The sequence below is a fragment of the Mytilus edulis genome, chromosome 12, assembly GCF_963676685.1.
Source record: "Mytilus edulis chromosome 12, xbMytEdul2.2, whole genome shotgun sequence".
Taxonomy (NCBI): Eukaryota; Metazoa; Mollusca; class Bivalvia; order Mytilida; family Mytilidae; genus Mytilus; species Mytilus edulis.
Genome location: NC_092355.1, coordinates 37844511 through 37916599, shown reverse-complemented (window position 1 = coordinate 37916599; position 72089 = coordinate 37844511).

Genomic DNA, 72089 nt, shown 5'->3' with positions numbered 1-72089 from the left:
ATGACCTATGGGCTAACGTTCGGACGGACGGGTCAAAACATTACACCCTCCGCAACTTATCATCTACAAGGTTTCATGAAATTCTGTGGTGTGGTTTCAAAGGAGTTGCGACGATAACCTGTTGCAGAGGTAGGAAGATCGTCTGGTTCTATAGCACTGCGACCACTTCGTACAGAAATATTAGCTTAAGCGTCTTGTCTGAATGTCTTGTAGTTTAAGTTTTGTGAGCGTTTTTGAGACGCAACCAACTTTTCTGGATTTGTACTCTCCTGTTATAAATCTCGAAGGTTGTCGCTGTATTCTTTCAAGCTTATTGATGTTTGTAGATGTGTTCTGGTCCCTTACTATTGACCATATAATATCCCATTATTGACCTGACCATGAAAATATATGCGGTTTCTCGCATTCCGGTTGACAATATCTTAAATTTTAGGTCAACGATTAGTTTTCTTGTTCTTTTAGATTGTATTACAAAATAGTGCATATTCAACACAGTTTTGATATATAGTATACATCAACTAAGTGACTCATTTAAAATATTTTTTCATTCAGTTTGTTTTGCAAAGTACTTATATGATATCATTATTTTTTTTTTTATAGATATAGGAAGATGAGGTATGTGCGCCAATGAGACAACTCTCCATCCAAATAACAATTTATAAAAGTAACCCATTATAGGTCAAGATACGGCCTTTAACACGGAGCCTTGGCTCACACCGAGCAACAAGCTATAAAACCAACCAAACGGTAAAACCAACAGTGTAATCTATATGAAAAAAAAAAAACAAAGAAACGAGAAACACGTATAAATTACATAAAACAAACGACAACTACTGTATACGTACATCAGATTCCTGCCCGATGATTTATTTTCATTACTCAGGAGCCAAATAAATAAAGACTGTTCGTCCATTTGTTTCTTGTATTAAAACATATTATTAGATAATTACATTCTTTTCTGAAATTTTAATATTGAGATTATAATCATTATAATGATAATGAATGATGGTTGTCAAAAAAATTGCGGGCCCAGGACAATATTAGTATTTTTCCAGCACCGTCTTCTATTTCATGTTTTTAGTCTCGTTTTGACCCAGTTAAATATTAAGTAGAAATTTCTTGCAAAGTGACAGTAATATATTTGCGAAGTTGATAAGGAAGTCCGTTCCAGCGACATATCTGTATACCTTAATAAGGAAGTGACACACCTCATTGCAGGTTTGGTGACCAGTACAGTTAACTAACATGCGTATACGAGGTTACCTTAATATAAAACCGAGTCCCTTTTATACAGGCCATATAGAACAAACAAAATGAATGTATTTATCTATTTGTTGGCTTTTATATGTATGCGCTGTACATAATTGATTCATTCTCCTTTGGTATCTATATTCCATATGGCGGTGCTCCTACTTACATGAGGCTTATACAACGAAGAAGAACCCGAGCGCCATCTGTCGTCATAATTATCGTTAGCATAATACAACGATGACATTTAACACTTCGACATTTCATACATCGACAATTCACGAATCGACAAGTCACATGTTACAAGTTAAAAATCATCAATATACAAAATGGCAATTTACCAATAAAGAATTTTGAAATCTACAAGTTACAAATTGACAATTAACAAATGAAGAATGTTGAGTTTTTATACAAATATACAATTTACAAATGAAGCATTGTGAAATTGCACACGGTCACAAGTAACAAACTGACAATTTACCGATTAAGAATGTTGAAACTACAAAGGTGCAAGTAACAAATTGACAATTTACGAATTAAGCATTATGAATTTACAAATTAACAATTTAGAAATTACACAGTTACAAGTAAGGAATTGACAAGTTACGAATTAAGAATTTTGACCTCGTTGGCTTTCCATAAATTGTCAGCGCTCATGTCAAAGGTACACCAATCAGTTCATTTCGAAAACACAAAATATATAAAGTGACGACTAAGTTTATAAATTGATAAATTTAGACATGATTAAATAACTAACATTCCTACTCACTCAGGCAAAATATTTTACACGAATTTGTATTTTCTTTTGTTGTTTCTTCACTTCATAGTATATGCAATAATGATAATAATAAATGATGTTACCTCTACTCGAAAAAGTGAAATTTTAAAATTCAACTGGCATTTCGATTCTTTTTTTAATAAATCACATATAACAGGTTTTACAAAGGCATTTTGAATACAGTGGCCGCAATATACTGTAAATAAAAAAAAATATAAAAGACAAAGCTAGGTATACAATGTATCAATACATATATTAAAATTCATGCCAGCGTCACGCATTAGCGTATAGACCGGCGTACACCAAATCTACAAAGCAAATTGACCAACACCATAGGAACGCTAAGCAATCGTTAAACGCGCGTTTCATAAGTTTGAAGTATGTCTTAGTACAAAGGAATACGCTTGGTGAACGCTGCAAATCGAGGAAAGGTTTATGCAGCACACACATTTTCATCCAGCTTAAGCGTGTGTCTAACGTATACCTGTACGCTACACGCACGTTACATGTATCTATACGATACATGAGCGTTGAACGCGCTACATGTTGTTTGAGACACGTTTAGGGCACGTCGTATACACTTCGAGATCGTTCGACTTTAACTAAAACGTATGCGAGTGTGTTTGTGACAAACATCCTATAATAGAAGAAGAAGAAAAAGAATTGTTTATTATAGTGCAACCTGATTATAAGTATGTCAATACATCAAATACATATTATCAATATAAAACTTTATCCAGCCAAATAGGCGTATGAAATGTATGATCCCCTGTTTGAATCGTTATTTAACATACACGTAATTACGAGACTTTATCATGGTTTATACAATTTAGTGTCATGTTATTTATACAAGCGAATTGCAAAAAAGATAAAATAAATAATGTCAAATCAAATGTTCATTGTGTAATGGTTCTTATATGATAACAGTCTGCTATAAAATTTGCCATAATAGAACGTCTAAGATACGACCGGTACGCGTCTCAAATACGTTTAAGATACTTTTTCTCTTCGTAGCGTGCATTCCATCTACGTTAGACAAACGAAACCATACGTTTCTTAAACTACCGATAAACGCTTATGTATGCTTCTGGTACGCCCAATACGCGATTAAAGCTCATTGTGCACACATAACAGATAGGATTAACAGGTTGAATGCATCCAAAATTTCTAGCGTATTGGCAGCGTTCATGATTTTTAAACACGACTGGCGTACCTCGGAGCTATACGCTGATGTGTGACGCCGACATAGAACTAAAAAAGAGACCTATAATTGTTAATTTCCGTGTCGTTTTGTGAAGAGTTGTCTCATTGGCAATCATATCACATCTTCTTTTTAGCATATCTGGTCCGAAGGGCCAAGTGAGCTTTTCTCATCACTTGGTGTCCGTCGTCTGTCGTCGTCCGTCGTCGTTAACTTTTACAAAAATCGTCTCCTCTGAAACTACTCAGCCAAATTAAACCAAACTTGATCACAATCATCATTGGGGTATCAAGTTTAAAAAATATGTCCGGTGACCCGGCCTAACAAATAAGATGAATGCCATTGTTAAACATAGAACAAAGGGGTAAAATGCAGTTTTTGAATTATAACTCAAAAACCAAAGCATTTAGAGCAAATCTGACATGGGGGTTAACTTGTTTGTCAGGTCAAGATCTATCTGCCCTGAAACTTTCAGATGAATCGGACAATCCATTGTTGGGTTGCAACCCTAAATTAGTAATTTCAAGGAAATTTTGCCGTTTTTGGTTATTATCTTGAATTTGATTATAGAAAGAGATAAACTGTAAGCAGCAGTAATGTTCAGAAAAGTGGGATTCACGAATACATTGTCAGTCAACATGACCCCTTTAGGAGTTATTATCGTGCTTGTTCATACTGCTCAAACAAAGTTTTGAGGAGAGATTAAAATTGACACTCCGTATATTTGATGGACACCATCAAGAATTAGCGGATCCATACGATATATTTGACCAAACTAGACACATATGAAAAAGTTTAGACATCAACGCCAAGTGATTTCATATTTTAAATTGTAAAAAAAGACAACAAAATGACGTCATTTAATTTGTAAAACATTTTTACCACATGGTAGATTGTGGTTTGTCATTATGTCGTCTAATCTTTTGATTACCATGCGTGACTTATTCCCGATTGTGACTGTTTTGCTGAGTGTGAATTCACATAACTATAAGACGTGTTACGGTACTTGTCAATCCCAAATTCATGTATTTAGTTTAAATGTTTAATTTTTTATTTGTAATCCTCATCGGATCTTGTCAAATGTGTTGACGTCTTTCCTATTATATTTATTTGTTATGGTAAAGAAAATTAGTCATCGCCTTCATTTATTAGATTTGATTTTCTTCAAAGTAATCAGTACGAAATTTTACGTTTGAAGTTAGATTCAAAACAAACCGGACATATTGTTATACTATAGTTAATTGCTAACTTAGTTTGCTATTAATAAGTATTGAAATGTGCATTGTTATTAAACGCAATATCAGTATTTAGTTCAAAAATAATCTTATATCAATCCTAATTCTATCTAATTCATTCAAATGTGACGTCATTTTTCATTTTTTGATAATCTGATTTACAAATTCAAATGACGTCATTTTTTTGTCATTTTGTACAATTTCAAATATGACGTAACTTGGCGTTGAGGTATAAACTTATATGGATGTGTGTTGCAAATGTCTGGTTATGAAATGTATTTCAGTTGTTTCCTGTAATTACAATTGGGAATGGAAATGGGGAATGTGTCAAAGAGACAACAACCCATCCATAGAAAAAAAAACAGTATAAGGTCACCAACAGGTCTTCAATGTAGCGAGAAATTCCCGCACTCGGAGGCGTCCTTCAGCTGGCCACTAAACAAATATATACCAGTTCAGTGATAATGAACGCCTTACTAATTTCAAAATTGTACATAAGAAACAAAAAAATATAAATAATACAAGGCCAGAGGCTCCTGACTTGGGACAGGTGCAACAATTTGGCTGGGTTAAACATTTTTGTGATATTTCAACCCTCCCCCTATACCTCTAGCCAATGCAGAAAAGTAAAATCACAAAAATACTGAACTTAGAGGAAAATCAATTCGGATAGTCCATAATCACATGGTAAAATCAATAAACCATACGCATAAAAAACGACTGAACAAGAACTGTCATATTCCTGACTTGGTTCAGGCATTTTCAAATGTAGAAAATGACGGATCAAACCTGGTTCTATAGCGCTAACCCTCTCACTTAAATGACAGTCTTATCAAATTCCGTTATATTTACATTGATGCGTTTAATAAACCATATAATAGTCAAAATATGGGTACATCAGTCATCACGTATAACAATTTTAACAGGAACAATTTAACAGAACACAAAAACATCTACTATCTACGAATACATGATTGATTTGAGTTTCTGACGTCAGAAATGTTTTATACGTCATATAAATGTGTCGTTCAATATGCCTACAATCAATTTTAAAATTCATATAGGCAATGTTAGAATACAGTACGCACATTAAAATTCAGCTTAAGAGAAAACAGACTACTAGCAGTTTAAAACTGACATGCCAGATCCAGACTTCAATTAAACTGACTGAAAGATTATGATTTAATCATATGAACATCAGGCATAATCCTTCCCGTTAGGGATTTTGTAGCATACCATCATAACATATATAAAAAGAACATAACCCGTGTCATGCCAACAATTGGTTTTTGAAAAAATGTGTTTATTTCCGATGCAAAGATCCTAAAAGTGAATCAATAGTAACGCAAAATTTGCAATCTTTCATGACCTGACAACAGTATCGTAACTATATCCCTTCTTTATTAGTCTGTTCAAAGGTTTTGTTAGTTTCTGAGGTGAATACTGACCCCTTTGTGCTTTATAAAGAATATTTCCATAAAAAATTGGATGTGAAATATCTGAACGTATAACGTGTAAGAAGTCTGCATGTTAAGCTATATTTACGAATGATGTATTTATATCGATGATAAAATTTAGTAAATGTTTTAAATAGTTTGTGATATCGAAAACCCTGGTGTAATTTTCAGTAATACAAAAATTTCTCTCGTTAAAATCAAAAACATTGTTACATACACGAGCGAATCGTACGAGTTGGGATACATAAACATCGTAAGATGGTGATAAGGGAACGTCACCATCTAAAATGAATAATTAACGATAGGAAATGAAAAAGTATTTTCTCTTTTATAATAAATTTTAGTATTCACCTTTCGTTAGTGATATAGATATCAAGATCGAGTTAAGGGCAGTGGTCATTGTTAGTATTAGCCTAATTTAAAGTGAGTTCAACAGGATAAAGTTCTTTAGTATACATACTGAAGTCGTCATTTTTTAGAACCAAAATATCATCCAAATATCTAAAAGTATCATTAAATTTGTTTATCAGATGTTATTTCGATGGGTCTTTGCTTATTTTTGTCATAAATTGTAACTCATAGCAGTAAAAAAACAGGTCCGCAATAAGTGGCGAACAGTTTGTTCCCTTTCGAATTCCGATAACTTGGCGATATACGGAATCCCTAAAGCGAACAAAAGTGTTATCTAGTAAAAATTCAAGGGCATATATAGTATCAAAGCATGTCCATTTGACATCGTTTTTTTGTTTATTGCTACTAAAAAATGACCTTAAAGAGATTAAACATATATATTCACATTCTGACTTTTTAAATGCTCATTTAATTAGGTGTGTGAATTTGTTCTTAATGAGAATGTGAGGCAATGTGGTATACAGGGTAGAAAAATCAAAACTCTTAACAGATTTAAAATCACCAATATAAGCATACAATTTATCAAGTACTTCCAGCGAGTTCTTGACACTCCAAAAGTAATTAATTCCACTATTTTCAAAGGCGTTATTTGAACAATTTATTATCAGAGTTTTGATTGTACCAAGTGTGCTGGTAAGAAGAAAAGACAATTTAGTAGTGAAAACATGGATTCAAGACGAAATAAATATATATTTGTAAGGTGTTTTGTGTAGCTTCGGAAGCCAATACATAGTTGGGACTTTCATTGTATTTGGTTCTGTCTGTAAAGCGGTAGCTAAAAGTTTATGTTTGTTTCAGATGTCGTTTTCGGAAAATGGAGTCAGTTGGAATGTTGGTGAATTGGTGATCTCTTTTTTCTGAATCTCAATGTAAAATTTACGTCAAACAAACAGCTTAATCGGTAGGGACAACTTGGCTAGTCTTAGTCCTTAGTATTTTGAATAGTAATTTTATAAAATTCACAGTTTGCGAAAGTATAAATTATTCTAAATGATAGTGTTGTTCTGGTAACTAACAGAAAACCTGGCCGTTTTGGGAACAAGTGGTTTGATCTTTTGGTCCTTGATTTTGTTCAACTTTGTACTTGTTTTGGCAATTTTGTATCTGGGCGTTACTAATAGGTCTTTTGTAGACAAAATGCACTTCTGACGTATTAAAATTCTGAACTTGTTGCCTTTTGTTGGCTGTTGTTCGTGTGTTTCCTTGTCAAGTGTGTCCTCCAATTCGTTTATATTATAGTCCTGTGGTGCTGCGTTGTCATTTTGATGTTATATTTCACGTGGCCATAAAAGTGTGAGGTTTGGCATGCCACAATATCAGGTTCAACCCACCATTTTTTTCCTTTTGTGCGTGTTACATTTTAACGTTGTGTCGTTTGTTTTCTCTTATTTTTGAGTGTAAATTCACATTACGATAAGACGTGTCACGATACTTGTCTATCACAAATTCATGTATTTGGTTTTGATGTTATATTTGTTATTCTCGTGGGATTTTGTCTTATGCTTGGTACGTTTCTGTGTGTGTTTAATTGTTAGGTTACTGCCCCTGAATTGGTAGTTTTAAGGAAATTTTGCCGTTTTTTGTTATTTACTTGAATATTTTTTATAGATAGAGATAAATTGTAAACAGCAATATAAGACCTAAAAAAAAGTCAATATTGTTGAAATGGTCAATTGACACCCTAAGGAGTTATTGTCCTTTATAGTCCTATTTTAAAAAAAAATCAAAAATTCATATTATTAAAATAGCTACCTTCGGGATCGTTAAGCGAGTTAAATGGTGCGAGACTGCTTAAACATTTCTACATGCTAAACTATTGAAAAATATGATCATGCGACTTATTAAAATGACTAGTCAATTAAGTGATCATGCTAAAAAACAACTATTCATCAACATCAAATTAGTCATGCATGTAGTAATCAATAACGACAATAGTAATATACCGCTGTCCAAAAGTCATACATGGTGACGCGAAAACAAATATATGTTACAAACCAAACTGAGGGAAACTCATAAACAATAAAGGAAAAAGAACGGAACAACAGAGACACTGAAGAGCAATAAAACCAAACACTAACATATAAACTATAAAGACTATTTAATAACAACTGCAATATTTCTGACTTGAAATTAAAATGTTCGTAGTAAGCGGCGAGAAATAAGATCCTTTGCACTTTTCCATCCCAAAACCTTGATGAAAAATTAATATGTTCTTGATTTTATCATTTCCGTTTAAAATATTGAATATAAGTTGCGAACAGAATTCGTTTTGCCTACATAAATCATTTAATTTTGGTGGTCTACTAATGAACTATTGCTCTTTAACTTTCAACGCCACGTCGTCTCGATATTTTATAGAAAAAAATATATGATAGAATTTCCAATGAGACAACTATTCACAAGAGACCAAATGACACTTACAATTTTTCACATTTGAGAGAAGTTTTTGAGTGGTTTTTAATGTCATCTTTGTGTTTTATATTTTCAAATGGGTTGCTATCATTGTTACTCTCTAGAGAAATTACAACATTTCAGATTAACCAGAGTTAATCATCAACAAGTCCGCCTAACCAATTAATAAATGTATATGAATAAATTGAATATACCAACAACAATTGCCATAGTTCGACAAACGTATTTCAAATCTCACATTCAAACTATGATTTATCTTGTGTTTTTGGGATATCTATGTTTTACAGAGTATACATATTCTTTTGTTGTGCCACCAGCTTACGAACCAGGTATTGTTTTAATGATAATTTCTGTGTTGCCTTTAATGTTCGTATTAGACATAACAAAACGCTCATGTGGACAGTTGTAGCATTGACAATTATACCACATCTTCTTTCTTATAATAACTGTGAGATTTTGAAAATTTATTTTAAATTGAAATATCATCATGCATGTTCATGAGCTTATTTAAAAAAATATGAAACAAATATCGAACTCTAGAACAAATTCATAATGGGGAAAACCATGAAAACTGTCAATTTCCAATTCGAAAATTGGTCAGCAACCCCACCAGACATTATAAGTTAATTCAAAATTAACTGACATCCAGTTGCCAGAGCTGTGTATACAGAAATCACAGATATACAACAAAACTTATTTAAACCTTTAAAAGAAAACATATACATTAATCAATCAAAGACGGCAATACAAAAGGTGTTCTCGACACATTCTGTTTTTTGTCGTTAATGGTATATTTGCTCAATAAGATAGAAATTATGAATGTTAAAGTACACAAAATAGAAACAACACTGTAAAAAACGCATTGTGTGTAAAACACCCCCCTCCCTGCACCAATAATGTCGTGGTTTAAATTTAAATGTATAACAAAACATAACAGAACGAAAAAATTAAAAGGAAAAAATAAACAACTTGATCCCCTATTATCTATAAACTTAGACAATCTTGTAGTTATCGTTTATATTTTACTGTCAACGTCTTATTTTAGATAAGCAATTTTTTTGAATTCAAGCAAACAAACAACAGTTTACAAAACAAAGCATCACAACCGTACGAATAAACAACACAAACCAACCAAAAATATGGGTTAATGTCAGGTGCTCCGTGATCAGGTAGTACTGCACATGGGACAACCACTAAAATGAGCGTGCGTTATACCTTCATTCTGAATGAAATATCAAAAATAATCATGTGTTGTTATTTTTTTACTTTCTTGGCACATATTACTTTTAAGAAATGTTAAGATGTAATTGAATCCAACAATTATTTAGTCGTTACGTCTAATTAGATATTACACACGATTTTTCAAACTATATTCATTAGCTAATTAACAACATAGTCTTGAAATACGTGTGATGAAGCTATAGTAGTTAAACGATCATCAAATCTCAAATATTCTAGTATTCATATATATCCATGGTTCATAAATCCTGAGAGTTTCTGATGGTATAAATCAACAACAGTCTATGGAAGCACATAATCTATTTAATGTCATTATCATTTTTCTATCACTGGGTTAATTGTTCTACTATTGTACAGATAATTTTCAGCGCTCATGTCGAAGGTACACCAAGAAGAGCAAGAAGAGCATTTCGAAAACACAAAATATATAAAGTGACGACAAAGTTTCTTAGTTGATAAATTAAGACATGATGAAATGACTAAGATTTCTACTCACTCAGGCAAAATATCTTACACGAATTTGTATTTTCTGTAGTTGTTCCTTCAATTCACATTATATGTAATAATAATAATAATAAATGATGTTAACTATACTCGAAAAAAATGAAATTTTAAAATTCAACTGGAATGTCGATTCTTTTTTTAATAAGTCACATATACTAGAATTTACAGTGGCCGCAATATACAGATAGTTTGAGACACGTTTAGGGCACGTTGTATACGCTTCGAGATCGATCGATCATTCAAACGTATGCGGGTGTGTTTGTACCATTTGTATACAAATATAACCAAGCTTCTTTTCATTTTGCAGTATGTCCAGGTATAGAATGCTTGCCTACCCAAGAGATCAATATTTCCACGTGTAGATGTATCTGTAAGGAGAATTCTAAACCTTGTGCTAATGGTACGTGTTTAGTTATTATAAAATCAAAGTACTGAAAAACTAAACATCAGAGGACCTCAAGTTATGTTGAATTATTGATAAATGACAGGTGTTCATGTAATACCGGCCAGACAGATATGGTCACCTTACAGGAGAGTACACATAATAGAATATGCTATCATATCTGAGATACTCACTTGAACTAGGAAACTTAACTCTGTGAATTATCAACGACCACATTGTCAAATAAGAACTGTTATATTGGCATAATGACCATATAGATAAACACATAAACAAATCTTTATCGATAACTTATAATAGAGAATTAACATAGCAAACAATTGTTCGAGTAGCTATATAGTCACTCACTGAACTATGAAAAAGAGGTTCGAGACAATCATATTAAAACAAACAAATTGTAATATTGGGGTGAAAGATACCAGATGAACAGCAAACTCATCGAAAATAAACAATGCCATGACTAAAACTAAAAAAGACATACAGACAAATAATAGTACACTAGAAACAACATAGAAAACCAAAGGCTGAACAACACGAACCCCACCAAAACTTGGGGATGATTGCAGGTGCTCCAGATGGGTAAGCAGATCCTGATCTACAAAGGGCATTGTAGTATGCAGGTCTTCTACTTTTTTAATCATTTAGCTTTTGGATCAATTTATAATGTTAGCACAACAAGATAACTGTCCCTTATTCTAGATGTGTGTTGCAGTCCACACCAACTTTTCAATTATTCATAAATAGCTTCACTGAGTAATCTTTGTTTTATTGTAACACTTTAAATCATTTATCCATTATATTTAAAAAAGAAATAGAGCCTAACGGTTCTGTTTTCAAATTATTTAATGTTTCATTGTAAATATTACATTGTATTATATTTAAATAGCCTTACGCTAATGATGTATTTGTTTTTTTCATTTTTTATGGTATTTTTGTTAATTGAATTTCACAACATCAGGATAGTGTTTCAACTGTTAGGTTCTTTTTTTAAATACTTTGGATACCACTGGTTTAAGCAATGATAACATTTTGCACCATACATATAGAACATATCTACCATATGAATGTGTCAGTCATTCGTATGCAGCCTGTAAAACAGGGCTTGTAATTTTTTGGCGTAAATCTTGATTTTCTGTTCGTACATTGATTTGGCCATCAGTTTTCTTGTTTATATTGTTTAACATTTCTAGCTATTTCTAACTGATTTATGTATAGTTTTTTTTCTGATTGTTCAAATGTTGTTTGGTAATCTTTATGTCTTTTCAACATTTTTTCTAGAGCTGGTGTCTGATTACCAATCATACCTCCCTTTTCGTTTTTTTTTTATCAATAATGACAACAGTATGGTTTTAATTTTGATTTATGTATGTAAATGTGACAATATGAAACAGTATATATACAATTTCATTCCATCATTAATATTGGTTATTGCTAGTATATATTTATCTTTAAGTTTAACAATGTACTGTGAAAGTGCTATCTTCTAACATATACTTCGTATCATGTTTATGTTGAAACCACTGATTCAAAGGACAAGGTTCACGTATTGCCCAAAATGGCCTAAAATATTCTATATACTATAAAACTCCAAAAAGTTCACAATTTGGTTCGTTAATGGGCCTATTTCAAATGTCTTAATGCACAATAAATCAGTACTTTTTATGTTCCACATTAGGCCCATTTTGACAAAATGCGTGTGATTTTGGGCAATTCTTAGACCTGGAAGCTTTAGGAATAAGGATTTGACCGCCACCTACGATCCAAAATGTTTTGTAACTAAAAGAATCCAAATCTGATATATACATATGATATAGTTCATTAATATAAAAACTTTTGGATCGTGGATGCATCCTAGGTTATTTATGTTTTGGACAAAATTTACCTAAAATACAAATAATGTATATTAATCAACCTATAGCTGTAGAATGTTACCTCTGACAATGAAAAAAAGTATAAATCTCAATAACTGAAAATTATTCCGTAGTCATCTTTGATATAATTTTCACAGTTATACATGGTTTTGTTGTGCATGATTTTCGGAAAGAAAAATAAAGATGGCAAGACCTGAACGAGGCTGCCTGATTTTTTAAAGTGACATATGAACAACACAGTCAGTGTGGGGCAACTGAGCAAAATTGCCCGCTTTGCACCAGCAAATATCAATGAATGCCTAGGCTGGGAATCGAACCCCCATACACCAACTCCGTTGATCCTATATGTTTAAATGAATAAAAAAAATGTCAGAACAAATTTTAAACTTGATGTGTCAAAGCGACACGAATGGGCCCGTCCTAAAAAGTTGAAAAAACTACAATTTCAATATAAACACATGTGGACACAACATGATGATAGTCTAACATATCAAAAATCAGTATAGAATATAGATTTAGATTTAGAGTATAGAAAAAATATCCATATAACTGTGATTTTCAATAATTTATCAAAGTCCAAAGCCCGTAATTTCGTCAAAAATTAGTGGAGCAGAACGAACCTTAAAATTGACCTATAAATCATCTTGATTGACTCAGATACCAAAGAATCAGCTCAATATCTGAACGTGATTAGAAAACAACTCAATATAATGGTTTTATACGGAATGACGGAATGACGGAATTTCGGAATGACAGATTTTAGGACAAGGCTTAAACTATATGGCACCGTCAACTTCGTTGATGGGGCCATTAAATGTATATATATATAAATTAATGAAAATGCAAGTTGATTTATGGTGATGAAGATGTGTACTTAGATTGTAGTCATATAGGCTCCACTGTACAGCTACAAGGGTTTGATATTGCCGAGTCAGATTTTTTATATATAGTTTTACCCTAAATGTTGACTTGCTAGACCCCTCCCTTTTAAAATCATGGATTTAACAAGGTTGCCTAATTACATTTTTGTAATAACAATTATGTTTAAGAATTAGAAATAGATAGGTTCCTTTAAATGTAGCTGATTCAAGTAAAATGTCCACATCGGTTTCAGATTCAACATTTAAACCCAAATTGATAGAAACAAGTTCCTGTGTACCGACTACGCCACTATCATGCATTTTCATGCCTTCATGGTAATTTATAGGCCAAATAATTATGACGTCTGGTAAGGCTATTTTATTTTTATTCTGGGACGCCTTCCTACGTTCCAGAAAAATAATAAAATAGCCTTGCCAGACGTCATAATTATTTGAACTAGGTAATTCAGTATTATAAAATGTGATTAACCCAGCCTCTGACATTTCAGAATTCAGTGTAAAGTAAGACGAATATTCGCTGAATATGACATAGTATAAACAATAAAATCAACCAATAATTACTTCTAACTTACATATTCAAGTTTATTACAAAATTCGCGTTTTCATCATTCAAAATTTTACAAGGGACATAATTAGTTCAAAGAAGGGGCGAAAATCCGAAACAATATCATAAAAAAATAGAAAATAGTTCAACGTGTGTGTCTCAGTGATCTACTTCTTATATAATTGTCGAAAAAATGGAAGAAGGACGGAGTCTATCAAGATTTCGCATATCTGTTCACCATTTACTTATCGCATTATAGAGAGAGGTAGATATAGTAAAACTTCCCGACACAATAGAAGATGTAAGAAATGTTGTAGTAATGAGGTCAAAGATTAAACACATTTACTAGTGTTAAACCATTCAAACGGGAAACCCAACGGTTTAAGCTATATAAAAAAAACGATAAACGAAAAACGCGTATAAATTACAAAAACAAACGACAACTGCTGCACATCAGATTTCTGACTTCGGACAGGTGCAAACATTTGCAGCGGGATTAAACGTTTTAATGGTACCAAACCTTCTCCTTTTTTTCTAAAACAAAAGCATAACATCACAACATAGAAAACACACGAAACAATATCAATTGGCAGGCTTAACTCATTTAAAAAACGTAAATTAACACACTATGAACGAATAGATTTAATCTGCGATATATGAATGATAATACACAGTTTATAAAATATTAAGGACACACATTAAAGACAAAAAATCAAACAAACAAGTCCAACCAAAGCCGTAGTAAGATACAACTACGAAATTTTAAACCCTTCGAAAAAAATCACTTTTGAAAAAACGGTTTTAAAAATATACACAGGTAAATAAAAAATAACTGTCGCTTTAGGTATACTACTTATGTTTATTTTCTCTAACTGCTCAACTATGCTTCTCGTTTTTATGTAGATAAGACCGTTGGTTTTCCCGTTTCATATCTTACACTTGTAATTTTTGGGGCCCTTTATAGCTTGATGTTTGTTGTGAGCCAAGGCTTCGTGTTGAAGGCTACCGTTCGCTTAAATATCGTCATTTGAGCTTTCAGAAACTAGCAATTGGTTGTAATTTAAGTTGGTTTGGTCGGTCCGACATCTTTGCTTAATCAAGATCGTGGTATGAACGTATTATAATCGTGGTACGAACGTGCTATAATCGCAAGTCGATCGTGGTAAGATCGTGCTGCAATCGGATAACTCGTGATATGGTCGTAGTGAGACCGTGATGAGCGAAGGAAGATCTTGACAAGCGTAGTGAGGTCACAGAATAAGCGCTGTGAGAACGTGTTATAATCATGATAAGATCGCACTAGAAGTGTAATGACGACGCAGTAGCATCGTGAAAGTAACGAAAATTGACATTTTCATGACGCTCATAATGCTACCTCACCACGATCTGAATTTAATTGAGATCGCGGTGACGTTGATGCGATCAAGGTCTAGTGGGACTTGGGCTTAACGTAGTATTGTGTATTTAACTATAATGTTTGATCTAATCATTGTATTATGATGTTTTTGTTTCTTGCCCGACAAGGTCCTATGATTGGTTTAATAAAATAATGTTTAATGTCTATACGAAGAGAAGATTGACGAGATATAATAAAAAAATAAATTGCTGTAATAAAGAATACACAAAAAGTAAACTCATTTTTAAAGGCCTTGCATGTTCTCGTTTCTTCAACTCAAATAGCTGGTATTTTCAAAATGGCGGCAGGGGACGCTTACAGAGAAATTATTAACATATTGTGCAAGATTAAATATTCCTGGTTTTGCTACGGTACCATGAAAGACAAATATGCTACAAACGGCTTTAAACAAGTAATTTAAAATCAAATATTTGAAATATAGTTACCTTTCCGTGCATAAATTCCTGTATTGATCGCCTCTTGTGTTACATCAAGCTCGCTCTTGATGAATGCGCATTCGTGGTATTCATCCGCAACATCAATTTTTCGGTACGTCATTGATATTAAAGATGGTATAGTCTGACTAATATAAGAATAAGAATAAGAATATTTCAATATTATTAAATTGTATTTAATACAAATACATTTTCTGAGTATCCATCATTGTCCATTGAAAACATGAATTTAAAACATGTAGATTTCAAATCAAAATTACAGAAAGCAGGCCCTCAGGTTTTTGGCCCTCGGGAAGCTATGCACTACCAGCCAGCATGTATGGGTGTCCAGAAGATAACTGGGAGATGTGGTATATCAACTTGACACTACCATCTTCTTCAAATGATATGTACTGGAAGAAAAGTGGACCAGCTTTTTGGTACCCAAGCACATTTCAAATTCCCCATTCGGACGTTTTGCACATTTTGGGACCCTATTCCAAGAGAGGTGTTCAGCTAAATTTTTGTGTTCACGATAGAAATGATACTGCTAAACTTCAACCAGCACATGGAAATTACTGTGTATATGATATCGGAAAAGGATGCGCAAATGGTAAGATTTGCATGTTTGATATTAGAAAAAGGTGTAGCAACTAAAGATAAGTTGTAAAACAATATGGTAAAGGATATACAAATGACAAGTTCAGTATAATACGATATAGTAAAAAGGTGAAGCGATGATTATTTCTGTATATAAAATATCGAAAAAAATAGCAAAAGCTTTGTATGTACTATAACGGTCTGTATGTCAGATATAAGAAAATGAACAATATCGGAAAAAGATAAGTTTCTTGAATTGTAATTCATTAAAAAAGCTTACGTTTTCGCTGTTTTTATTGTTCAATATTTTTGGTTAGCCACCTTTCTTAGTAGGTGTACCTTTCAAGAGTTTTAGTCTAGTTTATTTGAATATTACTCTGGTTTCAGTTAAAATGTTTCAAGATATACAAATATTTTTTAACTGACTTTGTTTTCTCATTCTCGGTGTATGTGTGTTGAAAAAGTAAAATCACAAAAATACAGAACTTCGAGGAAAATTAAAACGGGACGTCTCGTATCAAATGGCAAAAGCTCAAATACATCAAACGAATGGTTAATAACTGTCATTTTCGAGAATGCATATTTCGTTTGTCCTGACAATTACAATAACAAATCATACATACGATTTTATATCAATATTAGGATATATATATCTTTCATCATATATGAGTATTTCAATCTCCCAATTGTACATTGTGTAATTTTTTGTGAAAAAATCATTCTCTCCAAAAAAAAGATGTAACAATGGTAAGTTCTGTTCTTCCGATATAAAAAAAAAATGTAATTTCCGTATCTTCGATATCACAAAGGGTAGAAAAATAATTTTCTGTTTGTTCGATATAGAAAAAGTATTAAAACGGTAAGTTTTATTTAACGATATCGAAAAAGTGTATAGCAATAATATGTTCTATAGCTCATTTCTTTTATTCTGATTCATTTAGTAAGCTTACGTTTTTCGATAGCTATATTGTTAATTAAATGTATTCTGCATGCCTCTTTTCCCTTTTGGTCCAACATTTTTGTCTATACTTAATGACATAAAATTTTCCTTATATACACAATCATTATTTGAGCATTACATTATTATTTTTACATGAGTGCATGCATCAGGAAATGTAATGTTCATCCAATTGGTAGGGTTTAAAGGAGGCACTATGACTATAGAAGGCTTTCACATTGACATGGTTGGATTTGGTATTCACCCAGAGAGGTCAACTACTGTGTCATTTTGCTGCAAAGATGACAGTAACAGCACTTTGTCTGAAGTATTTCCACACACGTACCCATTCGTATTACTGAAGGTAGGAATTTGTTTTGATTTAAACACATTTCTTCGATCAGCAAAATATGAGGCAATGTTGATATGCGACTTTAAAAAGAAGAAAACTGTGGTATAATTGCCAATGCGACAAATGACCGCACAAATTCACTAGCAGTGAATGCAGGTCACTATACGGCTTTCAACAGTGAGAAAGAACCATACCATATAGTCGACTATAAAAGTCCAAGATCAGAAAATATGAGACAATGTAATTGTGAAAACTAAAGGCCTTCTTATAACAAAACAATTTAAAAAAAAACTTGATGGACACGAACCAATTACAAAACCACCGAACTACGGGGTCCTGTCTTAAGAGACAGGCACATACAGAAACTGGAGCGACACATATGTTTGTGAATGCTCAATCGTCACCTTACCGGGACACAAAGCAGAAAAAAGCTTATACCAATAATAAAGACTAGACATTCCAGAGTATGTATACATCCCCCCCCCAAAAAAAAGACACAAAGTTCAAATCTGAGAGTACTCACAGCAATTGACAGCTACTTTAAACCCAATAGCAATTAATAAAAGTAATCATAATAATGTAATAACATAATGTATCAGTCAGTACTCATCCAAAATTCAATGTTATTACTTAAAAAAAAACGTTATAAGCAGTAAGCAGTAAGCATATGACGTTACGCACGGAAATGCCTTTGAAATAAAATTACGAATACAATATAATATGATTTTATAACAGCAACCATTTGCCTATACAAAATAAATCCACCAACATGTATGTATCTTGACATGTTTTTCTTATTTTAAGTTAATCCTTTTTGCACCATACATTTATTTTATTGATCACACAAATCATACATTTACGTTAGTAATTGCATGTCCAACGGTGCTTGTCCTGCAAAAATGACATTAATTTGACAAACACAAATATAAATGACAGTTTATTTCATTTTGATGCTTTCGTTTACATAAGTTAAACAGTAACAAAGGAATAGTCTTTATTCTGATTTGGATAACGGCTTTGGTAATCTCAATGATTTTCTTTATGCCCGCGTCACACTGTCCCGATTTTTACGCCGATGAAAACACGATTATGGAAATTTTCAAAATCGGGACTGATCGTATCCAAATCGGGCTATTCTTAGTGCCATCTTTAACCATCGTAGAACCATCGGCCACTTTTTCTAGCCTTCGGGGACAACTTCAGAAAGGGTTCCAAATTTTTTAACATGTTAAAAAATCCCCGAAGGTGCGTCCGATGTTGAGGGTTCGTATTGAGTTCGTATCACCATCCTCACCATCGTAATGTCACCGGCAATGAACATCGTATTGCATTCGTGTTTCCATCGTTTCCATCTGATAGTTTTCGTGAAGAACTCGTAATCCCGTCGTGTTGCCATCGAATAAAAGTACGAAGGCGACAAGATGGAACTACGACCGTCACGGCAACACAGCTAAATGTAAGTTAATTTTTGCGCTAAAATACATTTAAAGTGCCATGCGCCATACGCATTGGTCAGTCTAATACGACAGTTGAGAAAGACGTTCACAAAACATGAATCTCATATCATGTGATTCTATGAGAAAAGAAAGGCGACAGCGTTGATTCTATTAATTCAAATGGAACAAATATTATACGCTCAGGATTTACTTTTACAAGTTAAATATATTTTTTTGAAAATTTTTCATATCAAGTAACATAATGAAAATCATAAACGCGCCTCCTACACCAACACTGCAGGTACACGTCTACAGGGAAACCAACTTTTCTTCATTATTCTGTTTTTTTTATGTATCGTCTGAGTTGTTGTCACACGAATGTTTATTCCATAACCATTTTGTTTTCTATGTCATATTTTGCCGCATTTGTTGCTTTCCCCACATCCTTCCTTTTGTCTATATTATTATGATATTCTCCTGGAAAGAGCTCTTTTTGAATAAAGGGATCAATGAACCCATTACCTTACCTTTAATATAGATCAGTAAGCATGGGCATAATTATGGGTGATTATTGAGACTAGTGCACATCTTTTACAGTTCAAACAAGGTAATGCCGAGCGTGGCATCCACTCGTATGTAACATATTGGGGACAAATATGGACACTATATTTGTATATGACACATGCAGATGGTAAATTGTATATGCACATTTGGTACATAAACTATTTTTTTAGAAATCAACTAAAACATTCAGTAACTGGAAATACCTTTAATATTGTCTTTCGAACTAGCAGGTAAAACAATGAGCAACCAATGTCCTGTGTATTATGCTATTTCAAGGAGAAAAATCGAGTCCATCTGCATGACCTTGACCATTAGCCTTGAACGTAAAAAATGTCAGATCATTACAAGGAAAAACAATATACCAAATGTGGTTATAATCTTTTGAAGCATATTCATTTTCGAGTGTCCACAAGGGTGATATTGCCTTGTATAACAACTGCCACTGGGACCTTGACTTTTGAGCTTTAAAATCAATAGTGCTTAAGATATTCTTAACAAGAAACACCGTACAAAGTTTTGAGCATTTTGGTTCTAGTGTGTCCATAATTTTATCTACACGTAACTTACATGTAGTAGTCGATAAGATAATTAAGAAATATTTTTAGACATCGTATGGCCATCACGCCATCATCGGTATCCATTATGTAGCCTTCGTAATCCATCGTGTAGGCTTCGGCTGAGATATGAAGCTGAACTACTCGTCTTCGCTTAAATTTCGTATGTCCAGCTTTTGCTATCGTATATAATTTCGGCATCATCGTATAGACTTCGTTATTCATCGTACTTGCTTCCGTCGCTTTTTGGTATTCTAACGAGATCCGGACCAACTTCGTACGAACTTAAAATTTTCGCATTCAGGTGTCCATCGTATAAATCGGGACAGTGTGACCCGGACAATCAAAATCAGGATCAAAGACAGAAAAAAATATCAACATTGTCTTCCACGTCATCGCAATCCTCACGACGACCATAGTGTGTCTGACTAGGTCATCTGGAGCGCTGTCCAGAAATATCCCACGATCTAGTTACGAAAATACATTTCCTAGCTATGTCTGTCACCACACACACATAAGGAACTGACCCTTTATAGACACAGGAAAAAAGAGAAATGGGCGAGGAATCGTTTCTTATGGACAAATTTTTTTATTATAGATTAGTATCCGAGGAACAATGATATTATTAATAAATATACACATACTTATTTATTAAAAAAAAAGGATTTCAAACAGCCTAAAAAGCTCGCACAGACACATACAGATATTAAAAAAAGTGAGTTCAATCTCAAAAAAGCCTTCCTACTAAAATCAGTATATAAAGAAATATGCCAAAATAATTCAGTCTTTTCACTTTTCTTTGGAAAGACTTATTGTTTTACTTCTAATTATTAGGACTTTCCACTTTTCCGTGAAAAGACCTTATGGTTTTTTTTCTGAGATTTGTTTTTAACTTCCGCCACATTTTGTTCTTTCGTAAAATTGTGGTTTCGCAACATGTCGCTTTTTATTTTCGCGTATGATATCGAACAGTTATGGCTTTTGAAACTGACCCTGTCAAACTGTACAGTTACCGAACACTGTTTTTCTCGTGTCCACTACTCCTTCTGTAAAAGATTACGACAAATGTATTTTACCAAAGTGCTTGATATATCTTCAAGATGCTGAGTCGGTTTGCACTAATAGTGGGAGATATTATGGACATAATTGTGCAACTTGTGATACAAGCATGAAATTTGGTATAAAGGTTGCCTAAATGATATTTAAAAGAAATCAGGTGCTGGCCATCAAACATTTTATTTTTTAAAGATGGCCACCGATCATTTTGCAAATGGCGTCATATCCAGTTAGTGTAAAAGTCTAATTTTCTGCTTCATCAAATATAACTAAGTCATCTGAGTCATAGGGTTTTTTATTCATCAATTGTACATCACATGCATTCATCTTACAATTACATACACTAACCCTAGAATAACAAATAAACAATGGTAAAGTTATTAAAATAAACGATACAATTCAATAGCTTAAAGTACTAGTCTATTACACTTCTATTATCATTTCAGTTCACATGTTATAATGTTAAAACCTTTGAACTCATAACCGTTTCTCTCAATCGATCTGACTGAATACAAACATCATAAATTCTATACAAACGGTATACGATTTGAAAATATCAAAATGTAAAATTTACAAACAATAAACAATAACTTCATGCAAATTATCGTTACAGATAATTTGAGCTTCGTATATTATGTCCTTATAATATGATATAAATGAATAATCATTGACTGAATATCATCAATACAAATATGCATATTTAACTTCATGTGAATCTAGCTTGAATCTTCATAATCAGGGAAGATAATCCCAGTGTAATATTTCCAAAGTGACAATGAAATATCTGTCATAGTCAGGTTATACAGGTAAACATAGATAAAATACTTATACAATCGATTTACACAGTTAAGTAAACTCACCAATTTGTGGAACTGAGTTTGTACAATATATAACATCAACAGCTACACTATTTAACTTCTATTCTAGTGTCCTTATACAGATCAATATATCATGGATCTATGGTCAATATATAATATCATTATATGAAATCAATAATACAATTATAAGTACAAGATTCTATTAAACAAATAAATCTTTACAAAAAGGTACTTTCAATTATAAACAAACATAATATCATCTGACTTGTTTACATTTGAATGTCTACGTCATTATTGACAATACCATACCATAACATAGGTCAAGGTCAAGGTCACTGTTAAAATAAATCAAACTCACCCGTACAGCAAATACACAAAAGCTCTCAAAACAATCCATTCATATAATCATCTCTTAAACTAAAATTCACACTCACTTGGACATTGGGGAAACTTACTTTTACCTTGCATGTTAATGAAATATCATAATCAGGGTTCATACTTCATCCATCTGTCAGAACAAAGGCTCTCAATGTAAATAAATGTAACTTACCAAAATATGCTATATTTGTGGTTCCTGACTGAATATAAATTTATCTGTTTCGGACCATATGAGTATTCGGACCATACGCGTATGGTCATGACCATATGCGTATACTCATATGGTCCGACTGTATATGTCCGACCATATGAGTATAATACTCGTTTGGTTATAAACGGGCCGAACCATATGAGTATTTGGACCATATAGGTATATATATTTTTTCAAATTACATTATAAACGTTTCAATAATACAAAAACTTTATCTAAAAAACAGTGATGGTTTAAAACATGACAATTTTTTAAATTTTATAATCCAAAAAACTACGTAAAAATGTAATATTGATGCCATAGTTAGTTTCATCGCTAGTTACATTCGTGCATATAGGTTTGGATGACACTCACTTCCACACGGTATCATAGCTTTTTTGCACGATCTTTTTCATTTACACATGTTTGCGAGTGAAAAATAAGCCTTTTTTTGCAGCTGCGTACATTGATACCGAGGTCTTTGGCAATTCTGATGTCTACGGTGTTTTTAAGAAGCTCTAGATCTCAAATATCGTAAAATGACTGCAATACACCATCTTCAAAACACAACTTAAATAAACTAATAGAAATACTTTCCAGTGACTTCTTATGTAACAGTTCATTAAGAAATTTTTGGAATTTAATTTTTTAGTCGACATATTGCCATTTACTTGAAATAACAAATCGGTAATGACCATCGGTATAAAATGTGTTTACTTTAAACTGGACAATTAAGTAAAATTAACTATGTTAAACTTCTTATTTTTATTTAGCTTATCTTTTTATTATAATAAAATGATAAAATTACCGATATGATAGCGTATTTTGAATGAACGGTCAAACCATATGAAGAGTTTAGAAGTATTAAAAGTTAACTATAACAGAGTGATAATTACCCCGACCATACGCGTATGGTCGGACCATATGATTATTTACCCATATGGTCATGACCATACACGTATGGTCCAAATACTCATATGGTCCGGAACATATCCAATATCACTGAATGATTCAATCTATTTATGCAAAGTAACTACTAAGACTGGATACTAAATAATTAAATAATTTAAACTTTTTTCTAAACAAAGACCAAAATTGACCGGCCATTTAATTTGAATTCCCTTTATAATATATAACAAGACCACCAATGACCAATAAAATAAGACCTAATCACAAGTAGATTGCAAATAAATCACCTACTTCAATAAATCATTTGCAAGAAATATTTAGAATTAGTACATATAATATAATTAATGCATCCAGGGTAAATGGCAGAAAATCCACTCTACCACATTAGCTACATTTCTTAAATCTTTAAAAGCTGCGTTAATGGTATAATTCAATGTAAGTTCTTATTAAACTTAAATAACAGTTCCTAAAGTACGAAAAAACAACACACAAATGACAAAAATGGCAGCAAAATTTTTGAAAATATATTTATTTTATAATTTTCATCCATTTAACGAGTAATATCACATTCTTTGTAAAGATTAAATGCCTAGTTTTGTTACAAAGACAGGTTGGTTATCTTATCATTATCTGACAGTAGCCAATAAAAAAAAACGTACAAGGAAGAACAGAATTGTAGCATTTACAGTCACTAACACAGCTGGGTTTTTCGCCTCCTCATTTTAAAATGTTCCGACAGGAGGATGCAACATTAACGGCAACCGAAGAAGTCCTTATTGGTTTCCAACTGTCGTCGATTTTTTTTCTTTCATCCAACCCCATTGTTCATGAATTGGTACAGAAATCAGGCTGAGCCCAAACTTGTCCTTCGTAATACGCTGCTCTTTGGATGTGCTCCGTAAAAAAAAACTCTTGTAGGCGGAACTACACCACAATGCCACTGCTTCCTGGTTAAAATCTTCATCGTTGCTCGTTAACAGCAAATGGTGATGTTGTTCTGTCATACATGATGCACACAAATGCTTCTATTATGTCCATGTATGTGTCTTTATACTTCAGAAAAGAAAAAAATACGTCCATTACATGTTGAAATACTTCCCATGTCATACAAACTGACCTATTCCTTTCCCCACGATAATCCGACAAAGTGTCATTTCCACTGAATGTATGAATGAAAGGAAGAGTAGCTACACGAGGACCAAACACATTTGATATATCACGTTAAGGAAGCCATCAAAAGTCTTCATTCCTGCCAAAACATGTTCGCAGTTTGTTCCACCATATTTTTTGGAGTGCTGCAATTCTTCATACTACTACATCTGTGTCGGTGCTACCTAAAATCACCGTCTTACAACATTTTTTATAATAATGCCGAACATTTGTATATCAGCTTCTGCATGCTTACAAGGGGTAGCTGGAAAGTATCCTTATTAGTCTCTAATGAAGCATTTCTGTCGGCAAGAAACTTGAACAATTTCTTTTCGTTGTCATCTTCATACAAAAAACTACTCCAGAACCAACTTTTGTATTGTCACTTATAGCCTTTAAATTATTCATTTAGTAAACATCTAACACAATGTTATCTCTTTAGTACTTATCGATGCAAGATTTTATTTAAGGCAGTGTGACACATTTGTAAAATCATCCAAAATTGTTGCCCAACAAGGTGGCCTGGAATTAACCATTGCTGCACCTTTAACGATAAATGCGTCAGAATTTGGATCTGCAAATTGCAAAATGTTTCAAGTTTATCCACTTGCACCGATTTAATACCACTGTTTAATATTTGTTTGACATCCTAAGACAAAAAAAGACTAGCAATTTATCTTTATGGATTAAGAAATATTCCAAATCAATTTGTCCATTGCGACAAAAAATAAAAGTCTAGAAAATATATCGCAATCACTTGTAAGGTTCTCTAGCTTTGTTTTTTTTTTTAACAAAAACGTTTACAGTATATTTTACCGACATAATATGAAGTTGTTCTTTTTGATCTGGTTATAAGAAACAGGTTCTATTCGTTTTGCATTTGCTTCAAACAATCTTTGTATTATTTGCTTTTGATCTTTTTTAAGAAAACCTTTTGTGTTCATTAAGTCGTTCATCAGTGATAGAATGCCTCAAACCACTAGATCTTACAAATCCATCTTATAGTTTACTGACTTATGGTCCAGCTACCATCAAAACGTCTAAATTCGGTCTTCGGTTAAACCTATAACAACACATCGCCCTTTACAATTGCATTATTTCGTTTGTTTGCCTGATCAATTGTGCTTGGGAAAATATTTTTTGGTCTTACATACAGTTAAATTATCATTTTCAAAAAACAATTGCCACTTGTGGGTAATGTAAGAGAAGGGAAGCCATATCTCGGAGAAGGTCGCTAACGATCGAGAATATGTTACACGATCAAGACCTATATAAATACGGTACCATGCTTTATGTGTCATGTTTGTACAAATCTGACTCATAAAATGAGCATACTACCAAATTAACAAGAGGTCTTATTTTATAATTGAACACCAGGAATTAAACTGTGGTCGAGATGACTACATTTTCTTATACCAGTCTATCGAATCATTGAACGTCACAGAGTTATGACATGATTATAATTTCTGTATTTAGCTTTCTTAAGCCGATATCTACCATTCAAGCTAAAAACAGAGTTATCTGATGCGCGTGTCTAGTGATAGGTACATTTGAACATACATACAAAGATTATGCCGTTCTAGGTGTTGCAATATTTAGTTTAGTGAGGACACATGTCAATATACTATCACGTAATATATCACCCAGAATTTTATAACATGTCATTTCAATGTGCAGTCCACCTCACATGACGATAAACTTATCTTCTCTGTACAAATCAGGCCATTTCAACTGAATAACCATTACAAAAAGTGACTGATCTGCCGTTACTATTGATGTTTCTCTCGTATTAACCATATTTTCCGTCTTATCCATCAAATACCTGATCATTGCTACTGAATGGGCTTGTTTTTACAGAGTGGTATCATAGTTTTTACACTTACTTATACAGTTTTACAAGAGCTTTTTAGAGTAATGAGATGAACTATGATTTATACCAATTTGCCCTTGTAGTGCATACAAATCACTCATTATGTCTATAAATAGTTTACGCATGCGCAAAATTATTAAATCATGTGTATCATAACCTTGAAAAATGTTATCAAACCAAATCAAAATATCATTGAAAATCCCAAATCACTTATTTTATAGTAAATAGTTAAAATGATTTCTAATGAATTTTGTTACATTTTCGCACATGCACAAACCCTGTATATGTCAAATACTTATGTCTAGTTGATAATTCACATGTAAGAAAGGTAGATACCAGACCTGACAGCTGTTTTTTACTGAAAGAAGGTAAACGAAAAGTTTTCAAGAAAAAAAACCCAGTATTTTCAAACTGAAAAAATATCCATTTAAGAAAACGGCGGTGGCAATCTTGAAAAATCGATTTTTTTAATGGCCAGCAGTTGTTTTCTTAAAAAGTATATAATAATGATGCTTTATGGTAATTTTCATGGTTGTATCATCATTTGCACAATTCCCTCGATTTTGCCTGCTAATATCTTCCACTACAAAGTTCTCCGGAGTCTCCATACGAGAGTTTTTTTCCCTTATGTATTTAATATAAGTGATATGTAAACCATAAGTCGTATAAACCTAGAGTCGCTGTATTGAAGGTCATTGGGTCCCAACTTAGAAAATTAGGTCAAGTCAAAGGTCAGGGTCTAAACTTTCATTTCAAACTGTTTTACGCAGAAAAAAATTAAGGGTAAAATTTGAAAAAAAAGTGAGCCAAATATTAGTCAAAACATGATCTAAGTCGCGAAAATATGTCGAAATGATACGCGTAGTATTTGTTTTTGTGTCACCGAAATAAAAAATGAACAAATTGACTAATTATAGCTTCAAACTTTACAGCTCTCATGATGCGAACATGCAATTTATCTTTGTAAATCATCCTATACCGACAACCACCCATCTAACCCCTTTTATTCCTAGCCCCTTTTTTTTTGGAATCCCATTTTTAATTTATTACAAAAATGCTAATCCTTCTCTTTTTTAAATAAATTTCTTTCAGAAATACAAATCTATTGCAACGTACCCTTGCAATCAACATGTATGTGTTACGACATGTCGCAACTAACAATTTAGAAAAATTCAAAAAATAGAATATAACCTTTTCCTTTGACCTTCACCTGATTTTTCATTTTTTGGGACCAAAGACCTCAAACCAAAATCCTAGGTCTCTATAACTTATGGTTTACAAGATAGAAATGCATATCACTTATAAATTTATCGTTATCTTTTACGGTTGCGAAGTAGTAGTGGACACAAGGAAAACAGTGTTTGTTTGGGGAGATACATGTAACTACTACAAAGAATTTTTTTCGTCTTAGTATGGTGAAATATCTAAGAGACATATTGCGAAACAAAAATTTCCGAATGTAGCGGCAGAAAAACAATAGGTCTGTCCACAGAAAAGTGGAAAGACCTAATACATTGAGTGATTGCGTTGACATTCGAAATAATTAATATGCTGAGAAAAGAATATGATTGAATGTATCAATAAAAAGTGTTCGTGTAATACATGTCCAAATAAGCAGCAAATCTGGAAGAAAATCATTCAACTTATGTCATCAATGTTGGACGGTAAGCTGCGATAGGATATTATAGTAACACGTGTTAGATCAGGTCTAGACATTTAAAAAGTGAACTCCCAACCCAGGACAAACTTGAAGAGTGTTCCATCCTTATGTCCCTATTCAAATGCATTGATAGTCCGGAAAAAAGGAGGGACCCCATGAATATTGAATTCTTTCATTTTTACGATTTTTTAAAGGAGGTATGGGGGGATGGAATGGCACATCCTGCATTTGTACATCAAAATAAAGATCACAGCCTGTTTAATTAAAATTAATTAGCCCCTTTCTCTTTTGTCTTACATAAAAATAAAAAGTTAGCTTACTTACCACTTAACTGTTTCTTTAATATATTATTTAGCATTTAAATAGTCTCAAATGTGTATATCATTTAACTTTATTTTGAAATGGTTATTTTTTCAAATTACTAGCATTAGATATCTGATTTTTTTCTAGAAAAAAAAATCGGTTGAAGAGGAATGGAAAAAAACAACATAATTTTATGTTTAAACTAGAACTTACATTTACTGCTTGATGGCCATTTAAGTTTTGTAGTCTTGTAAAATATACTACTACTTTCTTGAAACGTCGTACAAGTCAGATACACAACAACCTGCCGGATAGTTTTTTCTGCACGAGTAGTCAGGTCAGATTAATATTATTACCGGCCTGTTTCTTTGTTACCCTTGTATAGTATCTAATACTTGCACATTCTTTATACATAGCTGTGATCAGGATCACGTCTTTCTCCGCAAAGGATTAAAACAACCTATCTTTCTGTGTATATCTGATTGGTGGACGTGACGTCACAATCTCTGCATACGGTACTACCTTAAATGAAATAGGGTTTCCACCTTTTCAAAAAAAATAAAATGTGCACGTACATTTAAAACCATGCAGGGCCGATTTCCTTTAAATACAAATTTGAATACAATGCACACACGATAAGATCCATAAGTAAATAAGACACGACACACATTCTGGGAAGGCTTATAAAAACACATTTATAAAGGAATATGGAAGTATTTTTTTTTTGTAGGCCTGAATATATCCTTGCATGTTCCTACAAATATCAATAGAATTTCAACAGAACTAAAATGTTACACGGGCCCGTTTTCGCGTAATCCTACAGCCTAGTTCCCAAGTGCATAAACACTTGTTTCACGTGTTTCTAGAGGCTATGTCTCAGTGTTTAAACACGGGCACTAGGCTCTATATGCCTTTTCCACGTGTTCCTAGATGCTAGGTCTCCAGTGTTTAAACACGGGCACTCGGCGTTGAATACCTTTTCACGTGTTCCTAGAGGCTAGGTCTTAAGTGTTTATCACGGGCACTAGGCTTTCAATGCCTTTTGTACGCGTTCCGAGTTTAAACATGGGCACTTGACTCTCCATTCCATTTTCGAGTTGTCCATGTGTTTAACCAACAACCAACCAACCAACCAACAATTAAACGCATGTTGTGGTCCCTTGTGTTTAATAAGGGTCCAAGATCGCAGAGTTTGGCTTGTTTCAAGCTTCCCTGTCTCATGTGTGTAATAAGACAATCAATCGATCGATCAATCAATCAATCAATCAGTACATCCATCCATCAATCGATCAATCAATCAATCAATCAATCAATAATGTTTCGGGAGGGAGGGAAAGACCGTTAACAATTGTTTTAAAAACACTATATTTATACTTTTTTTTCCATCGCCTAATTTTGTTTCACAATATGTCTCATAGTGATTGGTATATGAAATCGAACAGTTAATGCGCTTTTGAAATTTACCCTTCGTAACCGAAATACTTTTCTTTGTATGAGTTATCTCACCAAAGACTGTTTTCCTTGTGTTCACTTCGCAACCGTAAAAAATAACGACATTTTTATTTAAAAAAAAAATGCTGGTTATATCCGTCGCATGATTCGTCCTATTTTGACAAAAGCAATATGAACCCTCCATATGAGAGCTATTTCCCCTTATGCATTTGATATAAGTGATATGTATTTCTATCTTGTAAACCATAAGTGATGGAGACCTAGGATCTTTTGATTTGAGGTATTTGGTCCCAAAAATTAAAAAAATAGGTCAATGTCAAAGGTCAATGTCATATTCTAATTTTTGAATTTAGTTTATTTTCACTTATTAAAAAAAAACGTATAAGATGTCAACACATTATTTTTACTAAATTGTCAGTTGCGACATGTCGTAACGCTTTAATATTGATTGCAATGGTACGTTGAACATAAAAGGGAGTTTTCTTCCATCTGGTATTTAAAAATGCGCGTATGGTGATATAACTCATTAACCAAATATAATCAAGACTCATGGTCTTTTGATTTGAGGTCCTTGGTTTATGACCTTGAAATTGATCTCAAGGCTTGAAATTGGTCTAGAGGTCATAGCTTTATTTGACTTTCTAAATTTGGACCTTTTTTTTACCTCATATCCATACATGATAAAGCCGTGAAACTTTTGACAAAAGGTATCAAACTATTTAACCTTTAAAAAAGCAACCGGAAGTGACCTTGTGTAAACCGGAAGTAGCTAGTTTTTGTACTTCATTAGTATAATTATTTGAAATCAGTGTCATGTGAATATTCAAATATTATCGGAAGTGATATTTTTAAACCGGAAAAAACAAATTATCTGCCTTATTTAAGAAATATTGTATAACATGTTCTTGAATTAATTTACAAATTGCAAATTGGAACCACATTTTTTATTTGTCGTAGAATCATCAAATTTGGCAATAATGTACATCTGGGGATAAATAACACAATACAAAAATAAATTTGATATGGCTCGCCCGGTTCGGCAACTGGAGCGAAAACAGTGACAAAATCCTGTAGGATATTTTTTTCTCCCATAGGATTTTTAAAAATCCTATAGGATAAAGTCATAATCCCGTAGGATATTTACCTTATTCATTTTAAGGTACTAGCTTATTTTAAAAAAGGTATTTGATGTGGAAAGTCCTTCAATTTTTCTCTTATTATATTATCGATTTTTATGAAATAAATACAATAAATGTTTAAATTGTGAAATATTTTTAAGGCTAATTTGTATCTTAGAAAAGTTTTCAATGCATTCTATCCAAAATAAGTTGTAAAAAAATGCATTTGTTTTCGCCTCATCACAGGGCACAAAATAAAAACGATATTTACAAAATTATTTGCTTTTCTAAAAATATTTATTCTATTCATCTTATGATATTTTTTTTTATAAAAATTGGTCGCGTAGATACTCAGCAATATTTTCTTAAAATTCGCAAATTCCATTTCGATAAAAAATAAATGTCAAAGTATGTATGGCGTCAAAATTATCAATTATACACGTTACGTCTTGTGACGCAATAGCGTGCGTAGCGTCATATGTATATTATACGGTTTTTAAGAGATTGATAAGAGTGTCAATAGACATTTTTATTAAAACAAATTGATGTCAAAGGAGAGCTTAAATATCAAATCGCACATCAACCTTCCTTAAATGAGAAGGAGTATGATACCTACTGGGCATTTTGATCTAATACCAAAATAAAAAAAAATGTCACCGCCATGGCAATAAGCGAAAACCACACAAAAAAAACCAAACCCAAACATCATTATACACATAGAAAACGTAAAACTTAACAACACGAACATCATTTAATTTGTTTAACTGTACTAAAACTTAGGTTCCAAGTCATTCAGACAAAGCAGACTTCAGACAATATTGACTGCTAAATATTCTTTTTTATAAAACAGTAGTATGCTTATCCTGGAGACGTATGCCCTGGTCTTTAACATATGAATTATCACGAGGTATAATACTTTAGATTTGTGAATAAATCATTTTTAACTCGACGCATGTTCATTAGAAATTACCAAGACTATAACATCGTCAACAGTTGCAGTATTTCGTCGATTTTTTTTCTCTTCTTTATTACTAATTTTAATTGTGACAGTGGAGGTGATGTTTACGTATATACGTTTATTAGTTCTTGGATTATTTTGTATAATATAGGGTCCAAGCACAGACAGTTGTGAAAGTATGAATTTTATGTCTGTTAGCGAAAATATCATGTTCCTGTTGAGACATGGTATGGAATGGAAATTTCACGGAACGACTCCTAATTTGATAAAGACAGATACACATATTGGAATTCCATTTTGTTTCTATCAACCGGAAAGATACAATGATGAAATTTACGCCCATGAAGGTAAGTATTTTATCTCTCAAAAGACATCTTGGAATCAAAACATGTTAACAGAATTTGAAATGTAGGAGCACCAAAATTAAACCAGAATAATTCAAGAGATTTGTCAAACATTTGTGTCAAAATATACTGCAGAAAATAAAAGGAAGGGACAAATAACTATATTTTTTTCCAAAATTGTTAGAAATTCTTTCCGTTCGACACAAAATCAAACTAAAGGATGAGATTAAATCAATTGATTGATTTTTGAAGCAGAAAATTTTAACTTAGATTGAGGCAGGGTTCATTAGTCTATGGAAGGAGCGAATCGATATTTTTTTTTTATATCACATAGCGATATTGTCATATAATATCAATTGTAAATTTGAAAAATATTATAGCGGTGTTTTTGTTATATAAATATCAGTACTTATTAGTATTAATATTTGACTGATTTACCAATATTTTTACAATTTTACCTATAATGTCTGTTTTGTACACGCATCGTTGTAAATATGACAGAATTTGATGAGACTGTCATACACGTGAGAGGTTTAGCGCTATAAAACCAGATTCAATCCAACATTTTCAAAATTTGAAAATGCCAGTACCGATGGGGTTTAATAAACAAATGTCGTAATCAAATAGCTAAGTTTAGATTGATTCGACAAAATCTGACCTGTACATTTTTTAATCTCCCTTTTTTATACAAATTAGACTGTTGCTTTTCCAATTTGAATGGTTTAACACTAGTATTTTTTTAGTTCCTGTATAGCATGATGCTTGCTGTGAATCAAGGCTCCGTGTTTAAGACCCTACTTTGATCTGTAATGGTTTTCTTAAAACAAATTATTACTTTGATGGAAAATTGTCTCCTTTGAACTCATGCACCATCTTTTTATACATTGTATCTAGTCCAGTCCTCAAAAAGCGTAATATGGGAGCTGAATCTTGTGTTACGTGCAATATGAACTAGCACACTTCTTAAGCTGAAACTGTGATGACCGTTATGATGGTACAAGAACAATTACGTCAATAAAAATACCAAACAAACAGCACTGAACGATCCGAATTTATAAATGTAGAAAAAATATATACACAGTTCTAACGTCAACAGACATTTACATCTTATTTATTTGTTTTGTAAACATATTTTTAGTAAACATTGAAGAAATGAATTAATAAGAAGCGATACCGATTGTTATTTTGCACTAAGAAATGTTCAAGTATTTATACGATCGGTTACTAGTCAAAAAAAAAAAGTCAAATCTCTGTGGCAACAATACCTCGGAATGCCCTCACGGTCATCGCGATGTTAAAGAGCGTCCACACAACGAGCTGATTATGTTCATAGATATATCGATTTTAATACCAACGGGGAAAGTTGTTGATATAAAACAAAAAAGAACTGTTTTCCTTCTCAACATTTTTTTCTATGTTAATACATTTTCTGTTTGATAAGATTTTTTGATTTCATTGTATCTGAAGTTGTTCAATTTATAGTTTGAGGCTACTCAGTTGGTATCTTCAAAGTTCGGGACATCAGCAATTGTACATTTTAATTTGTTTGGAATATTCATTTTACCATTTGAATATTCATTTGTATTTGGAGCTATTTTGGATTGGATTGATTGATTGAATGTGTTTTTTTCTTTTAAGTAATGATATTTTTTGTCTTTTTTTATATTACCCATGTGGATAGGCTATAGCAGTATGACATCAAGGGCGGATCCAGCCGTTTTTGAAAGGGGGGTCCAACCATATGTCCTCATTCAAATGCATTGATCGGCCACTGGACCTATATTAGAATTTAATAGGTTGGTAGACTATTTACAACCGCATTTTAATTCCGCCATTCCCTTCAAATAAAATTAGTCGGTTGAACCATGTGATTAAAAGCAATAGACTGAACAGGTTGGTAACACTTTCAACTATCAATAGGGTAAAGCAACATTTTCGAAATGATAAGTTCATGTAAGCGTTAATTTTGTTACAGATACGCAATTTTAGTAAAACCGGTCATGAACTAAGTTTTTGAATTATGTTTGCGGTTTTCTTGACATGCATTGTGACTTGTCATCGTATTCATTTTTTATAAGAAAACTATAGCATTTTTATTATAAAAGTATCGCATTCATAATTTTTTGATCGTAAAAAAACATGGCTATGATATAAGACAACCATCGCATTGATATTTTAAAATATAGCAGTAAATTTGACTTATACATGTAGGTGATTGTGGCTTATCAAACAATTGAATTGATCTCAATTGCATTCCACTGAATTTGCTACATGATATCTATTGAATTTGTACATCTACAAAATTGATACATCGGGCATTTATGTTTCATTTATTCAACAATTCAATTTTCTCGTTTAAAGACACCTTGCTTGTTATAACATAAAATGATTAATGGAAAGTATACAGCAGACGTATATCGTGTTAAATGTCACCCTGTTTTAAGAAAAGAATCATTACTTTATACCGAGAAATCTGCTTTTCTTCGTACGAATGCTAACATTCGTCTGAAATGTCCCACACTGCAACTCTTTAATATAAGACAGTATCGTTCGTTGATCTAAGAAAAGTTTTTATCGATTCGCTTCCATAGACTGTTCATGCAAACTAAAGATATCAGTGAAGTGTAACATAACTACTGCTTTTCGTTTTTCCATTATGCTGTCTGTTCTCATTTGAATAACAGTTTTTAATATCTTTACTGTCAATTTCTATTCCATCTTTCAAATATAAAAAAGATGTTGTATGATTATCAATAAGACAACTTTCTACAAGAAACTAATTGAAACACAAAACAGCTAAAGTTCACCATACGGGGACAACAGTGAGAACATTTACACAAATAGAAGCCAAAAAAAATCCCAAATGTAAAAAAATTCAGCAAGAAAACTAACCTAATTAATGTACAAATAAATCAACGAATAACAAACATGTAACACAGCATCTAACGACTACCACAGATGCACATGCTCCTGACCTTGAAAAGGCACATACATACATACTGTGACATAGTTAAACATGTTATCGGGATCCAATCCCCTAACTTTAGAAATTGGTTACACAATACAACATTAAAACGAACTATACAACATCAGTTCAAAAATGCTTTAATCATCAAATGAATACAGATAGAAATGCATCTAACAAAGAACAAAGTGGACGTGGCCGGGTACATCCCAACAACTAAAAGACACGACGTACATATCTGATGGTTCTCGCAGTTACTGACAACGATTTTAAAGCCAATAAAAACTAATAAAACAAATTATGTATCTAAGACGAAATTATCAATCAGTTCACAGCCAACATCCAAAAGTTTTAGTGTAAATTCATGAACAGTCAGAGAAAAACATGATCGTGTGCAATGCCAAGATACTGGAAGCTTGCATAAGTATATACAAATAATATCAAGTTAGCTTTCAATTAACCGATAACAACATAAATATTAATAAAAACAAAAAAAAAACTATTCAAAGATCTAAAAACAGCTTTAAATTGAAAACCTTTTAGAATAAATTTATTTAAAAGATCAATAAGTTTACCAGGATCGGCACGGAAAATAACATCTCCGTAAATGAGGATTTGCTATCCCATTAGAAACTAGTTTTAATGGTACAACCAAACTTTAAGAACAAATATGTATATCTATGAAAGAACTGTTAGGTTAAAGTTTTGAATAATTTAAAATAACGAAAACTTGTATATCTTGATCTTATAAAGGATAGTTATCAGCGTCTACATTTGATTCATTGAAAAAATTATGTCAGACCAGGGACGTATATAAGTCCTTGGTCAGACGGACTGATATAGACACCATACAATAAGCAGCTAAAACTAATGACGAAAGATACCAGAGGGAGAGTCAAGATTGACCTAGAAAGTTATGAACATACAAATAAAAAAAACAAAACAGTCAAAAGAAACAGCAGTGGCGTATGATTAATTTATTAGGATTTTGAAGTAGCATAGGAAAGTTATGAATGCTGTGAGTTGGAGAGCAAAATCAAATCATTGTCTTGATATTTTCATCCTGTTTTCTCTAACATTGTGAAAAAAAAAATAGATTCCGCAGTTTGCATGATTCCTCTTTTTTGCTTTTTTACTTTATGTTCCACTTTTACAAAACAGATATGATAAGATATAGGAATTTTGAAGGTGTATTGTTTATGTGGCCATACATTTCAGAAGCTTCATTTTCATTAACTGAAGATTAAAGACATTGCAGATTTGTATGATTTTAATTTGGTAAGAAAACAAGAATTTTTTTGTTCACCTCGTGCAATTTAAATGAGCAGAAATAATAGCATGACCAATTAAACATTTAAACTTTGAATATTTCTACATCTTATGGTATCTATTTGATATTAATCAGCCATGTAGTTACTTGTAAATATTCTTTTGAAATATATTGATTTTAGTTAAAATGATGGGACAAATTTTTAGGGGGAACGAACGTTCGCCCAATGACTGTATGAATTCAGTTCTTGTCAAAGTTGCAAAAGACCCAAAGGTTGAAAAACACTTATCCTACCTCCATGACAAATACCGAAACCAACTTTGTAAAGGATCACTCTGATTCAAACACAAAAATCTCTGAAACTGACATTATCAAGATGCTTGATTTGTTTAAACATATTTAAAACTTTAATTTATTGACGATTATAAAAAGGTTACTTCGTGGTCAATCTGATTATTTCCAGTTTCTTTATTATAAACATTAATTTTATTATGCATTCAACTGGAATTTACTCAATCTATCTTCTAACAACTTGTTTTTTTTTCTTTTACATAAGTTTGAATTTTTCAATATTAGTTAATTATTTTGAATTTAGCTTAATTTTACTTTTCATTATTTGTTTGAAATACGTGATAAAAGAATTACGTTTTATGATTTGAAAGTGACTTATAGACCTAATGGGTCGGGTATATTTTATTGTGTATATAATATATTGTACTTTACTAAAATGTGATAACACATGTCACTATAATGAAAAAAATTGCTTACTTACTTAGTTATTTGTAACGTTCGGAGGACGAGTTTTTCAACAGATTGTCAACATTCCAATGGGAATTAATTGTGCCCCTCTTCTTGTCGACTTGTTTCTTAATTATTATTAGTCTGACTCCTTACAGGAACTTCTTAGGAAGAAAGATAAGAAGTCAGCAATATCCTTTAACTCAACTTTTCCCTATATAGATGATGTTCTTTCACTAACTATTTCAAAAGTTGGTGCCTATGTTGAATGCGTCTATCCAATCGAACTTGAGATAGAGGATACAACAAATACAGTTGAATCTCCTTCACTTTTATGAATGTGACCTACCGAATTTGACTATCTATCGGATTTGTTATAACATAAGCAACACGATGGATGCCACATTTGGAGCAGGATCTGCTTACCTTTCCAGAGCACCTGAGATCACCCCTAGTTAATGGTAGGGTTCGTGTTGCTCATCATTTAATTTTGTGTGTTTTGGTTAGTTCTATTGTTTGTATGTGTGTCTCTTCTTTCATTTAAAGCCCGGCGTTGTCAATTAATTTTCGATTTATAAGTTTGACTGTCCCTCTGGTATCTTTCGTCCCTCTTTTGCGATAAACAGTTTTTTATGTAACACAATATAACTATGCGCTAAAATAATATTCATTAATCTATTTTGCATTTAAATGGAAATTGACTCTACATCTTGTCAAGAATAGCAAACGCAGAAACTTTTCAATTGATTATTGTTAAAGTATTTTTTTCTAGAAATTCAGAATCCGTCATCAGAATTGTATAGTATTGGAAGGCCTGTATACTCATCACCCTACAACTACTTCCAAAAGAACCCGAACAGTGTTGTCGATGGAGGTAAACAAACAATACTGTTTTAAATGTATGCTCAATGTTATATAAAATCCTATAGTGCAGAATTAAAATAAATCCAAAGAATGCTACCTCTTCTTTAAGCAAATAATCTTGAACTAAGTCAGCGTTTTTATATCACAAAAAAAGAAGCAATTTAAATTTGTGTATCTTTTTATTATGGTGTCATCGCTCCGCAGTTACATCCATAAAGTAAAGTCAGTCTGTTTTAAACAAGATTCATTTAATGGTATTTTAAAATATTAGTCACGAGACTACGGATTTTTTTAAATTAATTTAACTGAATGTTAAAAACAAAAAAAGTAGTATTTATTTTCTACGTAAAGGAAGATCTATTATGCAACACAATTTTTTGGTATTGTAATAGCTTGTTGTTTTTCCTCACAGGGTATTCATCATTTTATTTTTTTACAATTGAAACACATAGACCATGGCTCCAGATTGATCTCCAACAGTATATCACCGTCACCCATGTTATAAAGAACCCGAGTAAGTCTCTCACTTATTATGAATTTACGCTTTAAACAGTCCTGATAAAAAAAAACGGTAGTAATTCAATCTCGAAAATTAGCAATAACTTGGTATAATTATTATTTTCCTTGTATGAGCTTGTATTTAACATTCATAAAAGTGCATTTAAGAAAAGCTATTTCGCAAAAATTATGCAATATGAGAAAACTAATTATCAGACTTAAATGTTTAAATGTTATCACGTTTGAAAAGTTATAAAGAACAAAAGCACAAATAAATTACCAGAAAATAGTTAAGAATTATAAGTGATACTGTACACATCAGGTGAAGCTGAATCTCCGTTCATAATTAAACTTCTCCAGCAACAGTACTATCAATGCCAACAAATTATAGCCAAGGATTTATGCTTGATCTCTAGAAGAGCTTATCGACCAAAAGAGTTAAAAAATCCAACTAAGTTAAACTTTGCCTATAAGGTTTAAATCATTGCTCCTGAATAATATATCATAAATACTGAATTGGCTATTGCTTCAATGATGTCATACAGATACACAAGTACCTGGAGGGTATAATCAGGTAGTCAATGCGTTTGTACTAACGATTGATAATTATTGATATTTGTTTTTTTTTCGTATACTCCGTTTTCAGAAATTAAATTAAGAACTAAAGTTCAGACTAAGTACCTCCTTTTTTGGGGCATTGTAACATTTAATTATTAGTGGTCTTCCTCTCTTGATGACAATTATAATTTCAAGATTTAGTAGTTTAATGTACACACTTAAATTGTAATTGTATTGAACTGATGTGCCATCTGCTGCTCTGTGATACAGATACTCCAAAGAGGCCAACCAATTCATAATGGCGTTTCTTTTTTTGTAGAGATGTTTCCAACTTAATAACTTCAACTCTTGGTATACTAAATTCCTTGATAGCAACAACCTTCTATACAAGGCACATATTAAGCATAAACGTAATACAAGGATAACAAATTTTACTAAAGCACAATAACACAATAAAAATGACGAAATAAAAGTACATAGCCATGTCATATGTAACAAAGAAACACAACAAGGAACATAGACACGGAATATATATTTCATTTGATAGTTGTTGCCTGTTAGTTATATGTGTTTTATCATTTAATTTTGCCATTTGATTAGACACTTTCCGTTTTGAATTTTCCTCGGAGTTCAGTATTTATGTGATTTTTCTTTTTATCTTGCTAGAATGCATACAAATGAAATGTTCACAATAATGAACATGAAATCGTCGTTTTCGTTGAAACCTTTTGTTCTCAACTCATCCAAACTTTCACAAATTCATTAAGTTCTAATCAAGTTAAAATATATTGTAATTGATGGAAGAGATACGCAATGCAATACGAATAACAATAATTGTTCCTCTCCTTATAGATTATGGGCACTTATATGGATTGTACGTTAGTATAAATCAGTGGGATTTTGTAGACAGAGGAGCTATGACATGTTTCTTTGGGCTTACAAGGAAAACATTTCCGTGTCGACGTCCTATTACCGGACAGTATGTTACACTAACAAATGAGGCTAACCATAATACTAAACTAGACTATTTAAGATATGTGAGAATCTTTGGTTTACGTAAGTATTTGAAATAGGATATTTTACGCGTCGGAAATATTATTAAAAATCAAATATTGAATTCAAAATAAGTGATATTTACCTTGCTTACTAATTGATAGTCTGCTAGACAACATGTGAGCTAAATTTTATTGTTATTGAGTCCCATGAGAATGAAGATTTAAAAATTGTCTGAATCATGCCATTGAGGAAAATTAAATTGAAAATTGAATACATGTCGTATAGTTTGTACATGATATAATTGTTTTACGTTTTAAAAAGTCCTGATAGAACGATAATAATTCATTCTTGAAAATAAACAATAATTTGCTATAACAATTATTTACCTTGTACAGTCAGGGGCGTTACTTAAACAAGTTATTTTTTTTAATTACTTATATAAGTATTTTTTTATTTTAAAAATAATAAAATTACTTAATAGAGTTATTTTAATTTCCAATAGAAACTTACACTAAATGTAGTTTTCATGATTTTAAAAAACATTTTATATCATAAAATAAAGAATTTATCAGATTTGAGAGGAGTAAAGAGATGAAGGGTTACTTTGAAAATAATGACAAAAATATTACCTGAATAAGTTATTTTAAACATTTTGAAAAAAATAGCAATAACACTTATCTAAGGCACATATTTAATTGATTTAGGTTACAAATTATAAATAACTTCAGGTCCTAATTAATTCACAAGTATCTATCTATTTATATCATTCTACCTTCAAGATTTTAGAGGAGAATGATAATTAAATAGTCCCAAGAGACCAATCTTTGACCCAGAAGCGTCGGTATGAAAGATAAGTGCGTTGGAGAGTTAATTAGTGTTTCAGAAGAATTAGTTTTTATATATCAAGGGAAAAATAACCAGATAACTGTGAAAATTATTTAAAGCTAGTAAAATCTGTATTCTTGGACACCTATAAAAATAATATTCAGAAAAATAACTTATATAAGTTATATTTAAATTAGCCTCGTTTTCAATATTACTTGTATAGGTAAATTTAATTGTTACTTGTTTAAGTAATGCCCCTGACTGTTGTATGAGCTTTTATTTAACGTCCATAAAAGAACATATAAGAACAGCTATTTCGCAAAATTTATGAAATATGAGAAAACTGTATGATCAGTCTTAAATGATAATTTAATATTAACTCTATTCTGAGTCTGATTAATTCTCAAGAAGAAAGTGTTAATGTTTTGCAATAAAGTACGGAAAAATACGTTTTTCTTGGTTTACTGTACTGCAATGTCTTGATATGTCAAATCATGATGGTAACTGTCAATTAGAATATATAATGATGAATGCATTTTTTGCTTTATGCTTTTAAAGTATATGCCTTAACTGAGTTTGAGACATTAGTTATGGTTTATCTGAACTTTTTTTGCTTACAATATTGAAGAAACCACCAAAATATATTGTGATTTGGAAAACATGCACTTTCCTCAGTAATTTTCTACTCCGAATGCTATCATAGTGACACTATCCCTACTGAAAAAAATTAAAAATCCCCTATTCACAAATGTAAGAAGTTCGAGCAGACTTTATATCTAACCTAACTGTTGTATTAAAAATAGAAATAATGTTCTATGAATATAAAATATTTTCAGCGACAGGCTGTGGTCGTAACCTTGGAATGATAACGGGTGACATTAAGGATTACCAGATAGAGACATCATCCAACTATAAAGATATTCACAAGAGCAGAGCAATGCAAGGAACTGAGGGCTGGTGTTCATCACCTGAAGACATGGATAGATGGTTAATGGTTAGTTTACAAGACAAAGATTTAAATGGTTCCAAATAATTTCTGTATATATATATAATTGTTGGGTTGATGTTTAGACGAGTTGTATATATATATATATATATATATATATATATTCTTTTTTATTTTGTTTAATTCGTGATAACACTTGTTTATCGATAAAATATATTAAAAGGAGAGGCGAAAGTTACCAATGGAACGGTCAAACTTTTAGATCGAAAATAAACTGACAACTCCATGACTAAAAAAATATTAAAACAAAACATCAGATGCTCCGAAAGGGTAAGTAGAGCCTGCTCATTATGTGGCACCCGTCGTGTAGCTTAAGTTATTTCAAACCCAGTATATAGTCTAATTCAGTAGATCACATTCGTGGTGAAAATGGGAGTGAATTGTAGTTTCAACAACAGGAACATATACTATATCATCTATGAAACGTGTTTTTCATAACGGTCACACAACATTTGACGGCGTCTGTTAAATTTACGAAGGAAAGATTTCAACTTTACCATTTAGAATTCTTGGTTTAAAAGCTTCCTTGTGAGCAGCAACCTAAGGACATAATAATAGGAAATACAAGCCCAGGAAAGTCGGATCAATTGGAAGATATATATATATAAACTTTGTAAGTAAAAACCGAGTGTATCGTGTAAACCTCAAATACAATCGTTATTGATTTTCTTGACAAGGTGAGTGATAAGTATATGCATTACACAGCAATTATGAAACAGAAAAAAAAGACGTTGAAGAAATAGATAAAGGATGCAATAGTTTACCGACCTTAAAAGTCATAAAATGATTTAGAGAAAACAGATCCGGGTTACAAACTATAACTGAGGAAAACACATCAACTTTAAGGGGACAACAAAAAAATCACTGAAGTGCAACCAAAAAAAATAATACAATGCAACTCAACGCACACAGAAACGAAATATATGATACGAATTGCAAATTTCTTGACTTGGTACAGGACGTTCTAGGAAACAAATGATGGGTGAACCTTGGGTTGTGGCTAGTAAAACATGACGCCTTAATAGCAATGTTAAATAAGCCACTAAAATGACTACACTACATGACAGGACTGCAGTAAACATACATGTAAGAACATCTAGGATAGAAAAATACGCAAATAAACAATACAATAGTCATTTCGAAAAATTAACCAAAGAATAGCAATGAACAAGTAAAAAAAAACTATGAAAGCACACAAAAACAGCAAAATAGAACCACTAACTCTCCGACACATGGCTGTTTCAACGCCACAAAAGTGAGGTCACAGGTAAATCTCTAAAAATTAGATAGAATTTAAGATAACTTTTGAAATTATGTTATATGATGTATTCTATAACAATTACAAGAATAAACATTTAACTTTAACCTGCGAATAGAAAAAAAATAAATAGAATAATAAACTACAAACCATAAGTCATTTAACAATATATATCCGATGAGAATAATTGTTACAAAAACAACATCAAAACTATATACATCAATGTTGGGTAAACAAGTACGTCTACAAGCAATGCGAATTCATATTCAGCAAAACAGTCATATTCGGGAATAGGTCATGGTCGATACTTATAAAAACAGACGACGTAAATTAAAAACATCAATCTAACACGTGATAAAAATGTTTGGAGTTAGTTTAGACACAGACACATCGTTTGGATCTACCAATTCGTCGTGGTGTCCATTACATTCAAGGAGTGTCATTTTTTTATCTTACCTCCTCATAACTTTGTTGGAGCAGTTTCTGCGTAAGAATCACACACCTGTATATGGTGTCCGTATAGTGTGAACATAAACTGACATAACGTATCAACTGAGAAAATAAAGATGAATCAAGTGGTCACCACTTTAGATTAAAAAAATAAGCAGTGCCTGCTCCTCCAGTAGAAGCAGTTGTTGTGTTGTTTTTATTAAAGATCATGATGTATATGTTTTAAACGTTTTGTATCATTTATAATACTAATTGTCAATTCTTTGTCTAAAAAAAAATAGGTAGATCTCATTGTACCCACAGAAGTTCAAGGAGTAATACTTCATGGTTGGTATCAGATGAAAATGATGATCATTCATTCGTTTGTGGTAGAGTTTGGTCTTAAAGAAAATAGTCTTATACAGTATGGTGAAGATGGTGTTTATCCAAAGGTAATACAATTGAATCAAATATCTAGCTTGTCTAGATATAAGGTTGAAATAAAGGTACCTGTATCACTTCTGACCGTCATATGAAATTCCTTAGTTTATTCAATGTCAATTATTTATGTGTAAAACAATCAGAATAATGCTCAAGTTTTTATGTTGGTATTCTCTTTACTGGTCAAAATAAGTCTTAAAAAGTTTTCTTTTTTTTCATTAATATTATTTCATTGGTTTTCCTGTTTGGATGGTTATAAACTCGTGATTTTTTGGGCCCTTTCTAGCTTGCTGGTCGGTGTGAGACAAAGCTCCATGTTGAAGACCGTGCTTTGACTTTTAGTGGTTAACCCTTACAAATTGTGACTTTGATGGAGAATTGTCTCATTGGCACTCAAACCGCATGTGCATATTTATAGAAACTCATTCACTTCAGATTGCAAAAAAACAAGAGATATCAATACATGTATTTTTTCTTCGTTCCATAAGTACTTCCATTTGTATATTTTCTTATCGGTGTTTACATCTGATGTGTTGTTATTTTGTCTAGTTCATATGAAATAATGGCTTTAACAATTATTTAAAGAAAAATAAAATACGTTTTTCATCTTAACATACCAATACACATTACAATATTGAAAATACGGGAAAACATCCTTGATGATCCGAACCTTTGAGAAGTTATATAGTTTTTTCGGGTGCCTTTACATTGAGCTATCGATCCGCGATTGGCGACTATATATATTTATCTTACCTGCTATACATTTCTAGTGATATGATTGGTTAAAAGCGTCTGCGTGGATACCGTGTGTATTCCATATTAAGTAAGTAGGGAGGGGGGGCTTATTCTTCCTCACAGTCAGTAGTGTTATTTCGTCCCTTTATAAAACAAAACGGTTCTGAGAATTTTTAAAGGTTTCTACATACAAAGAAATTGATGATGATGAGTGAAATAAATTCATAAAACACATTTTAAGCTAACAAGTTGTTTTTTTGGGCATCTGTATTTGTATGACAAATGGAAGTTGTTCGTATTGAAGACTTGCTCATTTTGATAGGTCACTAGCATAAATATCACACGTTTAGATATTCGGTAAGATAAATGCGTTACAAGATGTGTTAGTGAAGTAATACTGTATATATGGGGTGATAAAATTCAATATGGTGATTCCAACTTTGCTCTCGCCCCGTATAGAATTTAATCACCCCGTATGTACCGTATTTGGTCACTAGCACACCATTTAACTAATAATATTGATATGATGAACACATGTGTTCTGTTTTATGGATATGTATTGATTTTGGTCCATGGGTTTTCATTTGAATATACATTTACTTTTTTTTTTGTGAAATATCTTTCTTATTTATGAAATATATTTGTTAATAATTAAATATATTTCTGATTTTTGTAAACATACTTCGTTTATTTCTCTGTACGTTTAAAATAAAAATAAGAAATAAGTAATTTGACGCGACGTAGGTAAACTTCTGTTATCATGTGAAATCAACTAAATCGTCAAACATTTTCAAACATTTTATGAAAGATTTTTGTTTATTCCATATTGCCTGAATTATATTTTAACGCCTTGCATTTAGAAAGGAAAATAACAGGTAAAAAAATCCTTTGGCATACAGTTCGTTCATTAAAAATTGTTAATGAAACAGTGGAGATGAAAATGATTGGTTAAAGAATAAAAGTTGGCCGAAAAACACCAGAGGGACAGTCAAACTCATTATTCGAAAATAAACTTTCAACGCCATGGCTAAAAAAGAAAAGGACAAACAGACAAACATGACACAACAGTACACATGACACAACATAGAAACCTAAAGAATAAACAACACAAACGCCGCCAAAAACTAGGGGTGATCTCAGGTGCTCCGGAAAGGTAAGCAGATCCTGCTCCACATGTGACACCCTTCGTGTTGCTTATGATATAACAAATCCGGTAAATATTTATGAAAGGAAAGGGGATTGTAGTGACGACATAAGGAACATCATGTCAGATTTTATTTGTGAAACGGTATTTCCTAACGGTCCACCAACTCGTGTTCCGTAAAATTTACGGAGAGATGATTTCAACTTCACCATTTGGAACTCTTGGTTTAATAGATTTTACTGTTCATTGGTATTTTGTTTAGCAATACAAATAAATGACGCATTTCTTTTCCAAATTGCTTGGTAGGCAGAATATATAAACCTTTTTTTCAGATTTTCACAGTCAATACTATCCAAGATGTTCACATTCTACAAAAATTTCTGTTTTTGCATAAAATACTTACAAGATATATAAAGATCAGAGTCGTAGAGCCTAGTGAAGAAAGTGCTTGTTTCAAAGCAGAACTCATCGGATGCCCAGTATATGGTAAAACCTATGTATAAAAAAAGCTCATAAAACAGATTTTATAAGAAATTTCAATATACAAAAAACGAGAGAGTATAACAAGAAGCAATTGAAATCATGAGTCGAGTAAACAGACACGATGTATATCTTTATCGCTAGTTTTTTTTTATGATGGTGAGTGAGAATAACGTTTAAAAAGTGGCAATATTCATGTAAGTATTGTCAGTAAGACCAGTTTTTTTTATTTCAAAGATGTTTTCTACCAAGCATGGGGTAATGCTTATTTATGATTATAAAATCCTGTAATGCAGAGCATTTCCGAAAGTAAGCCCATTTTATTACATTGGCAAAAGTGCATATAAGTCATGCATTACATGGCACAATGTAGCATTAAGTCTTACTTAATAATGTAATATATCACTACATATAACAATAAATATAAGTATCTACTGTGTATTTTATTCATTTAAGAAAGTAGGAATATTCAAAATAAATCAATGTGTAGTTAAATGATTGGACAGGTTGTAAATAAGAACTGTTGTAAAACTACATAAACTTAGATGCATTGAAAAAACTAAACATAAATATATAAGATGAAGTAGATACATGTCACGATTGATGATTGAAACCTGTCAAAATAGTCCAAATAATTATGACGTCTTGGAAGGCTGTTTTAAATTTCGGCTTTGATGCTTCCCTGCGACGTCATTATGCTGAAGGCACCTTTTTCGGTTGGACTTTGAGAGCATATTTGGATCTCAACTTTGAGACCAAATTTAGGCAAACAATTTTCATTGAAGGCTCTTTTTGTTTTGCATATATACAAATTCTGACCTTTTATGTGTTTGTTTGTGCAAAATATTTTCAATTCATTCCTACAGTCAAAACAAAAATAAGTAACCATTCCCTGCGAGGTGGGAACTTGTTGACTGCTTTTTTTAAAACGTTTATCTGATTTCTTTTAAGAAGATTATAAAATAATCTTAGCACCAAACTCAGCAAAATTTGACAGACCCGAATTTCCGGAACCTTTGTTTCAAATTATTCGAAAATACCGGTCTCTCAAATTTTACCCAGTTTGGTTCAAAAATATATGCTATACTTCCAAAATGAAGCATCTTTGGGAAACATCAGCTAAACGTGCAAAAAAGCAGTACATTCCCGCTCAAAGTCCAACTGAAAATATGAGTTTGGCGTTATGACGTCGATGTAAGGCATCAAAGAAAAAAAAATATAATAGCCTTCAAGATGGATGTCATAATTATTTGGACTACTGCCAAAAACACTGATTAGTTTGTATAGCAATCTATTCCTTCCTTTTCACAAGTGAGTTTATGATTTTGGTATACAAAAATAATATTGAGACAATATAATCATAAAACATAATGGTAGAATCAGTTCATGCAAAATTTCTGTTGTTTACCTTGAGAAAACACAGAAATTCTGATTTGAAATATAAAAAGCCTGCCCATGAAGAACCGCCAATATTGGTAAATTTTGCAAAATGATCTGGTGTTCAGACATATTAATTAAATTAATCAAGGCTTAATATGGCTACAGGTGCAATTTTCGAATATATTACTCAGTAATTTACTAAAATTTTCAACAGTTCAAAGTTAAAATTTGAAGAAATTTATAGAAAAACTTAACCTACAATTTTAATTCAAAGAAAGAAACATTTTTTATCTTAATAGATACAGTCAAAGAGAAAGACTTTACGTTACAAAATGTATGATAATTGTCAAAAGTGGATCATATGTGTGTGACTGTTGATATTTGATATAATATGACAATAAAAGGACTTTTTAAACATATATTCAATTGTATAACATGTTGTATATATATGTTTCTTTTGAAAGTAAAATTTATGAAATGTATTGTGTAATGTAATGCATTACTTTAGTAAAGTTATAACAATATAATGCATTACTTTCTAAAATACATGATATTGTAATTGTAATATAACGCTGGTTTTCTTTAAATTATTGTAATGCAATCTGGTTTGAATATATAATCATTCACTCGAGGTACAACGTGATATAGAAATTATAATCAACACAATATGATAAAAACAAGTACCGACCTTTTTTTTTTTTATTAACTACAGCCTCTCGTAATATATGGTGTAAAGAATCAGAAAGTAGTCTCTTCCTTCAACCAAAGAGAAGCATTGACATGGGATTTGCTTCTGTTCGACATATTCATGATATTGAAACACGCGGTGTATGTAATAAATCAATTATGAGTTTTGATGAATGCCAACAGGAGACTATAGATAACGGCTACATTGGAAATGTTTATAAGGAATCTAGAAACCACTGCTGTTATTATAATACAAGTAGAACAAATAGACACTACAAACATCTTTGGAAAAGAAATGAATTTGAAGATAAAATATCATCCGAGAGACTTTGTTTCTCAGGTAAGGATCTAGTAATGTTAAATTTCTATTTAAAAAAATATCTATTACGTGTTTCATATAACCATTATAACCATTGAATACTATGTTACAAATATATGACAAAAAGAAGAAAAATATTACAAATAAAAAACAGATGAAAGTACACATATAGTATGTTACAATGAACATAAATGTTTATACAAAAGGGATTTCGAAATTCAAATGTCTACCACAAAATACATCTCTTGGCAAACAGTGTTAGACATTTCAGTGGACTTGCAGATTATTTCTTAAAAAGGCGTTAAATGCATCCCACCAGACAGCATTACGCATACCAAGAGGTAAAACAACAGAAACTAACTAAAAGACTGACAACAACAAAAACAGACAAAAAAGACAAAAACGAAACAAAAAACACCCTCCTCTTCTTCTTCTTCTTTTTCTTCTTCTTCTTCTTCTTCTTCTTCTTCTTCTTCTTCTTCTTCTTCTTCTTCTTCTTCTTCTTCTTCTTCTTCTTCTTCTTCTTCTGCAGTACATTATAGGGACACTGATATTCTTCAAAAAGTCAAACTGTTTAAATCTTTTAACAATTTTCAGACAGCTTTTATAGACCAGGGCCTCAGTTGATTGAAAATGCAATCTTTCCTTCTATATTAGGACATACTGATAATATATTCTCAACAATGTTTCCATCAAATTATCCAAAGGGAATAAATCAAATTACAACACTGTGTAGCGAGGAGGGGATGTACTTGAAGTTGACCGTATTATATGCATCATTTGCCGAAACTGAAACTGAAACAACACTGCAACAAGTAAGTTGACTCTGATGCAAAAGTTTGCAGCAAATTTCAAATTAAGTCCGATGTTTTTGATATATAACAGAAAAAAAAGAACATGGGATATCCATACACGACCCAAAATCAGTATACTAGTATGTATAGGGAAAAACACGAAAAGCAAAATGATGATTATGCCACTACTGTGAATTGAAAAAAGAGCTCTGGATTAATATCCGCAATATCATTGATATGGAAAAGAAATCAAACATGTACACTGTCAAAAAAATGTGTAAATGAAAAACGGTTGATGGCTGATATGCTTAATTTCAAATAGTAAGGCATTTAACTTTTTAAAATAAAATGAGAATTTCAACGTCCATAATGGAGTTGTAACATTGTTTTCTTACAAGCAGATCACAGTTCCTTTAATGACAACAATAACGGTTTGATTTTAATTGTTGTTTTCTTTAACAGAGTGGTCATTCATATATAAACCCAAGTTCTTGTAAAGACACATTATCTATAGACATGGGAACCGGGATGGAGATACAAATTACCAGAGACAACCAAAAACGATACAGATATGCGTCGTTCATGGCAACTGGAGATAGCATCAAAATAAATTTCACACCTTGTTTTACATACACTTTGTCAGAAAACTTAATGTACCAGCTGAAAATTGAATCAATCGGTAAAATTTTATGTGATACTATTGTTGCTTTTATTTACTAACGAACTGAAGTCCAATTTTATTTAATTTTGAAGAGAGCCATATTCAAAACCATTAATTAAATAATAAAAAAGATTGAATCACAAACAGATTCTTTAGGCAGGCTAAATGTATTAAAGTTGCATGTTAAAACAAAATATTTGAAAAGGTTATAACGGATAATACTCTTAATCATCTAAATTTTAAAATATTGAACGAACTCTAAAAATCTTTTGAAAGTAAATTAGTGGCTGTAAAATTAATATAGAATACTATCTTGTTGATACTTTTTTTCTTTTTACTGCAGTCAAAACACTTTCTCTTGTCTTCATCTAATGATTATTTCGTTTCTAATTCATGTAACATCACTTTCTCTCACAAACTGATGTTCGTTTAGGGGTGAACAATGCGTTTTGTTTTTGTATTAATATTTAAATGAAATGATGGTTGCAATATTTGGCTTAATTATAACATTAATGACATCAATGTAAGGTCAATGTCCTTATGATAGATATACACAAAACTACTGAAGGGATCAATTAATATTGCCATATATTATTTTCTAAGTCTAATTCAAAACGAAACTGATATTTTCGGATATTGACTTAATATTTATGAAGATAATTTTCTTAGCGAACTGGACATCAACTATTTCATCTTTCACTTTCTTTATGTTCATACGAAGAAATTTAAAACAAAACCATTTTGCTTTTAATAATCAGTTAATAAATGGTTCAAAATTAGAATATAAAAGACAAAAAACAAAAGTTAATGTAAATGTAAAGTACCCAACTATCACACTCATGCACGTGTCAAATATACTTAGCCTTTTGGCAAAATCAACAATGAAAATAATGCGTCTTGTACGATTATCATCAATAGAACGAAAAGAGAAACCGTTCTTTATATTTTACCATCTTATGCGCACTTTCAACTTTTTTAAGATACGGCATTATTATGTGCAAACATATTTATCAAAACACAAATAGTTGAAGAAATCTTTTTCAGAAAAGCCAACTGTCACACACGGTAGCTAAAATAAATCCTTTTATAGCCATATACGTTTATAAACCCATCATTTTGCATTTAAACAGTGTTAAAGCAAAAGCAAAATTATTTTCAGACTACCCTGGGTGCGGAGTAGACGCCACAAAGTATGCAAAATGCATTGCGAAAAAGGCATATATAGCATCTTATTTATATCCATCGATATATACAGCATCGGATACAAATATGTGGGAAATTAGAGGTCAGTATGGACAATATATCGAATTGCAGTTCATAGAACTTGATGTGGACGATATATCACTGGTTAATTCGTATGTGGAAGTGTTTGACCTTGATCTCCAGGGAAAAAGATCAGAATCTCTTGGACGATTCACCAAGGAAACAATGCCACATATAAGTTTAATATCAAGTTGGCATAGGATGGATGTAGAATTCCGTGTTGGAAGAAATGACTTGAACGGAAGGGGATTTCTTGGTTTATATACGATACACGATACGGTCTTTGAAACCATTTCTAATGTTTCCGGTAAGATTAATAGAAAACATAAGCTTTCTTGTTCGGTTATTAAATGCTCCTAAGTGCAATACCCTGTCCTTTCGTTTGTTCACTTTTTTAGCTCACCTGGCCCGAAGGGCCAAGTGAGCTTTTCTCACCACTTGGCGTCCGTCGTCCGTCGTCGTCCGTCGTCGTCCGTCGTCGTCGTCGTTAACAATTTACATTTTGAACTTCTTCTAGAGAACCACTGAATGGAATGGAACCAAACATGGCATGAATGTTCCTTATGAGGTGCTGACCAAGTGTTGTTACTTTGTAGCCGATCCATCATCCAAGATGGCCGCCAGCGGGGGACTTAGTTTAACATAGGACCCTATGGGAAATGCATACAAATGACTTCTTTTAGAGAACCACTGAATGGAATGAAACCAAACATGGCATGAATGTTCCTTATGAGGTACTGACCAAGTGTTGTTACTTTGTTGCCGATCCATCATCCAAGATGGCTGCTAGCCGGGGACTTAGTTTAACATAGGACCCTATGGGAAATGCATACAAATGACTTCTTTTAGAGAACCACTGAATGGAATAAAACCAAACATAGCATGAATGTTTCTTATGGGGTGCTGACCAAGTGTTGTTACTTTGTAGCCGATCTATCATCCAAGATGGCCGCCAGCAGGGGACTTAGTTTAACATAGGACCCTATGGGAAATGCATACAAATGACTTCTTTTAGAGAACCACTGAATTGAATGAAACCAAACATGGCATGAATGTTCCTTATGAGGTGCTGACCAAGTGTTGTTACTTTGTTGCCGATCCATCATCCAAGATGGCCGCCAGCGGGGGACTTAGTTTAACATAGGACCCTATGGGAAATGCATACAAATGACTTCTTCTAGAGAACCACTAAATGGAATGAAACCAAACATAGCATGAATGTTCCTTATGGAGTGCTGACCAAGTGTTGTTACTTTGTAGCCAATCCATCATCCAAGATGGCCGCCAGCGGGGGACTTAGTTTAACATAGGACCCTATGGGAAATGCATACAAATGACTTCTTTTAGAGAACCACTAAATGGAATGAAATCCAACATGGCATGAATGTTCCTAATGTGGTGCTGACCAAGTGTTGTTACTTTGTAGCCGATCCATTATCCAAGATGGACGCCAGCGGGGGACTTAGTTTAACATAGGACCCTATGGGAAATGCATACAAATGACTTCTTTTAGAGAACAACTGAATGGAATGAAACCAAACATTGCATGAATGTTCCTTATGCCGTGCTGACCATGTGTTGTTTCTTTGTAGCCCATCCATTATCCAAGATGGCCGCCAGCATGGGACTTAGTTTAACATAGGACCCTATGGGAAATGCATACAAATGACTTCTTTTAGAGAACCACTGAATGGAATGAAATCAAACATGGCATGAATGTTCCTAATGTGGTGTTGACCAAGTGTTGTTACTTTGTAGCCGATCCATTATCCAAGATGGCCGCCAGCAGGGACTTAGTTTAACATAGGACCCTATTAGAAATGCATACAAATGACTTCTTTTAGAGAACCACTGAATGGAATAAAACTAAACATTGCATGAATGTTCCTTATGAGGTGCTGACTAAGTGTTGTTACTTTGTAGCCGATCCATCATCCAAGATGGCCGCCAGCAGGGGACTTAGTTTAACATAGGACCCTACGGGAAATACATACAAATGACTGCTTTTAGAGAACCACTGAATTGAATGAAACCAAACATGGCATGAATGTTCCTTATGAGGTGCTGACCAAGTGTTGTTACTTTGTTGCCGATCCATCATCCAAGATGGCCGCCAGCGGCGGACTTAGTTTAACATAGGACCCTATGGGAAATGCATACAAATGACTTCCTCTAGAGAACCACTGAATGGAATGAAACCAAACATGGCATGAATGTTCCTTATGAGGTGCTGACCAAGTGTTGTTACTTTGTTGCCGATCCATCATCCAAGATGGCCGCCAGCCGGGAACTTAGTTTAACATAGGACCTAGCCCGAATAATTCAGTCGTTATATTCCGCTGATCTACGAAGGCTACATTAACGCCTGAACGTCTTCCTCGATCAAGACCGTCAACCGGAATTTTCACACCGCTTTGCAATATGGGAATTTTGAGTTAAATTGACAGCTAAAGAAGGAGGAGTTCCGGAGCTAATTGATGTTAAATGATGTAAACTGATGTTAATTGATGTTAATTAATTATTATCGGATGTGTGTTAATTGAACACACGTGTTTGGTAAGACAATTACAAGAGAGTTGCGCAGACTCATTCTCCTGATCGCCGCTGATTGGCTCTCTCTCACAGAGAGCAGGCGACGCGGCCAATGATCATGAGGAGTTCAAGCCCTCGTGTGGGAGAAAATCGGACACGGAAAGGGCTTGAATTATTCGAGTTACATAGGACCCTATGGGAAATGCATACAAATGACTTCTTTTAGAGAACCACTGAATGGAATGAAATCAAACATGGCATGAATGTTCCTAATGTGGTGCTGACCAAGTGTTGTTACTTTGTAGCCGATCCATTATCCAAGATGGACGCCAGCGGGGGACTTAGTTTAACATAGGACCCTATGGGAAATGCATACAAATGACTTCTTTTAGAGAACAACTGAATGGAATGAAACCAAACATTGCATGAATGTTCCTTATGCCGTGCTGACCATGTGTTGTTTCTTTGTAGCCCATCCATTATCCAAGATGGCCGCCAGCATGGGACTTAGTTTAACATAGGACCCTATGGAAAATGCATACAAATGACTTCTTTTAGAGAACCACTGAATGGAATAAAACCAAACATGGCATGAATGTTCCTTATGAGGTGCTGACCAAGTGTTGTTACTTTGTAGCCGATCCGCAATCCAAGATGGCCGCCAGTGGGGGACTTTTGAATGAAATTAAACATGTTCCTTTCCTTATCAATGAGGTTGTGTTGTCACTTTTAGCCAAATTTTATATTTTTTCATATGATTTCAAAAACCCAAGTAGAATCAGGTGAGCGATACAGGCTCTTGAGAGCCTCTAGTTTCAGTTTCTGGAAGTTTTACTTAATATTTGAGTCTATCACAAAATTCTTTGTATCAGTTGATTACTGTCACTTTCTGTAAATGTTTTAAATAAAGTTTCAAGTTTGCAACGATGACCGGGTCTAAGAGTTAAGCTCAACAGAAACGATTAAAAAGAAGAACTATTGCATAACATGTATATTTTTCTTTATTTAAGACTGTCCTACAACATGGTTTAACTTTCGCACAAGTTGTTATAAGCTGTTTTACAATAAAGATCTGAATCAGCAAAGGGCGGAAACGGCATGTGTAAAAGAGAATGGTCATCTTGTCAGTATCAACTCGGAGGAAGAAATGACATTTGTCCATCAACTACTTACTACATCTGAAACAACACTTGCTGAAAAATTTTTTATAGGCAGGTTTATTTACCTTGGCAAATCTCATCTAGTTCGACTATAAAATGTAAACTATAAAGTTTGTTTCACATAATTTCAAATGATTTTCTGTTTTGGCTTTTGGAACATGATCAAAACTAATATCACCTTTCGTAGCATTTGGGATCATTCTGGATTTTGTTGGTATTCAATGACAAAGAAGTTTAAATAATGTCTTGTTCTTGGTTTTTAAGTCGTTGTTACGTTTTTTGGTCATCGCGTTGTCAGTTAAATTTGACAATCAACTTTGAATGTCCCTTTGCTATCTTCCTTTATTCACAATTATACTTGCTAACCAACAAAATTATGATCAAAAAAACACAACTTACTCGATCAAACAGAGACCAGGTATTGCATATTGAAAATAAAAATTGCGTCGTGATATTAGTAAATATTTTATATATGCCATAACATAATGTTATTATAGTTACATAATGTACAAATTAGTAGTTTCTTCTAATTTATCATTTATTTCAGGTTTGGTTAAAAAGAATAAAGGTTACAAGTTTTCAGATTACCAATGGTTAAATGGTGAACCATTAATTTATACATCTTGGTAATGTACTAACAGAACTTTTTATTGTAAATAACAATAATAACTAAATCGTAGATTAAAAAAATACGATATGAGAAATCTGTGAAAAGATTCCGCGGGAAAAATAGTGTGTAAAGCAGCAAATATCCCATAAATCAGAAGAACTAATTCTTAACTTACGAGGAAGTAGGAACACATTTATCGTAGAACAGCGTTAGTAATTATGTAAACGCAACAGAGGATTCTGTTTAAAGTAATGGTTAATTGTCTGCCCTATTAAATAAATTCAATGCATTTGAATAAAAGCTCTAAAGCTTATTATCTGAAATGAAAAATAATACAAATTCCATGGAATATTCCAAAAGGAAATTCCGCAATCTATGATGGTAATGATTAAGTTTTTTCTGTGAAACAACCATTTTTCTTTCATACACATTTCCCAATACTGATTTATTTGTGTTCAAGGTCTAACAACGTTAAAAAAGGTGTTTCTCAACCAGATGGTTTTGAAGACGAACAATGTACAGCAATCATACTGAAAAGTATCCACAATAAACAGAGCTGGAATGATGTTCCATGTGCTTATAACAAGATACAGCATTTTATGTGTGAAACACAATTAGATGCTTATAGCATTCAAGGTATACCTTTATATCACCAATTATAACTTTATCTCCAGAATGTAATTCCTAAATACTTAAAAAAATGAAAGTTATATTTCGATGTTCAAATCTCCGATATCCATTAAGAAGATACAAAGCAAGGTAAAAACATAGATTGCATGAACTTTAAAAGTAGTGAAACTTTTGCGTCGACGGATCAAAGGTCCTCTGATATCCATTTGCATCACCTGCCATGTGTATCAACCTCAGCCAAAATATCACAATCTGAGATAAGACAAAACCAATATTGAACTGACTAGACAGTTTTACTGGAACATTGACTCAGACTGCTAATGAATATTATTTATTCGAGAGATATACATGATATAATACTGATAAATAAATATACAATTAATCTAAAATGCACTAATGAAGCAGAAGGGGTGTAACTCGTGGTATCATACCGACATACTGAACGGATCTTAACATGGTCTGACACTTTTGAACGTTAATTTTGAGTTTTGATCTGTTTCGTTCTGACACGGTCTTAACGGATCCAAACAGCTCGCTAGAAGATAGAGCCTTAAATATCTTGACATGCCTTAACGGACTAATTTACCTAATGAGATAATCGATCGGAACGGGAGACTTAACGATCTGACAAGTCTTGACGTTTACCTCTAGCGGTAAATCCAGTTAATTAAGATACGATCAGACCAAAATGACCATTTCAGACTGAAATCGTGCCACTAGTGAAATGTATCTGAAAAAAAGTAATATACAGAAACATAAATATGACTTATAAACTGTTTCCATTTGAAGTAAGACCATAACCAGTACTGTTGGAAAATAAAACATATCTCTGTGTGATTCTCTAAGTAAAAATGTATTGTTACATTGAGTCTGTAGAGCCATATGTTATGATCATAAATAATCAACGATAACTCATAGATTAAATTTAAAGGTGACATGTTGTGTGTACGAATTTTTTGTCCGATATACTGCAAACTAACTTATTTTCGCTCATACTTAGCTCATTTCGCGACGACTTAAATTGCGATTCTCAAATTTACTTGATGTCGATAAATCAGATTTTAACATTGTTGCGTTAGTTTTCTCCGCATAAAAGTTGAAAACTTAAAAAGCTCGCGAAAAAAGTTAGTTAGTCAGTATCTAATAAATTTCGTTTTAACTGACAGTACCGATCATTAAATAAATTTTCATTTTTTTTAACGATCTGATAATTCAGCCATTTTTAGTTGATAGTTTCTTGATTGGTTGTACTTTGTCACCCCTGTTACAATGAAGGGAAAGGGTTGGGCTCCCGAAAAAAAAATCCAACACCAACTCATTATATTTGTGCCTTTTATTAAGAAGTATATGATGTATATTATATTTGTTTTTCTGTTATTGTTTTGTGAACACATATTAAGCTATTGTCGAGGAAGTTGTATCATAACGAATCTGGATAGTTTGCAATATTCTATATATACTGACTGACTTTAGAAACGCACCACTATATTATTTTTGTGTTATTTTTTGATGAATTTGTCACCGTCAAAAGCAATGATTGTCTGTTACAAATGCCAAAATGTTTGTCAAAAAGGTCAACAAATTCTGTCTGACATGTTTTGGGTTCTGTTTACTTTGGCAGTTCAGTTGATGGAAAACATCTAAGGCATGAATCTGTACCCAATGGCACTCGGCAATTTGATTAGCAGTTGTCGTTGCGACTGTAAACATGTCTGGCAAATGACGTTGCATAATCAAATTCTGTTAACGTTTCATGGTCACTACACGTTGATCTGTTGATTGATGGCCAGCTACAAACCTTGTCTACTTGTATCGTTGTCGAAAGGATAGTAAGACTGAAGTCATACAGTATGGTTGCAGCCAGTTTATGTTTTCATGTTTGCAGTATTCTTAAGGGCAAATTCAGTTTTTTTTTTTATTTCTCAGTCTTGGCAAAATGGAGATGCAACATTTTAAACTGATTTAAGTGAGGCAAAGGATTGAGAGAACTGTTTCACAAAGCAAAAAAGAACTGAAACAATCTTTCATGGGTCCAAATTTTCGCTTTAAGAAATTCGTCCGACTTAAAAAAATTCGGTATGTTCAATAACCAGAGGTAAGTCAGATTTTGATTTTTTGTAAGGAGAAAGAAGCATGATAAGCATGAAAAGTAGTTGTAAGAGAATCAAACAAGATTTGGTAGAAAAAAATTAACAAAATGAGTGTGGCGTTTCTAAAGTTGTTCAGTATATTATTTCCATCAAAACATCCATGAAAAATGTAAAAAAAGAATGCCTGAATGAATAAAAAAAAAGTCAACTAAAGATATAATAACACTTACAATTACAGCAATAGGCCGTTATTCTTCTCGTTTGCGATATATTTTAATTTGTGATGTGGGTTCACTTTATGTTTTGTTATGTGGTACATATTTTGCTCATTGTTGAAAACTTTTATAGAGCTTTGTCGGTTGTTAACACTTTTAAGAGGTCCATTTGCATCTTTCCATAGATCAATTCAGTTGCAATGTATAATTCATAGCATGGTTACTATATTATCATAAGTTCTGGCATTCTATAAACTTTCTACTAATTATTTTACAATTAATAATTACAAAATGTCCGTTCAAAAATATTGGAGACGAAATAAATAAATGTATTTGACAATTCAATTTGGAAACAACATGCATACATTACTCATTGATTGATGTTAACATATTGTCGTCCAAACGATTTGTATGTTTCGGTTTCAATATAATTGGTTTTAGGATGATTCGTTGATATATAACTTTATTAACTAAACAAAATCCCTCTATTACATTGCAGCATACAGAATAGTTTTACAGTTAACTGTATTGCGTTTAATGTCATATTTTCTTTTGAAATAACATTACTGTTTATCACCCATGTAATTGAGTTCAAGAGTAGAACTGTATTCTGTTTCAGCGACAGATGGAGGAACCATAATACGTGACAATAGAGGGATAACAACTCATAACCAATATTTATTTACATGTGGAAATGGCGAGGTTATATCACAGCTAGCAGTTTGTGATACTTATAATGATTGTTTTGACAAGTCTGACGAAAATCATTGTAGTAAGATTATTTAATCCTTATTATTTGCAAACTTGTTAAATTTTATACCATTGATAATGGAACATAGACTCCATCACTGTAACGGTGTGTTACGATATCTGTCCACTCGAGACAGTTGGATTTTGATATTTAAAGCGCGAGGCTTTTAACTGTTGATAGTGAGAGAAATGTCGCAATACACGAGTTTGAGTGATGGAACCTGTTTCTCTAATGATTTGTACCCTCCATTTTCTAAGGTTTGCAGATAGCTGTGTTCTTTATTTGTTACGCCATTAGGCTTGATAGCCTTTTACAAGGACGTCACCATAGGAAAATTGGCGGAAATCAAGAAAATGTAACGTCAGAATTAAATCTCGACCAATCAGTTACTGCGAACATATAGTTTACTAGGGAGGAGAATTCTTTTTCTCGCCCCGCTCAAGAAATGTGAAAAGGCACAAAAATTAGAGGAACAAAACTCCTTGGTTTTAATAGATATAGGAAGTTGATAAAAGTGGTATGAGTGCCAATAAGACTATCCATCCAAGTAACAATTGATAAAAGTAAACCAGCATATGTTTATATACTGTTATACCTAAATCTATTTATTCAAACCTCGTTTCAAAGATCGTCAGAAAAGCTATTTCATTTTGGGACACTCTGAATTGGAGATGACCACAAATTTCTCTTAAAGCCGTATCAAAAGGAGTATGTTCGATAAGGTCCTAAAATGGCCCCCTTTTTAGCATAAATTTCAAATTCGGATTTATTGACCAATATCACGATAGATTATAGCTAAAACATTGACTAGATAGGATATAAGACATTTTGTTGAAAATTTTACGTTTCTGCGTTTCATTATGACGTCACAAGTTGTACTCATATTGATTTTTCACGAAAAAATCAATGAAAATGGGTAAATTTCTAAAGTTTATTTGACAGGAAGCATAGAGCACATACGTAGGCAACAAAGATCTTTTAAAATAATGTTTGTGAAGACATTTAACATGTCTTATTTGAATATTAATCTTGTCGACGCCTGCGCTCTATGTTTCCTGGTCCTTTATTTGGTTGAAATCCAGCTGATTTTGTCTAATTTCACCAAAATTTCTTATCTTGACCTTTTTTGGGATGTAAAAATTAACGTGTAAGAACTACACTTTTACAAAAACAGCTCTGTTTAACTTTTCTGAAATGTCTTTAAGGCATCTTAAAACAATTATTGTCTTGTAATCATGAACTTCATAATTAGGGCCAAATATGACACTTACCGAACTTACTCATTTGATGGCCAGGAAGGCCATGTGCACGTGTAGCGAGTAGCAAATTTCATGTAGAAGAGATGCAAAATTAAATCTAAAGAGGAGGCATTCCAATTAAAAACTTAAAAAAATACCTGTTAAACACCAAAGATGCTAGACAACGTTGCATGTTACCCTTGTAACCAAGATATATTTTGCATTTTTGCATGAAAAAATACATCCGATGAATGAGGGAATTTTTTAACAGTATATCGTGTTTAGTTTATCAAAACGGGAAAAAATGTTAACTAAACGAACTAATCATTTTACAGTGTCATTTCGGGGGCTTTTATTGCAGACTATGTGGAATATGCTTTGTTCGTTGTAGAAAGCCTTACGGTGACCTTTAGTTGTTAATTTCTGTGCCATCTAGTCTCTTATTGAGAGTTGTCTCGTTGGAAATCCTACCCTATTCTCTTTTTCATATTTGTCTATATGCCTTTTTTTACAACTTTGTTATATAATTTTTTTATTTTTTTTGGAGATTAAGATTTTGACACAATTTTGGCTACTGTATCCCTATTTTCAACGTTTCTACCGATTATGTATGTTTGTTTTGTGCATACATCGTTGGTAATATTACGGAATTTTCAACGACTGTCATACTCAGAGGTGTAGCTAGCTTTAAAACCAGGTTAAATCCACTATTTCTAAATAAAAAAGGACAGTAAAAAGTTAAGAATATGACAGTTGATGTCCATTTGTTTTATGTGTTTGAACTTTTGATTTTGGCATTTAATTAGGCTTTCCTTTTCAGTACTTTACAGAGTTTTATTATTTATGCCATTATAGAAAGTGAAATTTCATTGGGAGGTTGAAATGTCCAATAGTTTGAGCCTTTATCATGTTTATTGTCCTTTTATCATTTTTTTTTATTTTCACCCAAATATTTTAAACAGCTTTGTTATTTTTTAGAATAATTTGATTATAACTTTTAGATGTAAAGAAATTATGTTCTTATTATCAGGAAAAATATGTTCAAGTTCACAGTATCAATGTGCAGATGGTACATGTATACATTTTACTTTCTACTGTGACCACATCAAACACTGCGATGATGGATCAGACGAACATCACTGTCGTAAGTAAAATAACTATTCAAAACGAGTAACATGATTGTGTGATGATAATTAATCTTAAGAGGTATACAATATTTGTGTCTAAAGAAAATACCATGCAAAGTGTTACAAATTTATAAAACAGCTTGTTACGGTAACCATTTTGCGAAATCCGCTTTTGTCCTTTTTAGAATGCTTGCGATTGCCTCAATTATTTTTGTTACCTGGATTTATGTCTTCTCATCTGATTTTGATGATATATTTATATTGGTAAACTGTTGTCGATAATTCTTTAATCCCTATAGTTGGACTCCGGACCAGTTATAAAAATAACACTTATTGTTCTCGCCGCCTGTGGTACATAGTAAAAACAATGCTTTGTATTTCTGAATTTTGAAGGCCTGGTAGCAACATAGCTCGTATACAAACCTATCTATTGCGGTTGTCCACGATGTTATGGAAACACAGCAACGTAAACAACATAGATTTTTTGTTTGTGATTTGTAGTATACAGTGAAATGTCAGATACAAATTCTAATGTTTTATTTATTTGCGAAGTCTACTCCTGAGAACCTTTCTCCTGAGAACGCAGTCTGTCGATCGTCTTATACTTTTTTTGTAATATTGGAGGTGATATTAAATATATGAAATGTGTTTCCTAATGCAAATAGTCTAGGGTAAAATCCTGTAAGTTAAAGTTTTCTTGACAGAATTTTACCTACAGCAAGTACGAAAAGGACATGGACATAGCCTAATTATAATAATTAAATTCAGTTCAAATGAGTATGTGTGTATGTATATGAAATTGTGTTCTTGCTACGTGATTAAAATAAGAAGCAAAAGAAACCAAAAGGACAATCAAAATCATAAGTCAAAAACAAACTGACAACGGAATGGCAGATTAAAAAAATCAAAACACAACAGTATACATATACTATCATAGATTACATTAAATGTAGACAAACAAATCTAATCAAAAACCGAGGTGATCTAAGGTCCCCTGGACGTGTCGGCTTATCATTGCCACATGTTAATTCGTCCTTTCTCGAAAACATTATTTGATCTTTCTTATGAAAATTTATGTTTTTTATAGAATGGAGAAGTTGTAAAGACAGAGAATGGCAGTGTGAAAATAAACAGTGTATTCCTTTAGTGCAACGTTGTGATGTCACAATCAATTGCCTTGATGGATCCGACGAAAATAACTGTGGTAAAAACATATTTAAACTTTTAGTGATAACAGAGCATGAAAAATATAAATAAATAAAATAGATTTACAATAGATGAAATAGATACAAAAATAAAATAAACAAAATGAATAAAATAAATGAAATAATTAAAATAAAAAAAAAAAATAAAAAAAAATAGAGTAAATAAAATGAATTAAAAAAAAATAATAATATCATAAGCAAAGTAGATACAAATTCATAATCTGTAGTCTTCTCCCATTTGTTAAAAGGAACCTTCCTGGTTGTCCTCAAAGTAATTATCACATATTTGAAAAAAAACCAATCCAATTGTATAATGACATATACAAAATATACCATTGTATACAGATTTGAATTATGGCAAATTAATCGACCTCTTGATGAAAATTTTGTATTGTTTTAGGTAAAAAGATACAAGTTTATTATACATCTTTATTTCATTTGGAGAACTGTTCCATCAACAAGAGGATGTCATTTGGTTTAGCTTCTACTATAACTAACTATATATTTAAGCAGCTTTCTTTAATAAGTCTTTTACGTGTATTTAATTTTTAAACTTTTTTTCAATCCCTAATGCATTACAACAATTATTATGAAAATAAAATATAATAGTTTCAAATGGTCAAATGGTATATCTGTATATATTAATCATCATCATATATTAACAACTTGATATAATTAGTTATCGGTCCCGGATTATAAAAGAGCAATCCAAACTAATTAGACAAAGTAACCTAAATCTGACAACACCAATACAAACGAAAACACTCACAAAAAAGAGTTAACACCACGTCATTATTAAAAAAATCTAAAAAGACGACTTCATAGAAGAACTCCACTTACACCTTTTGAAGCAGTACCTTTAAATTAGATTGAAAGAATTGCAATTACCCCAGTCAAACTAATTTGAACCTCAAACTATTTGCATCAGAAAATGTTTTAGATCTAATATTAAGCATTAAGCCACAAATTTACACAGAAACAAATGCTTAAAAACATTTGTTGAAACCTATCATTTCACAACGTATCTCAAAATTCTATCTCATAAAATTATTTTTATCCACTCTAATGTGTTTTTTCATGAACAAAGTAACCAAATTTTGGCAATTTCAGCGACTCATAGCTTGAAAAATAGCACAGTGATCCATACTTTTTATTAAATTTTTGATAAAAGCATAGTAAAAACTTCATTTTGACAAATTATAAGAAAATTCTGTCTCAAAGAATATATACTTATGATCTACCGTAAAGAAACTTTTAACCACAAAAAGAGGAATATATGCTTAATTGATTTCTTTATATTAACATGTTGAAAATCTAATAAATGGTCAACTAATGAAACCTCGGTTGTAGCATGATAAAAGATATGATGACACCTTAAGCGCTGATTTTTATATTCTAAAGTCGGCTAAAATATCATGAATCAATACGTACTTTGAACAAAAGCAGTAAAATGATAATGTTGTATCAATTAATATTGATTTTTCTGTTTTTTTATATTTCAAAATTAAGATTTTTTAGTTTCCCTCAAGTTAGATGGGACTTTTTCTGTATGTATTTGGGGTATAATGCTAAAGATTAAAATTTAAAAATCCTTTGTTGCAATTACTTCAAGGTAAGGGTCAAATTTATGTGAAAGTGTGAGATACTGCTCACTAATGAGACTCTCTCCTAAATATTTCGGTAAACAGGAAGTTGTTGACTGATTGAATCTGATAACACATCACAAGGTATAGATGACTAATATAAACCCTGAATATAATTTTTTAGAAATCTTGTCACGATCCGGTAAACTTTGGCAGGAAATTAGTTTATACGTTATAGATGTGTCACAAATATAAAAAATACGTGCACGAAGGACTTGGTGTATATAGTTATAAAAAGATATGGTATAGGTGCAAATGAGACAATTTCCCGTCAAATTCACACTTTTTTTCAAAGTAAACCATTATAGGTCAAAGTTACATTCTGAAAATGTAGCCTTTGATCACAACGAATAGCAAGCCATTATGGTTCCCCAAAAAAATCGAAAAAAATTAGCGTAAACCTACCAACGGAATAATCTATATAAAAAATGTGGAAAACTGATGAATCACAACTACAAACGACAACCACTTAACATCAGGTTCCCGTAAAACCGGCACTACGGGTATATGCCATTCAATCAAATTGAACGTAAACACACACAATGTGCTTGATATAAACACACATACGTGTTTACAGTAAACAATCACTTGACCGTTACAACGTCATGTGACCAATAACTTTAATGAATATATTAATATTCTTATTCGTCAGCTCAAACGAATATAAATTATTTAATAAATAAAACAACACATAAATAGGATAAGTGTGCCTACAGCTGTAGCAGCCTTTCGAAAGACAAAGAAAGCCAAGTAGATCTGAACAGAGAATTATACATATTTATAGTATATTTATGAAAATTATATTCCCAAACTTTAAGACACTCTCAGTTTTTCTTTAATATTATTTTCTCTAACATAACCATATTTTGCTTTATCTGAAGCCCATCTACCATGCGTCTTAAATAATCTATCTTGAATGCCAGCTGCTGCAGCTGTAATAGCCCCACCCGATGTCAAGCTATGTAATCCAAATTTGGACTTATCTAAACCGATAGATTCAAGAGCTGATAATATAATTTCTCTTACTCTAGTATATGACACAGGTTTAAGACCTCTCAGTTTATAAGACTTAATTTTTTTACATAAATGCATGGATCTAAATATATTATTTGAAGATGATGCGTCAATATTGGATGACAATAAAAATTTCTCCAACATACTAACAGGACATGCTTGTGTATCTGTTCTTGCAATTAAAACCTGTGCCTTCCCTATAATGATCAGTTCGGCTTTTCTGAATGAGCAAAGATACATGTGTATCAGAAAATGTTAAATCAGAAAATCTTAGACATCCTGCTTAGCTAATAAGACACATACAACAAATTATAATTGCTATAAGATTGTTACATTCTTGACTACATTCAATAATAATTTTCTTTAAATATCTGGCGTAATTGGTTCTTTTTTTTTACAATAACATGTCCAATGTTTCTACGAGCTCCTTCTTTTTTTCCGATATACACAACTGTGAATAACACGGATTCGATAGTTTGTGGAATAGTATGTTACTTCAACCTTAGCATACGAATTAAATGTCTTTGATATGTGTGTTAAATACGATGAAACATAAAAATCTGAAGCTGGTAAAGGTTTAACATAAGAATATGTATTACACCACTTACAGAAATCGTTAATTGCATATGAATATTTTCTTTTGGTATTATCGGCCTTCGAACGCAGACAGAACTCAGGTTGGCAATTAGATATAGATGCAAATCTTGGTCGACTGGCTTAGGCAAGGATTTCCATACTCCACATGAAAAAATATCTGAAAATGCATATGAATTAGAAATATAATCTACTATACTACTACTAGCTTACAATATATTTAAATGACCTTGCCAGATTTATTTTCCACTCTGGCCTTGTCAATGAGACCTTGAATATTAAATTTGGCCTTGTCATCAACAGATATATGACCTTGCCAATATATTGGCATTGTCCTTACTATGCGACCTTGCTCAACAGCCTTGTCGTAAATTCTTACGTGAACTCAGCGTTCAATATTATAGCAAAAACACTAGAAACGCATTCAGAAGATTCCAACAAGGAGTTATTATTCATACCATGAAAAGAAATGTTCTGATTTAGTTGAAACTCTAAAACATCAATTACATATGGTTGCAAATGCGAACCTCTTTAAAAAATCATTGTCCAAAATAACGAGGAAGGCCATTTTGGAACTATCTAAGTGCCTCTAGTTTTACATAAAATCAAATGTTTAATTGCTCTACAAACAACAGAAATTGGAGGAACAATCCAATCAACTTCGTTATTCCAATTTTGCGTGAACGCATCAACTGCTTAAACACCTGGATTCCAGAACTTAGAATTAAACCTTGATATTTTTGTATCTAAATCACTCGCAAACCTGTCCACAGTATGAGGACCCCACATATCATCTATAAATTAAAAACATTCTATGTGTGTTCCTCAGTCTTCTATATCAATCATTTTTGAAATATAATCATCTTTAGTAATTTCAGATCTCTGGATTCAAACAACATCGAACGTTATATTAAATTCAATTTAAAATATTAATAGCTATCTCTTGTAAATGTACTTTTGTACTTCCTTTCTGAACAATTATTGAAACCACAGTTATTATTATCTGCTTGCCATTTAACACATTTATTTCTTAAACGATTTTTAAACGACATCAATGCCAATAAAATAGCTTGAAGTTCTCTCCATGTAGAACTCTGTAAGGACTCTTGTAAAGTCCACATTTGATTAAACATATTAGCTTTGATATCTATCGAGTAATCACCAGCAACTACATTACTAGCATTAGAATATACAACCACGTGAGGAAAAGAATAACCTGCTAATTTTTTTCTGTTCAATCTTTGAATGTTATTCAGCAAAAATGTGAGCTCATTGAATACACAATCAGGATATTCCAAAATAAACTTTGAATCCCACTTTACTCTGTTTTCAATAGCCCAGTGTAAATAACGGGTCATTAAACTAGTTATGTTACCCATGACTGGACACATAGAAATTACCTTTCCCGTTACCTGAGCCAATTTACGTGTTGAGAAATAAGGAAAGATATTTAAAACATCAACCAATGATGTTAGGGTATTTTTAATCCGTCTATTTCGGATAAACTAATTGAAAAATCAGACGAATTCCAAACTATACCTAACCACTCTAAACATTGGACTGGTTCAAAAATAGATGTGTCCATGTTAATTAAAAAAAAAGCTTCTCACAAAGACGTTTTCACAAAAGATGAACATTCGGAAGCTCTTTTTTTTTTACCCATTCCAAGTCCATCCTCTAAGTAAAGTACAATATATTCACCATTTTCTCGCCATTAGTTTACGATTGGACGTAAAGATTTAGTGAATAGATATGGAGCAGATGATAGACCAAAAGCTAACATTATAAAACAGTAAAAATAATTGTTCGACTAGCAAATTCCTAAATATGTTTGTTGTTTAGTGCATCCGTCACAATGAAAATAATCAGACTTAAGAGCAAACTTAAATTGATAGCCATCTTTTATGAAGAAGTTCAAAGACACTTTCCAGTCTTCAAATTTTCTTTTTTCTTTTTTAATGAAAGCATTCAGTTCACTTAGATCCAAAATCAGAACTTTGAACCGCAACACTAAGCGGATTTACAACAAATGGTTGAAATAGATTTTCAATAACACATCCGATATCAAGTAATTCTGAAATTGGTTCATTTACACATTTAGAATGGACTTTAGCTGATTTGTTATTCTGAAATGACATAGATGTAGGAGTCTGCAAAAAATGAATAATGTAACTATGGTTGATAGTATTTTTAGCAAATTTATTTGCACATATACATGCTATATGTTTCCAAAATTGTTTATGCTTGCGTAAGCTATAGTTTACCTCTTTTGCAAAAGATGAAATATCAATATTGTCAAAATATATTTTGCATGTGACAGAAACAGTTCAAACTGTCCGTAACGATTGCTTTCATCTGAAAAAGTAGTATAACTATATTTATCATTAATTACGTTGCCTTGATGTCCCTGGGACAGCTGATTTTGAATTGAAAAGGGGGCACTGATTTCGCCAGTGACCAAGCTGGTTGCAGTTGAAACTTATGTCATGAGATGAGGATTCCCTCCGTCTGCTGGCCCGAAAGGGCGGCTGTTGTTTTGTCGAACATTATTTTGATTTGGCATTAGAGCAGGAGGAGCAGAAACAGTAGCTGTAGCGGTTTTATAAGGATGAGGTCTTTTCTTTTTCTTTATACTCATAATGTCACGGCATTGACCAGAACGAATGCGCTTAACCAAAACTTCCGGCTTGAGTTTGGTTGCAAATTTAAAGTTCTCATTGCCAACGGCCACGTCTGTATAAAGAGTATCAAACTTCCCGTCAAGATAGGTTTTAAACAGCGAGAATGTATCCTCCAGGTCTTTATTACCAGTAAGGTGTGCAGAACTACCATCAGGCGATGAATGAAATTTCTCGGTGTCAGACATACCATACTAACGAATGCTGCTTCTTTGAACTATAGGCAAACTTTGAATTACTTTATTTTCTCAAACTAACCCCTTAAGTAATACTCAATTATGCTTTTCGCGAAAATCATGAGGGCATATACCCGTAAAACCGGCACTACGGGTATATGCCATCCAATCAAATTGAACGTAACCACACACCATGTGCTTGGAATAATCACACACACGTGTTTATAGTAAACAATCACTTGACCGTTACAACGTCATGTGGCAATAACGTTAATAAATATATATGTAAATACATAATCAATAAAATAAGGGGTGAGATGTAAAAACATCATAAGAAAGCCAACCAGAAACTTGGACAAAGGAAAGTGAAAGGTCCGATTAAAATCAAATGTCTCTATTGTGTCATTATTCTACCATCACCAATTCACCGTTACATGAACTATTTATATGTTTCTATTTCGCAGAAACTTGTAGTGATAACACCCATCAATGTTTTGATAAATCATGTATAAGTCGAAATCGTGTATGTGATGCTATACCTGACTGTCCTGGGAGATACTTAGAGGACGAACATGAGTGCACTGGTAATGTCAATCATAATTCATGTGAACAATGGTGGGCCATTGGAGCAAGGATCAATGGAATGTATTCTATCAACCATGGAAGATATGGTATATTATGTAACTGCATTCAATATATCTATAAACAAGAAGATGTGATAATATGAGTGCCAATGATAGAACTCTTCATACAAGTTACAATGTATAAAACATTATCAATTATAGATCACAGTAAGGCCTTCAACACGGAGCTTTTGTTCTTAATCTATACATAAACTCATCATATAAACTAGATTTGAAAATCTTTATTTACGCCAGATGCGCATGTCGTCTACAAAAAAAATCAACAGAGGCGCTCACATAAAAAAAATGTTAAAAAAGCCAAATAAAGTACGAGCTTGAATTGATCCAAAATGACTTGTGTAAACCAATTCAATCAGGAAATCTTCTTATCTACATGAACATCTACGTGAATGAAAATAAATTGTGAACAAAGCCAACACACTTTCATCACGAAATTACAAACTTCTGACTTCTAACCTGTGCTTACAAATGCAACCAGACGTGTTAAAACAGCTTCAATATTGAGATGATTATTATGTGATTGTGAGAAATACAAGTGTCTTGTGGTTATGGTTAAAAACATTTGGCTGAAAACACCATCATTTAAAATATAATTCAAACAAGTTACAGTACATAATGATGTCACTGTCATTTTTTTTTCAGATACATATTCAGTATACTGTGACTTCAATGATACTGGCAATACTTTACTGGTCTCAACATTCTTTTATTATGATAAGATTACTATACACTTTTATCCTCGAAGTGTGAAAGTAATACGTTTAGTTTTTCCTTTGCGTATGATAGAGAGTGTAATGAAGAAGGACAACCACCAGTGTTCACAAAATGTTACAGTTACATGCTATTTTCACGACGTCAACCCCTATTGGTATTTCAAGAATGATGCCTTCAATAAGAGGCAAGAAACTTATCGTAGAGTGATTGTATCGGAAAAAAATAAGGCTAAGAAATAAGAACGTCTGCTTGCAATGATACTTGTATTGGAACTCTGAGTAGATGACGTCACAACAACGGTGACGTCGTTTACATGGAGAGCGGTAACTGGAAAACCCCAGTGCAATCATCAACATTCAAAGGGCCCACAAATGAAAGAAATTACAATAAAATGAAAAAAAAATCTGAAAATATCACTTTTAATTATTGTATCTGATAAATATCAAACTGAAAATATTAGTCAAGTAAAATTGCACCCAATAGAATACAAATGATTTAGCAGTCTATACTCACGAATAAATTCATTTTAACAAAGTTAACAGTCCATTTATTTCTGAAAAATAGTTCACATTATTCATATACAACGGTCACATTTAGATTTGGTCCACATGATTGTCTTTCTGATTTCATTTCATCACGCGCTCCTGTGTATTCTTCAGCTGTCAAAATTCTAGCGGTTATAATAATGGCGGTTTCTCTTTCAGTTTTATTATAACATTTTCCTTTCTCCAATTTGCGATCTCTTTTTTCAACAGCGAAGATGAGTAATTTTCTTTTTTAAATAAAGTAGCGAAATATCTCTTGTTATGGCATTTTTAATATGTCTTCTTAAAAACATCTTGAAACTCTTTGTTTCTCGTTGTTCTCTCGTCAATCTGTGCCATACAAAATGATTCTGTCTTCCATAACTTCTCCTGGTCGCATTCTTCTGTCTTTCTTGATGTCATTGCATTTCTCATAGATGTTTTCTGGTAATTTTAAATTTGGGAACAGTGAAGTGGTTCTGATAGTAAATTCCTTTTTAAGATGTCCCTAGGTCCCTCTCCTCTAATGAAATGGTTAACTATAATTGACCAATAGTAGTCGGTTCCCATGAGT